Below are 57,891 nucleotides of genomic sequence, written 5' to 3'. Positions count from 1 at the left end.
TGAAACAGATATAATGTTGATGTATAGTTTTTATGTTTATTTGAACTGTTATATTCATAAATATCACAATATAATTAATACATTAACCAGTATGTATAGTGATTTTAATTTAAAAAAATAGTATACTAGTTATAATTTTTAAGGGAAAATTCGAAAAAACATGCCTGTGGTTTAATTTCAAGTATGTGTATTCTTTTTTGTGACAAATCAATGTATGTGTTTACATTTGTTTGCAAAAGACAGTATTTTACTTTAATGTTATAAACATTATAAATTTCTGCGGATGTAGTTTAATTTATTCGACGAGGTGCTTGTAGAATAAGAATATTTGATTAATAACGAAATATTGATTTTTACAAATGAATAAAAATATGTACATTGATCTATTATATGATTAAAAAATGCAAACTTAAAGTTGAAAAAATGTGAAACTGCAAGTATGATTTTTGAATTTTATTTTCAAAATACAACACAAGTGTCATGTCAGACAAGTGAAGCTGCATCAGTAGGATCTCATGCATTATATTGGAATACTATCCTTTGCTAACAGACATAAATAACTATACTAATTTGTCACAAAGTTTTTCATTTTATACAACATATTTTCAATTATATATTTTATTATATGAAAAATTTCAGTTTAAATTTACGAATTATAATATTTATAATTGAAGTAATAGCAACAGTAGTATAATGAGTGGGTAGATGATTAGTTATGATATTTTCTAATCAGAAATTTCCTTTGAAGTGAATATAGACTATTTCTTTAAAACATTAAACAATCAATTTATTCTTTTAGAATATAGAAAATTTTATTTAGAATATAATGAAAACTTGCAATTTTACGAGGATACAAATTAAAACATTTGAGCAAGACAAAATTATTTCACTTTACATAGTTAACATAAAATTCAAAGTATTTGCCCATGGATGGAGAATGTATGGTTTTTACATTTTTAAGTTAAATTATTGCATGTAATTTATATCCCTTTTTCTTTTTATGATGACTTGTATGTAGAAAATGAATGAAAGACTTAACTACAGACAAAAGAATGATTACCATCTTAATAGGAATTTAGACTTAACTACGGACAACTCTCATGCTGCATACTCTTAGGTTAATTTTGGGACCACTCTTCACTTGCACAAATACACACCCACTCCACTTGATTTTATTTTATTTTGTGGCACTCACTTGCACATATACTTCAGCACGCTCATATTAAGGAGTCAAGCTCATATTTGTGCAAAGTTGGTTTAGTGTCAATTTTGCCAAGTCGATTCTTCTTTTTTTCCAAATTTTTTATTTAAGTAATTAGAGAGAGGCTATGATCTTCAACACTCTCCCTCATCGACTATTCTCTTTATAACTTTCACAATTTAATTTTGTAATTCTACATCCGTCTTGATCATAATAAACTCTGCCTCCTGTCTTATGCATTGTTTTATTCCTCGTCAATTGCAGTATACCGTCATGCTTGTTTTTCCTTATGCTGCTCTAAAACTTATTTTTATATTCCTTGAAGATCTTTATAAATTCTTCTCCATCCAATACTAGGGCAGCGATTTGTGTTTCCTACTTGGCTCTTGCCCTTTTTTGCATTATTTTTTCTTCCTTTTCTTGATCTCGTATTTGTTGAATTATCATCTCTAATATATATATATTTTTAATCATTTGGAGACTATAAAAGCTCTTTTGTTATTTGGAACTTTCTCGCAGTTTTTCTATTTGCTCCTCTATACTTTGTATTGTATCTTACTTTCCTTTGCAATATGCTTCTTCAAGATATGCCACTACTCTTGAAACCTTCCTTTAGTATTGATTTCTTCTTTCAATAGAACTTCTTCGTATAAGCTTGATTCAGTCACGTGTCATTCTCCTTCACATGCACACTATTCTTCAAGATAATTTAATATAGCTGAGGATGCTAACATGTCCGATTTTGTTGGTGTTTTTATGTCTGTAGAAACACAAGAAACAAGAAATATGTGGAAATATATGATTCAAGAATTCGATACATTGTTGCAACAAATATAGAAATTGATATCATGTGTTTTTAAGAATTCATATTTATTGAACATGAGGCTAAGTTATTATACAGCTATTGGCTAACAACTTTGCAAGAGAATTTGCTACATAAAATTATAAAACATTTTCCAATAAAATAGCATAAAGAAAGGATCATATTGTAGCTGAAATAATATTTTCAAATCAGCAACATCTAGAGACATATCTCAACACATTCCTGGTTTCTATCCATTAAATTCAAAACCTTGTTAGCATTTATTGTTTCTTCAATGGCAGACGATGCTTGAATGTTAAAGCCCCATTCCTCTTTGTTTTGAAGTTGAGGACGTGTGGACACTGCCACATTTGCTTTGACTCTTTAAACTGTGCAGTCTCCAACATCTTGACCGCGTTTACCATAAATGAAATATTGGATATTCTTTCGATAATAAAACATATCCTCTAATTGATCTCGAGTATGGTGAGCTCTCCTTTGTTGCCAGCTCTTTCCTTATTGATATTTTTTCCATCCTTCATTCTTTGGTTCTGTCATAACATTACATTTCTTTTATTGAAGAGGGCTTTCTTCTCTTTCTTGTCTAAAGCTTCTTGATTAGCTAATACAATTTCTAACTCATTTAAAAGACAATCTTTTGGATCATCCATGAGTTGTTACGAGTGCATTAAACTCGCAATGTACTTTGTGAATTATGATCATTCTCATTCTTGTATATGTAATTTGATTCGAGGATCTAATTTTAAAATTTCTTGATATAAAGTTTTTAATTTTAGTAAAATATTCACTCACCTGTCATGTCACGATGTGACTTGTTCCTGAGTTGTTGTGGCTCAGCGTTATTTGTCCGAGCGAATAATCCAGCAAGCGTTCCATGCCTCTTTGGGTGTCTCCGCATATCTTATGCTCTGCAATAAATCATTCTCCAATGATACTGACAAAGCATACAATCTTTTATTGACAACGACCTTCCACTTATTAAGATCTCTTAAAAATCTTAACCAAGCATGTAGAATCACATACTCATAGTGCTATAATTATTACTATTAAGTTTTTCAAGGCTATTTACAGAACAAGATATTTGTCATAATAACTTAGTTATCCTATCTAATTAACCAAGTAAGCCTAGTCCCAGACTAACAAACTCAAGAATCCTAGATTGCACGCTAATGACGCCTTGATCTTTGATCACTTGCTCTTGAGGCACTTGATAATTCATCTTTGACTGCTATCTCTGATACTAATAAAAAATGAATAAAAGATTTAATTGCATACAAAAAGCTACTACTATATTAAATAAAATTTTAATATAAAATGTGTACTACAATACACTCACATATATTAATTTTGGGACCACTCTACACTTGCACACATACACAAACCCACTCCACTTGATGGCACTCCCTTGCACATATATTTTGGACACATTCTCGTAGCTCCTTTATATTTGTGCAAAGTTGGAATATTACCATTATTTAATAGTGATGTGCAAGTATATTAGGAGAGAGTGAAAACTCAACTTATTGAATTCTAAAGTAAATGAGAGGTAATTAAAGCTCATTAACAATGATATGAACTAATAAGAAATTGGTTTTTATTAGATTTGAGTCCGATTATTAAATTGACTATTTTTGCCACTCGGATGATTGATTCTTACCATTTACAAGTCTTTAATATTTTGGTGTCTTGATAATGTGAGATTCTCTAACGGTGTGATATCTTGACAATAGGGAATTCTTTAAGGCTATCCCCTAAGAGTAATTGGGATGGACATACAGTAAAATGATAATTTCTATCTGTCTAGTGGATATACCACAACTAATAGGAGAGTGATATCTATATATGAGAGTTTCATATTTTAGTATTGGATAATTGATACATACTCTATTTGAAACTAGTGAATATGTGTTAATTATTATAAATTTGGTGTATAGATGGAGACATACACTAAGTCTGGACAAGAATTTTTCTATAGTTAAACACTCTCCTTTCAAATGCACCAGACATATGAACTAGATCGCTGACCAAACATCTTGAAAAAATATTAGAAAAATTTATAATAGGTTGGAGGTGACCAAACAAATAGGTAGGATAAAATCATTAACTATAATATGAATTAAGAAGAAATTGGATTTTATTCAGCTGGAATTTAATCGTTATCAAAATAATTAGAATTAGCTATTTGGATGGTCGATTTTTACTATTTATAAGTCCTTTAATATCTGGGGTAATTACTATTTGCCCCTTACATTTTGCTATATTATACTAGTTATTCTTTAACATTTAAAAATTATATTTTTCATTCTTTTATTTTATAATTTTATACTAAAAGTCATTCCATAAGAATTTATGTTAAAATAATCGTTAGTTAAGTTTAGGTTTATACTATGCATCACTTAATTTTTGGTGTATATGTAAATGCCTTTATATTTTGTTTATTGCATTAAAATTCTCTGACATTTTGAAAGTCAAATTAAAGAAATAAATTAATAAAAATATAATTTGATTTTTAAACTTTGTATGAAAGTTAAAATTATAGTGTAACAAAATTAATAATAATAATAATATTTATTTTATTTTAATAATTTAAAATTAAATTATATAAATTTTCAATATCTTGCTAAATATAAATATCTTTAAAATGTTTAAGTTTTATTAGGATTAAATTATACTAAAAATTAAAGCAAGTAAGAGATTTAATGATTAAGTTGAATTTTTTGTCAATTTACTCTTTTAACTCTCTTGATTTAGAATGAAAGAGATAATAGTTAGTTCTATTAAAAGACAAAAAAATCTTATATAATAAATAAACTATAAAGGATAATTTGTGAGTAACACAAAAATAATAAGAAACAAATAGTATAAAACTAAATCTAGTTAATGATTGTCTGATAGAAGAATTTTTTATATAAAAGTATAAAATAGAAAAATAAAAAATATATAATTTATAAATGTTAAAAGGGTAATTAGTATAATATAGCAATTACCCTTAATATTTTAATATCTTGACAAATATGCCTAATAGCCTCGTCCAAGTTCATAAAAAATAAATTAATAAACAAAACATTTGAGTGTGGTCCTATGATTATCATATTGTGTCTGCGAGTTCTTTTACATTCATGGGATAACACAAACTTGTGCCATTAAAACATTGGCTTGCAATAATATTGTATGTTATCTCAGTGGGATGAACAGGATCAAAGAAGACGTGTGCTTTCCTATTTTCGCAAGCTTTCCAATCTTTGGAAACACATAATTCTGAATCAGCAATCCCTGTAACCAAGAAAATGCAAAACTTTCAAATGAATCTACAGATCAAATATATAGCAAAACTATAATAGAGTTGCCATTAAGTGCAGAGAAAATAGTTAAAAACAAATTATTGAATTTATCTTTTTTAGTTAAAAACTTAATAAACGGTAAACTACATAATTATTTTTTCGCTTTCAACAGTTGCCATAATATAAATTTTTATGATTTTATAAACGTGATATATATATATATATATATATATATATATATATATATATATATATATATATATATATATATATTTCAATTTGTATCAATTAGTCAATTTAATACTTTAACTTCCGATTTAACCTAGAAAACACCTAAATTCTTTTTATTATTTAAACACCTTAGTGTATTTCGTGTTTAATGAAAACACATATCAAAAAATATAAAAATATCATAAAAAATAAATTTATTTATCTATTAGATTATATCAGAAGTTAAGATATTAAACAGATCAAATAACCAACAACTTAGAGATATAAATATGCATTTGGTCTTCTATTAATGGCGGACAAAGAAACTCGAAGTCGATAATTTATTTTAACAAATGTAAATATTAATCAATTACTATATAACAATTTTCAAATACAAATTTTAATTGTTACGCATTTAAATATATACTATTTTATCGTGCATAAATGAATATGCCATTAAGTGCTAAACCATTTATTGAGATATATCAAATACTTAATTAGTTTTGCTAGATAGTTTCAACATTTAAATAAATTAGAAAAGAAAAGAAGGAAAAACTTACCGTAGTGGGTAGGGTTTTGTACAATGTCATAGGTAAGATTAAAAGTTTTTGCAAAAACGAAAGTTGAGCCTTGAAGTGACCTCAAATCGTCAACCACTTTGGCATATTTGGCATTGAAGATCTTCAAATAACTATTAAGCTTCTCGTCACATTCATTCCTTGCGCGTAGCTCTTTTGCAATACCCGGAAAACAACCTAAAGGAGGAAGCTCGAAGACCACAAATTTTCTAGCTCCCAATTGGTACAACTCCTACAAAACCCAGCCATCACTTTAATACTATACATAATAAAATCTTACTGCTACACATAACATATATATACTGAAGTATACATTTTTGTGTGCATCTATATATATATATATATATATATATATATATAACTAATTAATTAACTGATAGACTATAATTATATATATTTGGTCGAAATGGCCGAGTGAGATAGACTATTTACCTTTAAATAATCTCCGAGTTTCTTCACAAGTAAACTGGAGAATTCATCGGGATTAGTTGGCCGAATTGTAATATTAGGTTTTAGAAAATCCTCAAAGTTAAAAAGAAAATCATTGTTCCCGATATAAACAACAAAAATAGACTTTGACAAGTAATTTGCAAGCTCAGTCTCGCTCTTGTAGCGCAATGGTAAAAGGTTCTTGACCGTCTTATTGAATAGGCTGACTTGTTTTCCCATGCTTAAATTAATTCCGACCTATAGAGTAAAAAGTAAACAACATATTCAGAGTTAGAAATAAAAATTGTTAAAAAGGAACTTTTATGTGAGAGGCAAATTATTTTGTCAAGTCTTTCAATTTTATTTTATTGACTCTTTATATTATATATAAAAGATCAATAAATTAAATATATTCCATTAAACATGTATAAGAATCTTTGATTAAATTAAAAATAAAATAAAAGAATTAGTGAAATAAAATTAAAAATCTAAAAGCACAATAGAATAAAACTGAAATATTCAGAAACTTGAGTTTTGTCAATGGTCAAAGGCAGTAACACACGTGTTCACGAGCAGTTTCACAGAAAATTCCAGCCGAGCCAGATGCGTAGTTTAGACCATCGTAGATATCTTCAATATGAAGCGTTGCCACTTGCATGTATGGCCGTTGGAATTTCAATCCAAGCCATTCGGCTGCATTATAGAACAAAATCATTACTTTGATTTGGAAAAATGGAGGTTAATTTGCTTATTTGGCATTTATTATGAATGTCCGAGCAAAATAATATGTATAAAAATTAATGTACATAAGATTACAATGCTTTGAGTGATACTGTCACTTGGGAGAACTGGAGCGGTTTTCAATCTAAGTCTCCTAATACATTATCTATTAATATCGTCTCCCCTCTTATCTCATAGTGTAGTTCAGGATCTATTAAAATAATTAAATAGATTTAAACTGACAATATTTAAATAATTATGATTTCAGAAAAATACGTCAGTCAACCAAACTGAATCAAAATTAATAACTGAATTAAAGATTGATTTGATTGAAATTTTAGCTTTTATCCGGTTTTACCGATCCCGACTCAATAAACCTGAAACAACAATATATCTAATATTTAGAAGCGAACGTACCGAAAAAATCTGCAATAGTTCGGCCATTAGTAAATCTACCGGTGGCTCCAAGAGGATGATCTATGCCATAAGGAAAGTAGTTTGCTTTTGCCTTTGTCGAAAGCCAATTATTATTACCAGCATCAAGAAGTGAATCTCCAAATATAAACAATGCAGGCACATTGTTTGCTCGAGACCTAACCAGGAAGAAGCATAACAGGCAAAGAAACAACAGTGAACTGTAATTTCTTGTCATTCTGTATGTCTTTGAGAACATATATTATGCAATTGATGTCTTTGCATATGCAGTGTTCTCAAAGAAATACTGGAGACAAATATGAGGCGCAGATTATCAATTTGGTTCAACGTTTAAATAGCAATTAATTTAGTAATTCTTTGTGGAAAAGGGTGTGCAAAAAAATCTTATCTGTGCTGACAGCTAATTAGAAAATCTTAAAGATTGGTTTGTCTAATTTTCAGTTGAGTTGTTGTATACATATCGGAACTTCCTAATTATAGAAAGTGAATCTGAAAAATGAGGCCTCTAAATATAAAATTAACAACTCATTAACGTAGAGTAATATAAGATGTTAAGTATAAAATAGCAACTCAACGTAGAGAAAATATGGGGACATTTTGTGTTCTTATCTAATTTTAGGCATAACAGTTCGAAATGACAAATCCTAAACTAGAATCAGAACGACAAGTCAAATCTTAAAATCCAAGAATCATAGAAAAATCAGTTACAAACAATAAACTCATTACGTAAGCATTTCTTTTTCTGTTTGATGTACCATTTTACATCAGTTAAATACCAATGTTTAATTCAAAAATTGCGGGTCTGATCGCTTTGGTATGAGATGATCTATTCTGAATCAAAGTTCTAACAAAAATTTTACTATATATACAATCCGAAAAATATGTTATTTATGCATTTTAATTTCAATCGGTTAGTTTAATATTTTAATTTTTGATGTGCTTTAATAGACACTTGAATTTATATTTTATAATATTTAGGCGCCATTTATTTACGGAAAATATTTTTCTAAAAAATATTTTTCTTTATCTTTTAATGTTTGCGATATTAAGAAAAAATAATTCAAAGAAAAATAACTTACTAGTCAAAGAAAAATCATTTTGAAACACAAAAAATAACTTTCCATTTTCAGAACGAGAAGTTATTTTCTAACACTTAAAAACCCGTCTATTAGATTACCAATACTTATTAAATACAAAGACATATGAAAAAGAAAATTAACGTTAAAAATTCTTTTAAATACAATCTCCTCTCTTGCTTCTCCCTTCAGTACCATTTATAGGCTCAACAAAATAAGTTCAATACACACATGAGATGTGATAGTATATACTATTATTTTAGAAAAAATAAATCTAAATTCTAGTCAAATATTAAAAAATATTTTTCAAATGATTCTTAATATTGCAACCAAATGTTAGATACTTTATATTCTTTTGAAAAATATTTTTCAAAGAAAATGTTTTCCAAAGATAAAATTATTTTTTGCAAACAAAAGGGAGCATTACTATTTTAAAAAAATATTAAAGAAATAAAATACATGTTACTCTTTTGATACGAAAAATATTTCTGTCCTTGGAGTCATCAAACCACAAAGTTGTCTTTTTAAAATTTTATCCTTAAAAAAATAAGATTTTAATTGTCTAATAAATTAAGTGAAAAATTAAAATATTAGATAAACTAATCGATATAAATTTAAAGACAACAATATATCTTTAGCCATACAATAAATTGGAACCTTAAAACCAAAAAAGTTATTGTCTAAATCATAATTCATGATAGTACATCTCATATGAATCGTAAACCAATATTAAATTAAAACAATGAAAAATTTTCGCCAACCATGGTCTAAACAAAAATTCGTCATAAGCTTAAGTATATTAATAGTTGGGAGAAAAATACATGTCTTTTTATATCTTAATTATTAATTTAATTTTAAATTTTAAATTTTTTAATAATTTTATTTAATTATTTTAAAATAAATATTTATATTTTAAATTTATCTTCAAAAATACTTTTCAGCAATAATTTTTAAAATTTTATAATAAAAAATAAATAAATTAACAAAATATTTACTACATTTAGATGTAAAATGTACGAGAGGATGTATATATGTGAGACATTTAATGATTGTATTTTTAAGTTTAAGATAATTTTTTTACTAATTTATAATTATTATTATTTTAGTAACCACAGCTGATCTGCCGCGCTATTCTTTTTATCTTAAAATTTTGAAAATAGTCTTTGGACAATGTTTTTGAATATAAATAAAAAATATAAATATTTAATTTTAAAATTTTAAAATAATTATATAAATTTATTAAAAGTGTGAAGTTCAAAATTAATTAATAACTAGTTTTTTATCCACGCATTGCACAATCGTTATTATTATTTTGATTATAAAATTAAATTAATAGATAAAATTTAATAATTTTTTTAATATTTAGTACTAATTTATAATATTTTAAAAAATAATAGCAACCTAACTATTTTTAAATGTTCTTTTTAATATTTTAAAATTTTCTTAGTGCAATAATATAGAATTTATTTATTAATTAATTTTAATATTATATAAATTAATACTATTAATATAATTTATATTGCTATTTTTTAGAATTAAAAATTTATTATATAATCAAAAATCAATTTATTATTAAAAATAATATTAAAATATACTTAATATGCTATTTTTTAAGATTAGAGTTAGTGTCTAATTATAAATTTAATTTTAATTAATAAATTAATAAAAAATTTATAAAAGTATACATAAATTTTAATTTCATTGTTAAAATATATATATATATATCAAAATAAGAATTTTATATGTTAAAAATTGAACATAAGAAAGAATTTTAACATTTATATATATATATATACATATATATATATATATATATATATATATAAAATAGATTTTTCATTTAAAAAAGAATTACTAATTTAATAATATCGAAATGGCTAATTCAAAATAACTTTATTATCTGATATGACGTGAACATTAGAGAAGGTGGCGCCATGAACAGACGATGCGAGTGTGTCGCGATGAGTAGACCATGCGCAACTGTCTGTATTTTGTACCCATTATTAAGGTTGTTCGCTCTGATGAACTCGATGATTGTTTCTATCTGTTCCATCACATCAGTTGTAAAATTGCAATAGAAATGCATTAAGGTTAGGGTAATTGATACCTTAAAATGGGTATTAACTTATCACTGTATGCCCATGATCTTACAAGACAAACACTTAACTGAACTCCTCTTTGCAGTCCATCAACACGTAACTAGCAGCAGGAAAAATACAGCAAGAAATGGAATTGAAGCCACGACAAATCCACATGCAGAAAGAATCAAGAAAATTGACCAAACTGATTGCCACGTCGAAATTCTAGACCCGTGTGAAATTCCCAGTAGATAAAGTCCTTTCTATCATTTATAGACATCTTTAATAAAATTAGATTATTAATAACAAATAGAAATGTTAGTATTGGATTATTATATATATTTTATATAAATTTCAGAGTACTGTTATTATAGTCATTTTTTAATATTTTTACATATTTATTACAGTATTTTATAAAATTTGAATTAAATTTATATAAAATATTTTAATATGTAATTTTATATAAAATTATATATTAAAATATTTTTACACAAATTTTTATTATTTTTTATAATAAATTAATATAAAATTTTATAATGTTTATTAAACGAATAATGTAATTAGAATACTTATATTTTATTATTTAAAATTAATAATTATATATTTATTATCTATTAGTTTAATATATAATCGAAAACAATATATCAAGACGATTTCCATATTAATTAGTGATTTTATTTGGCCTTTAATTTAGACATTAAATAAAAAAAAAACTTCGAGATATCTTTTTATTAAGGAAAAAACGAAAAGGAAATCATCTTTCTTATTTTCAGAAAAAAAATACCATGGCTCTTCTTCTTCTTTGTGCCTCCCAATCTCTATCTCCTCTATTAGTCTTTTTACTGACTAATTACTTTCCTATAAATACTAACCGTTTCCCGTCTCCATTGCACCATCAAAGTAGCTTCTCTTCTCTTCTCTTAACAACATGGCTTACATTTCCTTGCTTTCTCTTAGTCTTGGCTTTCTTGTTCTCTTCCATGGTTGTATTGCTCAAATGGAGCAAGTAACTTCGCCGCCTAGCCAGCAAAAAAGGCAACTGCGGCAAGACCAATGTCAACTCAGACGTATAACTTCTGCCGAGCCCTCTCGTAGGTTCCAGTCAGAGGCAGGTGTCACAGAGATTTGGGATGAGAATGATGAACAGTTCCATTGCGTTGGTGTTGTAGCTATGCGCCATACAATTCAAGCAAGAGGCTTATTGTTGCCTCAATATGTCAATGGACCTAGGCTTATATACGTACTCCAAGGCATGGAGTCTTTGATCTTGTGTTTTATAAATGCATTTTTCCTCGTGGACGTTTAAATTACTGATCCTTTAACTTCATTTTTTCATTTTCTTCATATATTGTCAAAGCAGGTAATGGTGTTCAGGGATCTGTATTCCCAGGTTGTCCTGAGACATATCAGTCACCATCTCAATCACATTCAGCCCAAGGATCTAGCCAGAGAGACCAGCACCAAAAGGTTCGACAAATACATGAAGGTGATGTCATTGCTTTGCCTGCTGGAGTAGCTCAATGGGTTTACAACAATGGTCGATCTTCTCTTATTCTTCTACAAATCATTGACACTAGCAATCCTGCCAATCAGCTCGATCAGAATCACAGAGTAAGAAGAACATACTTAATAAACTTATCTTGCACAGTCATATTAATTAGTAATGACTCAGTATTTTCTTAATTTGATGTGTCATTTTCAGGATTTCTTCCTTGCTGGCAACCCGCAACAACAATTACAGAGTCAAAGAGGCCAGAGAAGGCAGAGCCGAGGGGGCCAAAGCACAAGGGGCCGAGAAGAAAGATCTGGCAATGTCTTTTCAGGCTTTGATGAGCGACTGATATCAGAAGCTTTCAACATCGATACCGAGCTTGCAAGGAAGATGAGGGGAAAAAGTGATAACAGAGGCATAATTGTGAGTGTTGAACAAGATCTTGAGATGCTAACCCCACAACGAAGCCAAGAAGAAGAACGATATCAACGAGAAGAAGCATCTGAGGAGAGAGGTGGAAGGACATACAATGGCTTGGAGGAAACTTTCTGCAACGCTAGACTCGAATACAATATCAACGATCCATCACAAGCTGACACTTACAACCCAAATGCTGGTCGTCTCACCACCATCAATAGCAACAGCCTTCCGATCCTCGCATATCTCCGGCTCAGTGTTCAAAAGGGCATCCTCTACAGTGTGAGAAAAAAAACATGAAATTCAAGCAAAATAATACCATATTACAATTTCTTTAGTTTTACAACATTTTTATGTTTTAACGATGTGTATTTCTGGATCAAATTCTGCAGAATGCCATGATGACACCACACTGGAACCTGAATGCCCACACCATATGTTACATTACTAGAGGAAGTGGTCGTGTCCAGATTATTAATGACCATGGAGAGACAATGTTAGATGGGCAAGTCAGGGAGGGTCAGATACTAACAATCCCACAAAACTTTGTGGCAATGTCTAAGGCAAGCAATGAAGGCCTCGAGTGGGTATCCTTCAAGACTAATGACAATCCAAAAATGAGCCAGATAGCAGGATCCGTCTCTGTAATCAAGTCCATGCCAGAAAAAGTGATAGCAAATGCATTTCAGGTTTCCAGGGAGGATGCTAGGAGGCTTAAGGAGAATAGACGGGAAATCATGATGTTAAGTCCCAGTTCTAGGTCCAGATACTGAAGGAGCTTGTAACATAACTAGCAAATCTTCAATGTTTTGTAATAATAAAATGCACTGTGCGCCTACCTAGAGCCTACATGTATTCAGAAATTAAGTCCTGTTGGCCATGAGGAGCTAGGGACTATTCTTAGTTCCAAGAATATGTGTATATTTCTTGCACAAGAAATGAAAGTCTAACTAGCATTGAGTGAAACAAATACGAGTGAATAATATCTATTAGCACTCTGAAGCTCTGCATTTTCATCAGAATCAGAAGATGACTATAACAGATTGCTAAATCCACCCCGTTCCATTGCCATTCCTTGTTGCATCATTAAGATAAACCATAACACATTACTGATCATTTCAATTAAATTGTTATGGTCGCTCCATTTGATATACTACTGATGTACTCTGTTTTACATGTATGGGGGACAGGGTTTAATGTGTATTATATAATATAAACACACTACTGACTGCGGACATTAACTTCCCTAGTTCGTAGTCCTTGATTTATAATTTATCTTGTATTGCTAGAAATTGTCATTAGATATGTTAGGGATTCAGGAATTCCCTCCTGCCTTATTTCCATTTGCAAAAGCTGATGTACCTGCTGATAGTTGATCATTTTTCCCCTCCTATTAATAATAAATTGAGCTGCACTGAACAAAACAAGAAAAGAACGAGATAATAAGTTAAACAACAGGTTTTCTCTCATGACCAACCTTTTTAAACAACAGGTTATACAAATCATTGTCGTTGAACGTTTTACAAATGATAAGTTTAATATTTAATCAGTATTAGAATCAACTTAACTAGATTTGGATTTGATCAAAAGTAGTACGGAAAGTTATAACTAGATGGTTAAGCCTGCCAGGAATTTTGCTTGGAATCTATTAGTCCTCAGGACATAAATGCCAAATCTAATTAACAAGTTTAACCGTCAAAAGCATATATGAAACACATCAAATTCGGGAACTTGATCTGCTATGACAAAGAAATTGAAAATAGAAGTTTCTTCATTATGACAAAGCCAGCAAAAACTATGAATTGTTTAAACTACGGCTGCTACTACTACTTCTACTGCTAAGAAAAATAATATTACCCTGCTAAGATAAATTTATTCCATGAATCTACTCCAGAATGGATGTTTCTTCCAGACTTCTTCAAACATGAGATCAACTGGAACATTCTTGGTCTCCGGCAACAATTTCCAAACAAACAGCCCCATGACAAGTATGCAGCCGGCAAAGAAGAAAAATATATAGGCCTGCATAGTACACATCATTGATAAGAAGGCCTGAGCAATAATGAAAGTGCAGAGCATGTTCGAGCTAACTGCAAATGCAAATCCATAAGTTCTTGTCTCTAGAGGGAATGTTTCACTTGGTATCAACCATCCGAGAGGACCCCATGACCATGCGAAAGACATAACGTACAAGCACACAAGCCCCACAACAATTCCAGCCAGTAATTTTGAAAGTGAGCCTGCTGCTGTCAGTTTTAGTAGCAAAATAAGCCCAATTGCCACCTGACTAATAAACATTTGCACGCATGCTTAAAGTAGCAATTTCCTCCTTCCAAACTTGTCCACAGCATAAATCGATACCAAAGTGCTTAGCACGTTCACAATTCCAGTGATCACAGAAGATAAAAGGGAGGCATCATCCTTGATCCAACAGTTTGGAATAAAACAGGGGCGTAGAACATTATAGCATTGATTCCTGTAAACTGCTGAAACACTTGCATCAAGATGCCTATAACTAGAGGTGGACGGCTAGGGCGTTTAAAGACGTTCCAGAATGGAGTCTTGACTTGTCGGGCTACCTCACAGGCAGATTGAATTTGTTTGAATTCAAAGTCAACATCACTGAGGTCTCTAATCTTCTCGAGAGCTTGATATCCTTCGTCTTCTTTTCCGCGCTCAATTAGGCTTGTTGGTGTGTCAGTTATGATTAAAGAGCCAAAAAAGAGGAACACGGCCGGCAAGCCTGCAAGCCCCAAGGAGACTCTATAACCATACGGATGCAACTTTGCAGTTCCATAGTTGACGAGATTTGCGAATAAAACTCCTACAGTAACCAAAAGCTGGAACAGAATGTTGACAGCCCCACGCTGGTGAACAGGTGCAATCTCTGATAAGAATAGAGGAACAGCCTCATTGCCAAATCCTACACCGATACCAAGGAGAATCCTGCCAATGATTAACATAGGGAGGTTCTGAGCACCAGAGCTTAGGCCAGCTCCCAATAGGAAAACCAGTGAAGCAGCAAGAATTGTACGCTTTGGACCAAACTTTTTGCATACAACCGATGCAGCAAAGCTGGAAAAGATAGCAGCTATATAAAGTGAAGATGTAAAAAGCTGAAGAAGCTGATCGTTGTATTTGCAATAATTGTCTTCCCTAGCATGAAGTTTTCTGTGATAAACAGATGGAAAGAATTGGATGAGAAAGTCATCCATGGCTGTCACTCCACCTGAAATCCCAATGTCGTAACCGAACATTAGCCCACCAAAGGCTGCAAAAATCCAACAGAAGAACACATAAACTTGTTTCTTCCATGGAAATCTCCTACCAGCACCACCACCTCTCTCTATATCTACTGCTGTCATCGTTGTTTTCTCTTCCATTCTTTATGTCAATAAGAATGCAAGAGTACGCAATTCGTGGTCTTGGCCTGGTTTTATATAGATTATGTATGTATTCACTTGTTCCTATTTGGATAAGGAGTTCCACTAATTTCGAGTAAGAATCAGTTTTTTCTTTCCTATTTGGAATTGGATTTGCATTAATAATCGAGTAAACATATTGACTTTCCATATTTGTTTCCTTATCCTAATATTAATCCTAATTTATCAGGATTCTGAGTGTTATGCTTCTTTTATTTTAAGTGAGCTATTATGCACTTCATTTTTTCCTTTCAAAAAAATTAATATTTTTTTATTTCAATATACATTCTTGATATACATTTTTGACACATGGACATTGCGATAATATGTAGATTTTATATTCTTGAATTATTATATTAACAATATTACAATTATACATTAACTAATATATAACTTTTCTACAATTAAGCAAGCTTAATTATTTCATTTCTAAAAAATAAACTATCAGTATTATATTAATTAATAAATTACCTTACAAAGTAAATAGTTATTCTCAATTCTGTAACATAGTACATTAATTATATTTTTAGTATTAGCTTATACAAATATAATTAAATATATTAATTAACAAATTGATAAAGTTTTCTTATATTATGCAACATATAATCAATTATACCTTTTATTAATTTTTTTTATATGTGTTTATTTTAGTGTTAGTCAGATAATGTCTTTTCACGCTTGGATGATATCAGAAGTTTTCGACTTGGACGCCGAGCTTGCGAGAAAGATGAGGGGCGAGGGTGATGACAGAGGCATAATTGTGAAATGTTGAGCAAGATCTTGAGATGCTAATCCCAGAAAGAAGACAAGAAGAAGAACCAAATCAAAGAGAAGAAGCATCTCAGAGGAAAGGTGGAAGCAGGTATAAATGGCTTGGAGGAAACTTTCTGCACTGCTAAACTCGAACACAATATCAACGACCCATCACAAGCTGACATTTATAACCCAATTGCCGGCTGTCTCACCACCATCAATAGCCACAACCTCCCCATCCTCGCCTACATCCGGTTCAGTGTTCAAAAGGGTGTCCTCTTCAGTGTACGAATAAGAACATGAAATATAAGCAAAATAATACCGCATTATAATCTCTTTAATCTTACAGCATATTTATGTTTTAACGATTCTGAATCAATATCTGCAGAATGCTACGATGACACCACTCTGGTACCTGAATGCCCACACCATAGGTTACGTGACTAGAGGAAGTGGCCATGTCCAGATTGTTAATGTCTAAATTCAGGAATTCCTTCCTGCCTTAGCTCCTTAGCTAAGAGCTGATATAAGAATCATCTTTTCCTGCCAATTTCAAATGCAAGCAGCAAACTGATGAGTAGGCACATAGGAAAGTTTCTTGTATAATTATTTATGTCGTATGAAGTTAGATTAATCTACATTCTACAAGACAAGATAGATATTAAGTACAGTATCTTAATATCTTAATAATGAATTATGTTTAGAATTATGAGGAGTTCCTGTTTTCCCTCTTGGAACAAAATCCTTATTGACATTCTCTTGGTGCAAAACCCACAAGCTTGAGACCAAAAACCAGAGAGACCAATTTTCTGCAAAAAAACAGCAGAGCAGCAGACGAACCCAAACTGCAGAGATATAACATAATTGCCATATCTAATTAACTAGTTTAACTTTCAGAAACAAAAATGAAACGCATCAAATCTAGAAACTTGATCTGTTGTGAAAAGGAAATAGAAAAAAAGTCTCTACATTATAATAAAGCAATCAGAAGTATCAGAGAACACGCTTTAAATTGTATAAACTACTGCTGTACTACAACTTCTATTTCTAATAAAAGAAAATACTGCAGCTAAGCTAACTTTAATCTATGAAAAAAATTGTCTAAAGAGAGTGTTAAAGAAAGAGGGTTACTAGCATTACTCGAAGAAGAAGGCTAACTGAATCGTAATATCATAAATTATACATAATTTGGCACTTAGGATTCTAAATAAATCGGGCTAAATGCAATAATAGAATGTTTGATATGTTGATTCATTGCCTTGGACAGTTTATTATTATTCAATGAAATTTTGTAGCTTTAGAGGATTGGCAAGCGTATGGCTTTTGGTACTTGTGGCTTTTAATAGTTTGCCAAGTTGAGTAGGCCAAGGAAGATATATACGTAAGATATCATACGTATTGAAACTTACTACTTAGTGTAGAAATCTTGAATTTTTTTGTTGTTCAGGCACAAAGAACTCTGAAAATGTATAAGGTAAAATCCTAATATATATTTCTCTTAAGTATGTCAAATATTTAGAAAGGATTTGTGATGGGCGTGGAGCTAGAAGTCCTCTTGATATAATTCTAACTATTCCTTTTAAGTATGTCAAGTTGCATAGGTCCTGTTGGCTGGACCTATTAAAATGAAGAATGGATCGACTAATATGCAAGTTGAGAGATTCTGCCAGAGTAGAACAATATCTTTGATGTGCAAACCCCAAAATGAAGTCAAGAAGAAGAAGAGTCTGAGAGGAGAAATGGAGGCAGATATAACATTTGTGAATCAATGTCTGCAGAATGCCCACAGCATATCTTACATCACTATAGTAAGTGGTCGTGCCCAGATTGTTGATGTTGACAATCCCACAAAACCTTTGGGCAATGTATAAAGCAAGCAACCAAGGCATAGAGTGGGTATCTTCAAGAAAAATGACAATGTAAAAATCGACCAACTAGCATGATGCAATCAAGTCCATGCCAAGAGGAAGTGACAGCAGATGCATTTCAGGTGGCTCAAGGAGAATACCGATGAATAATATCGATCAGCACTCTACAGCTCTGCATTTTTATCAGAATCAGAACATAAATCCACCCTATTCCACTGCCGTTCCTTGTTGCCTCGTTCAGATAAATTGTAAGATAGTATATGCTGCAACTAAAATGATGTAGTATTCTCTTTTATATGTGTATCTTGTTACATTAATGTCCCTAGTTCTTAGTTCAGCATATGAACGCCAAATCAAATTTACAAATTTAACTTTCAAAAGCATAATTAATCCGGGAACTTGATTTGTTATGAAAAAAGACAAAAAGAAGTTTCTAGAATTATGACAGAGCAATCAAAAATATCAAACAACACAAACTCGAATATGTCTAAACTACCACTACTGTTTCTTCTAATAAAAGATCAAATCGTACTGCTAAGCTAACTTTAATCCATGAATCTACTCCAGAATGGATGTTTCTTCCAGACTTCTTCCACCATGAGATCAATTGGAACATTCTTGGTCTCGGGCAACAATTTCCACACGAAGAGCCCCATGACAAGTATGCAGCCTGCGAAGAAGAAAAATATGTAGGCCTGCATACTACACATCATTGATAAGAAGGCCTGAGCAATAATGAAAGTGCAGAGCATGTTCGAGCTAACTGCAAATGCAAATCCATAAGTTCTGGTCTCTAGAGGGAATGTTTCACTTGGTATCAACCATCCGAGAGGACCCCATGACCATGCGAAAGACATAACGTACAAGCACACAAGCCCCACAACAATTCCTGCCAGTAATTTTGAAAGTGAGCCTGCTGCTGTCAGTTTTAGTAGCAAAATAAGCCCAATTGCCACCTGACTCATAAACATTTGCACGCATGCTTGAAGTAGCAATTTCCTCCTTCCAAACTTGTCCACAGCATAAATAGACACCAAAGTGCTTAGCACATTCACAATTCCAGTGATCACAGAAGACAAAAGGGAGGCATCGTCCTTGAATCCAACAGTTTGGAATAAAACAGGGGCGTAGAACATTATAGCATTGATTCCTGTAAACTGCTGAAACACTTGCATCAAGATGCCTATGACTAGAGGTGGACGGCTTGGGCGTTTGAAGACATTCCAGAATGGAGTCTTGACTTGTCGGGATACCTCACAGGCAGATTGAATTTGTTTGAATTCAATGTCAACATCACTGAGGTCTCTAATATTCTCGAGAGCTTGAATTCCTTCGTCTTCTTTTCCGCGCTCAATTAGGCTTGTTGGTGTGTCAGTTATGATTAAAGAGCCAAAAAAGAGGAACACGGCCGGCAAGCCTGCAAGCCCCAAGGAGACTCTATAACCATACGGATGCAACTTTGCAGTTCCATAGTTGACGAGATTTGCGAATAGAATTCCAACAGTAACCAAAAGCTGGAACAGAATGTTGACAGCCCCACGCTGGTGAACAGGTGCAATCTCTGATAAGAACAGAGGAACAGCCTCATTGCCAAATCCTACACCGACACCAAGGAGAATCCTGCCAATGATTAACATAGGGAGGTTCTGAGCACCAGAGCTTAGGCCAGCTCCCAATAGGAAAACCAGTGAAGCAGCAAGAATTGTACGCTTCCGACCAAACTTTTTGCAGACAACCGATGCAGCAAAGCTGGAAAAGATAGCAGCTATATAAAGTGAAGATGTAAAAAGCTGAAGAAGCTGATCGTTGTATTTGCAATAATTGTCTTCCCTGGCATGAAGTTTTCTGTGATAAACAGATGGAAAGAATTTGATGAGAAAGTCATCCATGGCTGTCACTCCACCTGAAATCCCAATGTCGTAACCGAACATTAGCCCACCAAAGGCTGCAAAAATCCAACAGAAGAACACATAAACTTGTTTCTTCCATGGAAATCTCCCACCAGCACCACCACCTCTCTCTATATCTACTGCTGTCATCGTTGTTTTCTCTTCCATTCTTTATGTCAATAAGAATGCAAGAGTACGCAATTCGTGGTCTTGGCCTGGCTTTATATAGATTATGTATGTATTCACTTGTTCCTATTTGGATAAGGAGTTCCACTTTCGACTAAGAATCAGTTTTTTCTTTCCTATTTGGAATTGGATTTGCATTAATAATCGAGTAAATATATTGACTTTCCATATTTGTTTCCTTATCCTAATATTAATCCTAATTTATCAGGATTCTGAGTGTTATGCTTCTTTTATTTTAAGTGAGCTATTATCCACTTTATTTTTTTTTTCCTTTCAAAAAAAAGTAATATTTTTTTTATTTCAATATAAATATATTAATCAGATATAAATTTTTTTGATATGTATTTTTGACATATGGACATATGTAGATTTTATATTCTTGAATTATTATATTAACAATATTACAATTATACATTGAATAATATTTAATTTTCTACAATTAAGCAAGCTTAATTATTTCATTCCTAAAGAATAGAATATCAATATTATATTAATGAATAAGTTACCTTACAAAATAAATAATTATTCTCAATTCTGTAACATAGTACATTAATTATATTTTTAGTATTAGCTTATGAAAATATAATTAAATATATTAATTAACAAATTAATAAAGTTTTCTTATATTATGCAACATATAATCAATTATGATTTTTATTAATTTTTTTATATGTGTCTATTTTAGTGTTAGTCAGATTTTGTAGATATAAATAATTTTTTAAAAATGAAACAATCCAGTTTAATAGTTATAAATAAAAACAATTATAATCAAAGAAAGCAACAACCATATATTTCGCAAGCATACAAATAGTATTTTTCTAATTTGAAATTATTAATTTCTGAATGTAAATTTTCTTTTTATAAAAAATCTTGTAAATAAATAAAATAAGATATTCTCAGTTGTAATTCTCATTATTGTCTAATATTATGTAAGAAAATGAATGGTAACTAATTATATAAATTTTTGACAAAATGCATTTTTAAACCTTTGAAGTTTTATTGCATAGCCTTTTAGTTTTTGTTTTGTCTCATTATTCTTATATTTTTATTGAGGACTAAATAGTTCTTAATCAAAATAAGAATAAAATTTCAAAGATTTACTAAAATGGACAAAAATCTCATAAAACATATATCAGAAATGTGAAAAAAATCAAAAATAAAAATATTCAGAAGCTTAATAATAAATCTTATCTAAATTCTTAAGAAAAATCAATGTTATTTTCAGCAAATATTTCTAGTATATTTACTAAAATTGATAAATTTGAAATAATAAAGTAAAATTATAGAAAAAGTTCAAACTTAATAATTAAATGGATAATTAAACTGTTTCTTTATTGATTTTATACATAAGCACCATTTTGTATACATAGCTAATACATATTCAATTTCTTGCTTGTAGAAAACAATTCCCCTTATTTTTGAATGACATTTAATTTGTGAATATAGAGAGATGGAAAGAGAACAAAACAAAGCACTTTTTGTAATACATCAACTTCATATCCACTAATCAGAGTACCAATAGAGGAAAGAAATAGAGGTATAGATTTGGTGAACCGCTGAAGCTTTAAATAAAGGAACGGTTAAAGCAAGAGAAGTTTTGGCTAAAAGAATGGATAGCAGAGTTGATGAGAAATTGCTAATATTGCTAGGAAATTTCAAAAGGTAGTTCTTAATAAAGGAGAAGGACAAATTAAAAGGAGGGTTTAAATAAGAAATTCTTAGGTAAATTTAACGCATATATAACTAAGATGTTGCTGGCAGCTGATAGATTTGCTGGCAACAGATAAAAATAAGGAAAAAGTATAAAATAATATCATGTGATTTGACATTTTTACTTAAGAGATTTCAGTTCACGATGATAGAGAAATTATCTTGTGATTTAATTTTTTTATATATTTATTGCCTTACAAACTAATAGCTTTAGATTTCTATAGTTTAATATTAGTATTATACTCATTTTCAATAACAGAATCACTTATTAAGTGATTTAGCATATAAAAGACTATATTGAATTCATATTAAATAAAATTAATATAATATATTTTAATTTTATTATCAATAAAATCAAATAATTTCAAAATCAAATTATAACATTTTTAGAAATATTATGATAGTTGATTTGAGGATAAATCACCTATAAAATAATTTATTATTAAAAATAAATATTATACTAATATTAAATTATAAAAATTTAAAAATATTAATTTGTAAGATAGTAAAAATGTTTAAAAAAAAACTAAATCATATTATACTTCTTTGTCATGAAAAAAACTACAGTCTTTTAAATGCAAAAGCGCATAACGACAAGGTATATTTACGTACTTTTCCCTGACAACTAATATAAAACATCAATTTAATTATTTTTTATTTTTCATTAAAGTGTCAACTTTATTATTTTCTAAAAGAGTTTTATTAAACCTTAAAAAAGTATTTTATTTCAATATTAAACTAGTACTTTTAAGAGATATAAAAAAACTTTAAATTGTTATTTATTTGTGTAAAAATTTAATAATTATAAATTAAAATTAAGAGAATAAAAAATAAGACTATATAAATAATACGAAGTTAATTTAGTCTGTTATTGGTGAAAGTTTAAAATTAGTAGTGACTAGGAGTTATTGGATGTCCTAACAGCTATAGCTGTTGTTCAAAAAAATTAATCAAACACTTTAACATTATTGATAAATGAAAAGCTATCCGCTCTTCAATAGCTATGTTAAATACCGTCTTAATTTGTCACATTATGACGTTATTTATTAAGTGTTAAATTTATATTTCTTGAATTTTATTATGAATGTGGTTAATAATAATAAATCCAATAACCAGTACAAATTCAACACCTAATAAATAATCAAACATATCAATTTGAAACTTATTTTATCTCTAAACAACTTGATAAACAAAATCTACATAATAATTTCTCAAAACACCCTGAATATATCAAGTACTTTTAAGGATGTTCAAATCATCAAAGAGAGGTACTTTAGGAGGCTTTTTCGTTGGCAGATTCTTTATTTGTCTAGTTATTCTTACAACCTTATGACTTGCTTACTATTTTCAAGAAAAACTACGAAATCATATATTAATATTAGCCAATATAGTAACTTACGTATGTGAAACTGATAATACATATATAATGCAACACTGAATATCTTAATATGCATAAGGCATTACATTTGCATATTGGTGTCGATTTATGGATGAGATGTTTGTTATACGCAGCAAACATAAATATTCCATTTCATTTAAGTGTTTTTTGTGATAATTTTCTAAGTAAAAGTAGGTGTAGCTGAAAATAATAACAAAAGAATGCAACTTCTTTTTTTCTTTTTTTTGCTTTACATTAAAATTGAACTGTTTTTGTTCAATATTATCTTAAAATCCTGTTTATTATCTTAAATGAGAAATATAACAAGAATTTTACTGTTATTTTCATGTCATGTCCAGTCCCGTTTTAAACCAACCAAAAAATATAAAATACTTCGCTTTAAGTTCATATATTTTAAAAATTGTATAAATTATTTTGACGATGATAAATACAAATTTTAGAATCGAATTTTAAAATTTAATTCGAGTAGTTTTAAAAGTGAATTAGAACTTAAAATGACCAAGATTAAGTAGTTAATCATATTTCAGAGCTTCAAAATTAGTACTAATCTAGAAAATTCAGAAAACTGCTTTCTGATTTTATATTTGGAGAACTTGTACACCCAAAATACCATAGATTTTTAGTTTCCTGGAGATACATTTCTGGAAAATGGGCATGGTTTTCCTGAACTAAATATGGCCCGAGAGTCCATACCTTGAAAAATGACGTTTGAGTTTACTTCGCCTCAGATCATAGATACAGACCACATAAGTCTAAATTTAGTATGAAATGAACTCTTTTATTATTATTTTCCAAGTACAAACAAAAGACAGTCTACCTGTTACAACTGTGACCTTGAAAATTTGTATGGTTAAGAAAAGTTTGTGACAAAAAAAAAGAACAGGTAACAAGTTATCTACAATCACCCAAGTAGAGATATTTTCAGACATATTGTTTCCATTACCATTGGATGTGTGGAATTGTCTAATGGGCCACCATGCTAGCAATTTGTGGACAGGCAATGAACTTCAGGGGGCTGATTTTTATTTAATTAATTAATTTTTTTGGTTGTATTTATTTAGGAACTGGTTTAGATTAAAGGGACACACATTGATGATCTTGGAAGATGTTTTATCCAGGAATATGTATTGCAATGGCCCCATCAGTCCAAGATTCAATTTGACAGGGGAAGATATATTATATATATATATATATATAATGTGTGAGAAGTAAATAAATAATTGCCAGGGCTTGCTAGCCCCTTCCACAAATTATGTGGAACTCATTATCCAAGATTTTGTTCTATTTTGAGATACAATGGCACAAGTACACCATGGACAATAGTTATTTTCTTTTTGATCCAATAGAGCCTATAAATTAAGAGGTACACAATAGAAGAATGATTTCTTATTATAATAATGTTATTTTCTTTTCAATATCAGTGAATGATAAATAAAAAAATTATGAATTCAAGATTTTTTTTAAGTAATAATATCAATTAGATTTTTCTATCATTAATATAAATAATAATTGTTTATTTAAATATATAAGTTTATCAAATATTAGTTTCAAAAATTGAGTATCAAACTCGAAACCTTCATCTTTTAAGTTAATAATTTATTTTTTATTTTATAAAAGAAATTATTTTCTCTAACTTAATCCATTAACATACTAATTATATTTATTAACACACTAACATATTAACTACATATCAATTTAGATTAAAGTCTTATATTCTCTTTCCTTTATTTGTAACTAAAAAAGAAAATACAGAATTCTTTTCCCTTATTTTCCTTTTATGAGATTAATTTTTAATTTTTCAAATAATTTGTTTATTTATGGTGGATGTGTAAATGAAATATATTGTGGTTATTTGGTGATTGATTAAGATTTTCTTTTCTTAAAATAAATCATAAAAAAGATTCTCAAGCGACCGCCATTTTTATGTGGACTGCATTCCTTATCTAGAAAGTTAAACTCAGAAGATACACTCTGCTGCATAACAGCTCATGATAATATTGTAAATCTAATTCTCACATGAAAGATCCATCATCCCATATTTCACCAAGCCTCAACACATAATCTAGAGTGTCCATCGGGAAAAGTTTACCATACTCACTACCGCACTGGATCATGAGCTACGTAATATAACGATACTCCGGTCGCATAAACTCAAAACTTGGAGAGAAAAATTGGTTGGATAACCCGGTCAAGTCGACTCAGTTCCTCCCAACCACAACTCAGTAGCCACAAGAATGGCTTCTCTTCACGCCATTTCACCTCATAGTCTCCTTCCTCTATCAAAATCCAAAAAACCCACATCAAAAATCCTGCCAAGTTCTCATTTTCTCGGCTCGAAATTCACTCAGAGTTTAATTTTCTCAAGAAACAAACAACAAAGAGGTGAAAGCAGCTGGCTTTTGAACTCTGTTGTTCAAGAAGAGCTTGATGTTATCCCAGTACAGAGTGAAGACAGTGTAGACCAGCAAGAAGGGATGGTTATGAGTCAAGTAGAGAGTGAAGGGAGTGATCAGTTGGCTACTCAGGTTAGTGGATTTGGATCAAGCGAAGGACAATTGTCTTTTGAAGGGTTCTCTTCTGCTTCTTCTAGTTCCGGTATTGGTGATGATGAAGAAAGAAGACAGAGAGAATTAGAAATGGATAGATTAGCTGATAGAACCCTAAATGCTATGATTGTTCTTGCTGCTGGTTCTTTTGCCATCACCAAGTTGCTTACGATTGATCAGGATTACTGGCATGTAAGCATACACTGATCTTGTTTTTTTATGTTGTAACCGACGGATTTGGTGTGTGAATTATTTATATTGTGGTGTTATTTGGCGGTTCTTTATTTTATATTTGCATAATTAGCTTCTTGATGTCTTAAGAAATAATTGTTGCTGCTGTGATGTTCTATGCAACTCCTTTTTGTTCGTTCTGGTTTCCAATAATGTAAAAGCTTCTCAATTTTATCACTCTTTCATCTAAAAGTTTTTCACCCTATACAACTGGTATTGAATCAATGAAATTCTGTTGCTTTATATATCAGTTCTAGTTTTTTGATATTTCTGCATACGGTTACTATGTGGTTTTATTAGCTGAACTTCCCTTTTTTTCTTCTCCCTTCTTGTTTTAGTAAATATTTCAGGACATATGAATGAGTAGTCGAGTTAGCTATTTGTTGTATTTTTCATTGGATGTCATGATTTTGAACTTGCAGCTAGTGAGAGTTAAGAAGATCTCTGTTTTGTAACAGGTGCTCTGAAATATTATTATCCAGTATAGCCATTTAGTTGATCAAGTAGTATATAAGAAGTAAAATCAAGGAAATCAGAAAATGCGCTTTGAAGAGTTCTGTGTACTTACTTAGTTTTTCAATGTTACAAGTTCCTCCAATCGATGCTTAAATTAGTACTTGCTTTATAAAGTGGCATGTTGAGATATGTTACTTTTAATTGAAAAAAAAGGTTCAACTGGAAGCAAGCTTGATAAAAAAGGATTAGTTACAATGTCTGTATTCTGATTTTGTGCACAAGAGGGGAAATGATTATATAGTTTTACTAGACGACAATAATTATCATACAGTTGAGAGCTGATTTGAGGGAAGTAGAAGGTTTTATTGGGAGAAAGAAGGTGCTAGGAACAATTTTTTGATGCAATAAAGAAAGATTAAAGACTTATTGCTTGATGGGTGCCACTTGGGTAGAGTGACTCTATTAATTCATAGTTGCTTGTTTAAAAGTATCTTTTATGTACTTGCAATTGATACTTTGAGAATTGAATCCATTCATTCAGGAGTATTGTTGTTTTATTAGCATTGCAAAATGAACATACTTGATTGTCTTTGATTTGCTGTTGGATTGCTGAATATCTGGATCTGTCAATGAATTTTCCAGCATTTGTCTAATTTCTTTTGCTTTTCTCTTAGGGATGGACCCTGTTTGAAATACTGAGATATGCACCTCAACATAACTGGAGTGCTTATGAGGAAGCTCTTAAGACAAACCCAGTTCTAGCAAAAATGATGATCAGTGGGGTGGTCTATTCTATAGGGGATTGGATTGCACAGGTTAGAAAATGTAGTGAGACAACTATGATTACATCTTTTTCCTGCTGTAAATTGTTCTATATATTGATTTATTTTGGATCATTGACAGTGCTATGAAGGTAAACCACTCTTTGAATTTGACCGAACACGAATGTTTAGATCAGGCCTCGTTGGCTTTATGTTACATGGCTCCCTTTCACATTATTATTACCAGTTGTGTGAGGTGATTATCAAAACTTTATTTCTTTTAATGTGCATTTAATCAGTTATAACAATAACAAATCTTGGAGTAGTTAAGTTACTTCTATGGTTTAAAAGAGCCATTTCCTCTGTTTTGTAGGAGCTTTTTCCATTTCAAGATTGGTGGGTAGTTCCTGTCAAAGTGGCCTTCGACCAAACTTTATGGGCAGCAGCTTGGAACAGCATTTATTTCACAGTACTGGGATTCCTGCGACTGGAATCCCCAGCTAGCATTTTTGGTGAATTGAGGGCTACATTCTGGCCAATGCTAACAGTAAGAGAAGCTTCTCCATAATTCTGCTTCTCTTCACCATGATTCTACAGCTAAACTGTGGAGTTAACTTTGATCATTATTTAGACTGCAACCTGCAAACACATCACTAGTTCTTAATTCTTCTGTTTCTGCATTTGTAGTAGTTGCTTGAAACCAAATTGTATCAACTTTATTATTCAAGTAAAAAAGTTGTATTTAGTTAGAACCTTTTCTTTGTGCACAGCAGTTTGTTTTGGTCCTGCTATGTTGTGTGTGCCATGCATCATTTACATGTCCAATGTCTGGTGGTTATAAATAGACTTCTTGGCTAGTGCAAGTATTTGTCCAGTTCAATGCTAATATGGTTTATATGAACGTCTCAAACTGCTTTTTGCAGTTCTAGAAAATTTCTAGTTTTACTGTAATGAGATAGTGGAGAACTGTTGTCAGTTTAGTTAATTGGTTTGTTCAAAATGGTCAAGTGTAGGAGATATGTTTATTCTGCATTTTTTTCTTGATCTTGAGGTTGTGATTTTCAATTGGATTATTTTGAATCTTGAAAAAACCGACAATTTTTAGTAGTCATTGATATTCAATTTTTCATGGCAACAACTTGGCTTAATTTTGTTTTCTTTGATGTGTGTTATGCAGGCAGGTTGGAAGCTTTGGCCATTTGCTCATCTTATTACATACGGCGTGGTACCAGTAGAACAAAGGCTTCTTTGGGTGGACTGTGTAGAACTGATTTGGGTGACGATACTCTCAACGTAAGTATTATTAATGGATTTTCTTTTCCTGAATTTTTATGTATTGAGTACTGAAAATAGAGTTTGCAATGCTCTTCTCCAATATTATTGCCTAAAAGTTGACTTGGTTTTTCTGAAATCATTCTCTTCCTTTCCACCATTATAATTTTATATTTGCTAATGAACAACTTAGGCATATTATTTTCCCAAAAAAAAAAGACAGGGTATACTGAAGTCTTCCTGCTAATGTTCAAATGTTCATGTGATCTTTAATTTTGTTAGTGACAAACCAGGGAAATCTGAAGATTTCTTTGGGCTGAGTTGGCTTTCATTTGTTGTTGTTGTTATCTAATAAATTCTGGTTTGGAAATATTAGAGCTGAATGGCTGCAATTTTTCTGGTGGTCCCAGCAATGACACTGCCAAAGAATTCATTAGAATCTTCATGTCAATACGTTATTTGTCGTGCATGTAATAATAATGTGTGGATATAATTCGGAGAAAACGGAGGTCTACATCCAGGAAAAAGACTAATCTTGTTTTTCCTTTAGTCATCTTGATGCTTCCACTTGATCTCAATTTTTTCCAGCTAGGTTCTAACATGGTAATCTTCTCCCTTTATCAGATACTCGAATGAGAAATCAGAAGCAAGAATAGCTGAGACACCAGCAGAAGCCACTTCCAGTTCTTTGTCGAAAAGTCCTGCTGAGGTACATAAAATAAACTTTTTTCTTTCTGCCATAATTATAGAAGCACAAATACCTGCACTTAACAAGTTCTGATATGCTTTGAGTTTCTCAATCTCTTATTTCTCTTTTCCTTAGCAGGAGTAGATTAAGTGCAATTAATCAGAATGAGAGATTACACCATCACAAGTCGCTGAAATTGAGTTCGAAGTTGTATAGCAAGGATGCGAAGATGCTTGGGGGAATCGATGTGGAACTGACAATGCAGAAATCTGGTACAGACCGGGTTATCGTATATACCACACACATCTTGCGTACTCTTTGTGTGCGTATGTATTTTGATTTCTATACTCAGTACAGTACCCGTCCCTTCAATAGTTTACTTAGTTCCTTGCCAAATTCCAATAGCACCACACCGTACTTCTTCATCACCCATTATATGACTTTGAGAAGCACCATCTGTAAATTTAACAACAATTGTCGACTCCTCAAATGCCATTATATACAATGTAAAATGTGCATGTTCTTTATCCAAACATTCCGGCAACATAATTTCATGAAATACTTCATCTTTCAAATCAAACGCCAGTACTAAAGTCCTTTGCTCATCCTGATTCTTCTGATCATAGGAATTGCAATGCACCATTCACAAAAGGTGGAACCTGACAATGGTTTAGCAAATGCTGGGGGTGCAATATCACTAATATTTTTCCAAGAATGTGCAGTAAGAGAATAGAGCTCAGCCATAACCTTAGGTTTTTGTTCAATATCAGAATTCCCATAGGGTATTGAACCAATATGTTCAAGATCTTGTAGTCATTGATTAAAGGATCAAAATCAGGGACTTCGATATAGAGAAAGTTTCCATTATATTCAGGACCTAATAGGATTACAAAGTTTCCATATGTACTCTCCATTTGCTACCTTTGCAAGAATCAATTACAGGCGGTCAAATGATCAATACAACTGCCAATTTCACAAATTCCTTCAAAGCTTATTAAGTTAATATACTTAAAATGGGGTATGAGGTCCTACAGCAAGCATGCAACAAGCAATGCCATCATGACATCTGAAAAGACACAGGATTAGGCTGCTGCAGGAACCTGCCATGTCTAAGGAACATAAATAAATATCTACCCTGGGTAGCACCTTCGCCATGGGAAGCTTTCGTCATATAATGTTTTCAGGAACTGGTGGTGATTTTCAGAGTTCAGAAACAGACAGATACTTCCAATGCATTTAGATTATAGACAAAAAAAAGAAAACCTTTAAAAATTCATACAATTAATTTAAAGCAAATATAAAAATCTTGAAACTGCATGCATGATTTCAGCATAATAACAAACAGGTCAACATTTTTCATAGCATCTATAATCCCTCTACTATTAATATAGTTATATTCAGTTGTAGCAAATGCAGACTTCGTTGTACCAAAACAAAATAAAGTACCAAGAAATGCTTTTGATCCTATGATCTGGTAGCGTAAATTCTTCATCCTCTGATGCTGCTTTCAAGATGCTTCAGGAACCTTATGATCCTGGAGAAACACATAATCTGTTTATTATGAGATATTTATTGATAGAGAGTTGACCATAAAATACAAACATTTCTAGCTTTCTAATTATCATATAACTATTGGCAAGCCCAGCAATACTAACACCTGCACCATTGCATTATGGGCAAAATTATCCAAGTTCCTGAACATGATAGCAGAGGTAGAGACAAGCTTCAACTAATAAATTCATTCTACCTGAACTGAAAAGTTGCATTATCTATCAATGCTCACTTAAACAATTTAACATAAATCCATTTGCAAGCGATAATATTTGTACATCATCTTGGTCATGTTTCAGCAAATCTTACAACAATTGGCATAAATCCAAATGAATTTTTCTTTCTACTTGTATTTCAGATATCAGCCCCTTCGTAAAGTCCTCACTCAGAGATGCTATCAGGGTTTTTTCCCCCTCGCTCTAACACGAGCAAGCATATACTAACTACATTTTTTTGACAGATTGAAAAAGAAGTTTACATCCAACGTTATAAATTGAAATCTTGTTTGGTCCATTCATAAGCATGGGTGCGAGGCCATAAGGAAATAATTGTCTTAGAAGTTTGAATCATGCCCGCATATGCAAGAACCCTCTACTCAAACTTCTATATTCGCAGCTTTTAGTTGAAAAAACAAAAACATGTGAATGGGCGTCTGTCAGACTTTCCAACAACCTTAAGGTATATCATGCATGTATATTATGCATGAGATCATCAATTGAATGTTTGAAAAGAGAAAAAAAAAAACATGTCTATAATTGTGTACAATCATTACAAAGGTTACTGTCGTCTGTCTTGTTATATGGATGGGACATTATTGCTCAAGAAATTTGTCTCACATTCCAAGCGTTTGAGAAAGCCAGATTTCCCCCAATAACCCCCACTCATCCTCCAACCCCAACCCATCCTCCCTCTTTAAATTGGAAGGTTCCTACTCAGGAAAATGGCTTACCCAAGAACGAATGGTTACAAGGGATCCAAATTTTTTTGTGCAAGCTAAACATAAGACACTGGCATTCCCACTCACACATCCAAACTAACCTAGTTCGAGGGTTAATTGCACTGCTGGTATCAAACTTTCGCACTTTTTTTCAAATAGTACCAAACCTTCAATTTGTTTCTTTTTGGCACCACTCCTATTATTTATGTATCTTCCGCCAGTACCAAAGAGGAATCCGACACTTATTTGCTGATGTGGCTGCCGGATTTTGAATTGATAACACACCTGTTGCTAACTCAATAACTTAATACTAGTCAGCAATTAACTAATTACCTTAAATTTGAGCTAAAAAATTGAGAGAAATTATAATGAAATTGATTTCTTCCTCTAAGCTAACTCAAAAGTAACCGTTGGTACCAAACCTCAAAAATCAACGCAAACCGCTCGACTTCCACCTCTATTGTCAACAATCTCTGAATCTCTCGTTTCTCGTCTCTGACCTTCTTCTTCGTACCTGGACATTGCGACATTGTAGAACAATCAATGACACTCGACTGGCGAGTAAGGGAGAAAGCCGAAGATCCACCACTATATCGTAAGTACAAGCGAACCGATAGTTATTCTGTGGTTACTGAAAGCTATTTTGCATCTTTCATTGAATAATGCATGGTGCATTTATTTGGAAGTTAACAATACAGGGGCTAGGGTTTTCCCTAATTCCTTTTTAAAAATGCAAAGAATGTTGATGATGTTTGTTTATAAACACTGCTTGTGTGTGGTTGTTTCACATTTGTTTAATTAATTTATTTTACAGTGGCTAATTCCGAATACTTCACTTTGTATTGGCATGATTATGGAGTTGATGTTAGAGGTGAACCTAAGCTATGAGATATAGGAGCTGTGGATTTTTGTAGTTTAGATAAGATATCCAGGATAAAAATTGATTCAATGGCTAGAGAGCTAGGACTGAATCCTGAAACAAAGCAGATTATGTGGAAGGATCCTACAAAGAGTATAAGTGATGGGTTGAGAAGCCTTGAAACTGATAAGGATGCTTTAGAAATGGCAATGGCTGTGGAGGGTTCTAAATTAATGCATATATTTAGTAGGAATAAGTAGGAAATAAAAGAAAAAGTCGGGAAGAAGTTTGGAGAAGAAGTCAAAGTGTCGGGGCGAGAGTGGCGGGAGGAGGCATGAAAATAAGGATGATGACAGCTGTAAGGATAGTGATGCAGATTCAGAGGACAATGAGTTTGTGGACTTTGATTATGACTTGAGGGATGAAGATGCTGATGATGATGCCATGTTTGATGAGTTTGTTGATAAGGAGCTTGAGAGGGACAAACCATCTGGTTCTAGAAGTGCTAGGCAACCTGCTGAGGAGTTTTCTGAAGAAATAGATGCAACAGTTTATGGTCCATTAGATGAGCCGGTGTCATGCTCCTCATCTGAACACAGCGATGCAGATTCAAGAAAGCAGAGATGGCCTGTGTTTAATGAGGAGACTGACATGGCAAATCCCTGGTTCAAGATTGGAATGCTCTTCAGTTCCTTCAAACAATTCAAGGATGTTGTGAAGAGCTCATCAATCAAAAGCAGAAACTAGGTTATATTTGGGTCAAATACAAGGCAGAAATGCAAGGCAAAATGTAAGAAAGGATGCTAGTTTTTCATTTGGGCCTACCTGCTGAACTCAGACAAACAAACAGTGCAGATAAAGTCAGCCAATTTCATCCACAACTGTTCAAGAGAGGCATAGAATAGGCATGTTAATGCCAATTGGATAGCTGAACAATATGTTGAAAAGTTCAGAGCTGATCCCAGTTGGGCAATTCAAGAGATCATACAAGTTGTAAAAGAAGATTGTGGTGTTGAAGTGTCCAGATTGAAAGCATGGAGAGCAAGAAATGCTGCTTTGACATTTATCAATAGTGATAAGACAAAACAACTTTCTAGCCTTTATGATTACAAGCTAAAACTCTTGAGAAGTAATCCAGGAAGCATAATAGTTTTTGGTTTGAATGAAGGTGTTTTTAACAGCATGTATGTGTGCTTTGCTGCATTGAGGGAAGGATTTAAGTTTTGTAGGCCTTTCATATCTTTGGATGGCTGTTGGCTGAAAGGAGTATTTGGAGGACAGCTTCTCACAGCTGTTGGTTTAGATGCAAATGACTGCATCTACCCAATTGCAATGACGTGTTGTGCAAAAAGAAAACAAGGAAAAACTGCCTGTAAGTATGCCATTCTTCTCATTTACTTATGCCTGTAAGTATACCCAATTGGTACCAAACTGTCTTCTTTTATATTCAATTGGTACCAAACATTGGTAACTTATATCCAATTGGTACCAAACATTGGTAACTTATATTTAATTGATACCAAACATTGGTTACTTATATCCAATTGGTATATAATACCCCTTCAATTTCTTTCTTTCTTATTATAGGTGAAAAGGAAGACAAATAAACAGCAAAAGGAAAAGGAATCAAATTCTGCAACTACTGCTGCACATAATGTAGATGACCAACCTGATAATGTAGCTCCTACAGACACAGCTCCTTTAGGGACAACTTCAACATTTGATAATTTGTCACTGCTAATACCATTGCCATAGGTAAGTAATATGTCACCTATAATATTTATTCATTAATGTCAACTGTTTACTAACTTGAGACTTTATTATATAGTTATTCAATGTAACACCATCAACAAAAGAATCAGAAAAACCTGCAGTTCACTCTACTACATCACCTTCAAAACCTACCAGCAAGAAGAGTAAAAGCATTAATGATTTGTTGAGCGAGCTGCCACCAGATCTGGCCATTGGAAGACTTTCAGAAACACAGAAAGGAGGAACTGAAGCTAAGGAAAAAAAGACTTTCAAACCTCGAGGGTTGTTGAGCAAAGATCTTGGGGCTGAAGGAGTTACCACAATAACAAAACAAGACAAAAGAAAACAGAAGATTGATGGAAGTGTTTCAACAAAGAAGAGAGCTTGGGTGCCTCCAGGAAATGCAAAGAACAAAGGAATTATAATTGGAAACCCTAAAAAATAATGTTTATTTTAGTTGTTGTGTTGTTAATATGTTAATATATGTGTGGACCTAACATGTGGTTCTTTGACAGAATTTCATTTTTTGTAATGGCTTTTGACAGCCTTGGGTGTAGGGTTCATGTGGACAGAATTTCCACATCCATTTACTTTTGTTTAAACATTTTATTATTTAAAGTAATCAACAGAGTACAATTATTTTCACTCAATTTGTCTGTTGTGAGGACTGCTCTATATAGGACATGTCTGTGCATATTTATCATAACAGTAACATTCAAATGAAGCAATATTAATTAACTACTGTAAAAACCAAATACTCATTTATCATTTCATTCATTCATCAGTAAATTACATAAGTAACAATAGTTGTAAATACTACTGTATCCAAAGTATATCTTTAAGTAAAGCTATATCTTAAAAATAACAATCCTAGCCACACCATAACAGCTAAGCTTAGACAGGTCCATTCTGCACTTCATGCTCCTTCTTTCTTCTTTCATTTTCTGTAGCTTTGAATTTAGCAAATTAATCCATTATTGTATTCATTCAGCAGCTCAGTTGTAAGGTTAGATTCACAACTGTCCACTTTTAAGTTAATAAAATGACAAATGAAGAATACGTACAAGAAGAAGGTTCTTCATTACAACTCAAAATATATCAATGTAAGCTAAGACAGTATCCTCAAAACTTACTATAACAGAGCATAACCAAACTTGCGCTCGGATTTCCTTTTTGTTCGAGAGATGAAGCTTCACTTTCAGTTGTTTATGGCAAAGCTTCACTTTCAGTTCGACAGACGAAGTCACCATGCACATATAAATCAGTGGCTCAACTCCAACACTAAACACACTGTAATCCAATACGACACGATAAAGAACAAGGAAGCTACAGAATCGATTATTACAGAAAGTAAATCGACCGATATAATAAAAACTAAGTTTCATAATTTGGAAATTTTCCTGATTTAGGGTTATTTATTTGGGGTTTAGGGTTATAAATTGGGAATAAAAACTAGATGTTTTTAATTGCTGAGTTGGATAACTATTTGTTGAGTCAGCAACAGATGTGGCAAGTGGTGTGTTATCAATTCAAAATCCGGCAACCACATCAGCAAATAAGTGCCAGATTTCTCTTTAGTACTAGCAGAAGATACAAAAATAATAGGAGTGGTACCAAAAAGAAATAAATTGAAGGTTTGGTACCATTTGAAAAAAAGTGCGAGGGTTTGTTACCAGCGGTGCATTTAACCCCTAGTTCGAAGAACGAACTTCCAGTTTATACTATTTTTTGCTAATGAAATCTACAAATGAAAGTAGCTCATAAATTTGGAAAAGAAGGTTAAATTTTGAGGCTCTCTAATTGTCACAAACACTTGCACCTGCTGTTGGGAAGTAAATGGTCCCAGTTAATCGCCATGCTTGCTGCGCACCATAAAAAGATATGTCCCTTCCTCATAAGAAAAAGTAAACGAAAGATACAATTTCTACACCCTAGAAAATAAAGAAAAAGAGCACAATCCATAAAATCTTTCCTTTTAACACCATGTCTTAAATTAGGCCACATGGTATAGATCAATTAGTGACCATAACCAATATTTCCAGTTAAAACAAAACCAGAGATTTCAACTGTATGTTTTTTTCTGACTCAATCGTTTGCGACCTTTCAATATATGTTTTACACTCACTATAATTTTGTTCATTTGCATCACTTGCAGAATACAATATCTATGCCTAACAACCCTGGTCTCTTTCTAGCAAATTCACAGTTTCTAAATTTTGAAAAGACATAAAGCAGACTGCTAGTAAAGTATCCATAGTGAAATACTAAATAGGCTACATTCATCAGCCATGAATCCCTGATCCTAATCTAGGGAAAGACAATTAGACTGCATTTAAAAGCTAATAACACCTGTTAAACTGAAACCAACTTTGACAATATATTGACATGATATGGAAGCATTAGTATTCAAGAAATCAATATCATCTTCAAATAAGAAATAAATAGTTATCTAAAGATCTACAGCAAAATAATAAACAGAACAGAGAAGGCACCTAACTCTTCTACTCCCTGTTGATTCTGCGTCGCTTTGGCTTCCCTGAGGGACGAGTCTCTACAGCATTTCCTTTATCAAATAATACAAGGCTCTCCACGTAGTTATCAACGAAAGCATGAGCACCTAAATGCTGAAGTGCAATATTCTGAATGCATTGATTTTCTTGATTAATTAAAGCTATTTGCCCACGAAAAAATTTCACCAACAGTTGCCCATTCTTCCTAAACCCCAGCACAGTCGACTTTCCTTTCCTTCGTTTGCCAACCTTTGCATACTCCACCCATGATTCTATCACACCATACTCTTTCATCACCCATATCTGAGAGTTATGAAATTCACGAGGCACACTGCTGAAAATAACTGCAATTGAAGAGTCCCCAAACCTCTTAACATCAACTTCAGTTTCAATAGCGTTTACCAAACTTTCTGGCAATATAATTTCACGAAACACCTCATCTTTAACATCAAATACCAGAATCAAACTCCTAACTCCAACACCCTCCATCCGATAACTCATAATCCAATGGAATGCATTGTTCACATAAACTGGAACAACTCCGTCCTTCATCCTATATGTGATGGGTGCAAGATCAGTGATTATCTTCCAAGAATTTGCGGCCAGTGAGTAAAAGTTCAGCCTTACTCTGAAATTCTAGTCTGTCGCCAGAGACAAACTGAAGCTGCATTATCCTGAACAGCTTGTAGTCATTGGTGCAAGAATCGAAGCTGAAACCGAGCATATCACTGCAGTAGCCATGGAAGGGTGTCGAGGTGAAATTAGGTTGGGGACCTGTAAAGGATTTTCCAAGAGAGGGATTCCAGAGAACGATATTATATCCATACTTGTCATGTAAAACATGTCTATCGTACAATCATACCAGGCCATTACAAGAACCCACTACGCGAAGATACCTGTCTTGGGATGTGAAGGGGAAATGCAGTGGCACATGTTAAAGCTTGTCTTCGAAAATTTTCTGAAATTTAGCTATAATCTAGAAAACATGAAAAAACTGTTTTTTATTTTTATTTAAAAAAAATAGTACAAGTAAATACAAAAATTTATTTTATATTTTTATTTGAAAAATTGTCTAAAAAGCCAACATAATTTTCTATAAATAAAAACATCCTAAAAGTATCAGAGGTTAATGAATGACAAAATTAGGGGTCGATTCTATCCATATAGAGTGTATATATATGAAACCTATATTTAACATTGTTCTTTTTATGCCATATATGACATATATTATATGATTTCTAAATTAATTTTTTTAATTCTTATAAAACTAATATATTTTATTAATATTTTTACTATTTTAAATAGTATTATATTATTATTTTCAATATCTTAATTATGATATTTAATTATTTCATATTCATGTACCTTTTTAAATTTTATATAACCTTCATTTTAAATAATTTTTTTAAATATTGTATACGACATGTAACATCTTAATTATCATATAGTCCTTTTTCTTTAAATTATTCTTTATAATTTTAATTTTTAATTAGATTTCTTTAAATCTTTTCTATTTTCTAATTATCATATATATACTTATTTGCACCTTATATTATTCTTTTCATTCTATTTTACTTATATTCAATCAGAATTACTTTGATATAAATTAGTTTCAAGTAAAAGACTCAATTAATGAAATCCTAAAATCTTGTATTATAATTTTTTAAATATTTTTAATTTTTAATTTAATCTAAAAGGCATTTAAAATTTATTTTCTAATAGTATTTAAATACTTACGGTAAATAAATGATGGAATTGTTGATTAAAAAAAAAGAATATTATAAAAAGATAAATTACAACTATTTATTAAATTATATTAAAAATTAAAGTATTAAAATAATTAAATGGCCAAAATATAAGTAGTGAAATATGCATTTGGCCAAATAAATTAGATTGCTTTGTTTTAATAACAAATAACCATAGAAAACTCCCACCAACCGACGTTAATTGTCAAAAATTTATGAATTTTGTATTTATTATCAAATCTAAGACGTAATTTTTAAATTTTTAATTTCAACATCATATTTTAATATTAATATTAATTTTAATATTTAATAAAACTATCTGTCAAATCTATTAACTTGACGTGAATTCTGACAACAACAAAAAAAGAACCAAGTGAACATTAGAGTTGTTGATTTGTTCAATTACTAAAATATTAAAATTTATTTTATTTATTTTATTTGCTTAAATGATAATATTTTAATAATGAGAGTTTTGACTTAATTTCTCTTTTTTTATTGTTGTTGCCGAAATTCACGACACGTTAATAAATTTTATTAATAATTTCATGAGAGATTAAAATTAAAATCAATAATAAAGTTTGATACTAAAATTTAAAAACTTAAATAATACATACTAAATTTAATAATAAGTGAGCCAGTATAAAAAGTGGGATTTTAGAGAGAAGTCTTCTTTCTGTTTTCTTTCTCAACTAACCTTTGACAAATGTACAAGTGGTATCGTTTGATCATTATTTATGAGAGTTGATTTGCCTGATACTTTCTTGGAAAGTGATGCGAGAGTTGCTTTTCTTTTCTTTTATTTCTCTTCTTTTCTCTTATCCCTTCTGTTCATATCATTTGGAGGACTTCGTCTTGGAGGCCGGGGTAATGTTAGTTATATTTCTCAGCTAGAAAATTTTGGCTTCTTGCTCTTCTTATTTGTTCCTTTTGACTTATTTCAGATCATGTGGTTTTCATGCATATTTGTTTGAGATTTTCATCATGAAAAGGGCATGGGATGCGATCTTTTCAGGTTAGAAAATTTTGGCTTCTTGCTCTTCTTATTTGTTCCTTTTGACTTATTTCAGATCATGTGGTTTTCATGCATATTTGTTTGAGATTTTCATCATGAAAAGGGCATGGGATGCGATCTTTTCAGGTTAGTGTCTCGGTAAATTTCGTTTTGCTTACAGGTTTTTGGAGTTCCACCATGAAAAGAAAATACATGTTCACATTCATTGCGATCCTTAATTGTTAAAATTATTTGTTTTAAGGGTTGAAACCACTTGGCAAGCTGTTAATATTTTCCTAAGCTCTTAATATTTTCAAGCTGTAACAATATACATTGAAAAATTAATGGAGGGCCAAAAGCAACTGCTGCTGAATAGTTCGGACTTCAGTTTCTGACAAACTTTGAAAAACTATGAATTTCCAATTGCAAAATAATGAATTCCAGACATGCAAATTAGTTGGACAACACAGAGAATGTAACGTCGTGCTATTTTTGTTTTAGGCATGGGAACGGTGGCAAAGGGGCTAGAGATAGGAGGAAAAGCTGAAGCATTAATGGATAACGTTGTGAGCGAGGACGATATGCAAACTCTCAGACGTAAGTTGCAACAATTGGAAAGCATTAAAGCTGATAAAGTGGAAGAATTACAAACAGCAGTGTTGCAGACTGCCAAGAAACCGATGAATGAACTTCAAATTTGGTCGAGGAATATATCAATGGCGAAAGTTAAAGTTCAGAACATGGAACAAGAAGTGAAACAAGGTGGGTTGAGTGGCAAACTATTAGGAAAGCGTGTAAAGAAAATGATGGAAGAAATGAAAGAGCTAATTGATCAGAATGCTAGATTTCAAGGACGTCTTGTAAGTGATGCAGGTGATAATAGTAGAGTTGCATTGTTGGCCCCAAAATTAGTTTGCCAAGCATTTGAAATAAACAAGGAGAAGATATGGCAGTATTTAGAGGAGGGTGAGGGCTTTTGCATTGGTATTTGGGGGATGGGAGGAGTGGGAAAAACCACGCTTTTGACATATATCTACAATGAGCTCCTCCGAAAACAGAAGAATGTTTATTGGATCACTGTATCACAAGACTTCAGTGTAAGGAAATTGCAGAATCATATTGCCAAAGCTATTGATCGTGATATTTCCATAGAAGATGACGAGAAGAAAAGGGCTGCGTTGCTCTGGAATGCACTGAGTAATAAACAAAAATTTGTTCTCATTCTAGATGATTTGTGGGAAAATTTTTCTCTAGAGAATGTGGGTATACCTATCTCCAAAGAAAACGGATGCAAGTTGATCTTTACAAGTCGTTCATTAGAAGTTTGTAACAAGATGGATTGCCGGAGGAAGATCAAAGTGGAGCCTCTTTCTGAAGAAGAAGCTTGGAATTTGTTCCAAGAGAAACTTGGTGAAAAAATCCTCGATGATGGTAGCGAGATCGCAAAATCTATTGCAAAGAGATGTGCTGGTTTACCTCTTGGAATTATAACTATGGCTAGCAGCATGAAGGGAGTGGATGATTTAAGTGAATGGAGGAACACATTGAGGATTTTGGAAGATTCAAAAGTTGGAGAAGGTGATAACGAATTCGAGGTATTCCGAATACTGAAATTTAGCTACGATCGCTTAGGAAATTCAGCATTGCAAAAGTGCTACTTATATTGTGCATTATATCCCGAAGATCGTAAGATTAGAAGAGTGGAGCTGATAGACTATTTGATTGCTGAGGGAGTAATAGAAGAGAAAAGCAGACAAGCAGAATTTGACAAGGGACATACCATGCTCAATAAACTTGAAAAGGTTTGCTTGTTGGAACCTGTTTGTGACAATCAAAACTACAGATGTGTGAAGATGCATGACTTGATTAGGCATATGGCCATTCAATTAATGAAAGCAGACATAGTGGTTTGTGCAAAGTCAAGAGCACTAGATTGCAAAAGTTGGACAGCTGAACTTGTAAGAATTTCATCAATGTATAGTGGCATAAAAGAAATTCCTTCTAACCATTCACCACCATGTCCTAAAGTTTCTGTCCTATTGTTGCCCGGCAGTTATTTGCGATGGATTCCAGATCCTTTCTTTGAGCAATTGCATGGGCTCAAGATTCTTGATCTTTCAAATTCAGTATTTATTGAAGAATTGCCTACTTCGGTTTCTAACCTATGCAATCTTAGTACATTATTACTCAAACGTTGCTATGGGCTAAGGCGTGTGCCATCATTAGCAAAGCTCAAATCACTGAAAAAGTTGGATCTCAATTTTAGTGGAGTTGAAGAAGTGCCTCAAGACATGGAATTCCTCTCCAATCTTAAGCACCTAGGTCTTTTTGGAACGTTCATAAAGGAGTTCCCACCTGGCATATTACCGAAGCTTTCTCGTCTGCAAGTCCTCCTACTTGACCCAAGATTACCGGTTAAAGGAGTGGAAGTGGCATCCTTGAGAAATTTGGAAACTTTGTGCTGCTGTTTATGTGATTTTAACGAGTTCAACACATATTTCCAATCTTCAAAAGAGCGTCCTGGGCTAGCATTAAGAGACAAAGGCTTTTGGATTCATCAGCTGAAGGATTATTTTGTTTGGGTAGGAAAGGAATCTAATGACCTTCCAAAAATGAAAGACAAGATTTTTAATTTTGAGGAAGAACTAGAGTTTGTGCTTGGTAAGAGAGCAGTTTTGGGTAATTATAGTGTCATGAGAGGAGAAGGTTCTCCAAAGGAGTTCAAAATGATTGAAATTCAATCTTACCACACAGGATGGCTGTGCTTGGAAAATGAATCTCCATGGAAGAAGTTGGAGATTTTGAATTGTGTTGGAATTGAATCCTTGTTTCCATTGTGCTCCTCTTCTGTACTTCAAACCCTTGAAAAGATACAAATCAGGCATTCGATGAACTTACATGTACTCTTTAATATAGCTCCACCAGCTGCAACAGTACGTAATGGTACCTTTTCCCTTCTTAAAACATTTGAGATTTATGGTTGCCCAAGCATGAAGAAGCTGTTCCCTCATGGCTTGATGGCAAACCTTAAAAACCTGTCACAAATTTATGTTAGGTATTGTGAGAATATGGAGGAACTGATAGCAATAGAAGAAGAACAAGAAAGCCATCAGAGCAATGCCAGTAATTCATACACAATCCCAGAATTACGTTCTTTCAAGTTGGAACAATTACCAGAGCTGAAGAGCATTTGTAGCAGACAAATGATTTGCAATCATCTCCAATATCTTTGGATAATAAATTGTCCAAAGCTAAAACGAATACCAATATCTCTTGTCCTGCTGGAGAATCATCAAATAGCTCCTCTCCCTTCTCTTCAAGAAATCATAGTAAGCCCCCCAGAATGGTGGGAGATGGCCGAGGTGGATCATCCTAACGCTAAGAATATCCTCTCACCCCTCGTCTTATTCTAGCAGCAAGCCTTCATCATTAAATCTTCAGCTTTTCTTTTTTTTGTCATTTAACACAAACCATCTTAATATTTCTTATTTTTCTTCACTTTGCAAGACCGACATTAAAAGCATACAGAGCGTTGTCGTAAATGATTAGGTTATTAATGAATGCATTAGGAAATGCATACAGAAACCATCTTGGGCGAACTAGTAAATGCAGTAGGCAGGGCCACATCAACCTTACGAGAAATATTTTACCTGTAATTCTGCAATTCTCCTTGCTTGCTTATCACCTGTATTTTCTAATATTATATTTTTTTGGGGTAAAATTTTTAAAGTAGTATTTTGTGACCCATTAAAAATCTACATGATACGCTCTAAATACATTTACATTAAAAAATTTATATACTTCTTCAAATGCTTGTTCTGTAATGACAGATTGCCCACTACTTGAGTTATATTTGAGCTAGAGCTATTAAAGTAAATTAACGAGTAGAGTGCGAGTAATAACACTTAATGTGATAAACTTATGACTGTAATTAGTTTTAAAAATATTATCATATCCTTTAAAATTCAACGAATTTATATGATTGCTCTACAAAAAATTGAGTCTAATTAAGCTTATTCAAGCAATATAAATCTGTGCTATCAAAAATATTTTACTGAATTCGAGGCTTAATTGTTGAGAAAAATAAGTCGAGAAACATTTGATATATATATATATATGTAATTGTGTTTGTATCTTTTTAACAAAAATAACTAACTAAAATAATATCTCTTATACTGTTATTTATTGTTTTTCTTCAGCCTATTTATTTTTATAAAAAATTCAATCATATTTTTTGAAACAAAAAAATACAATTAAAAAATCAAATTGCCTCTATTTCAATGCATCATTCAACACTTCTTTTTTACCCGTAGAAAACAACACATATGGGTCTCTATTATTTTCTCATTCTAGAAAGTTCCTTCCTTTTGCAATTATTAGTACCCTCTCGTTAGGGTTTCAGTGGGGCAGCTTCTCATGGCGTTACCCATAGATATTTTGCTTTCTATGTGTTTGTTTTGTATATTTTGGTTGTGATTTTAATTTTATCATAATGGCAGTCTTTATTTCTAGTTCTTGTGTTGTCTATGGTAAACTGGTTCTTTATTTTATGGCTACATCCAGTTGGCCTCAGCCTGGTACGGCTTCATCCAAAACCTTCAAGAGCAGTTGTCCTATGAAATTCTTTTACTCAACGGTAACTATGGATTAAAGAAAGACTGCTGGTGGAATGATCGAAATCAAAGATCGTTGAAGTCGCTGTCAGTTTTGACTAGAGTTACACCACCTATGAAGGGAGGCTCTTATATTACTATCATAAAAATATGTACCAGCGAAAGCAAGCTTTTCTGTTCCTCTCATCCCCTGTAGTTGATGAAGAGTTTTCCAGTAGTTAGGTGGTGTTGGCTAACAAATCCCCGGGGTAGAGTGTTCTCTTTTGGCCTAAGCCCCTGATTCGAGCAGCATTGCCTCTTTGAGCACGAGCGTTAGGTTCCTGCATATCGAACAAGATATCTCAGAGGCATTTTCATTATTTTTCATGTCCTATACACCTGTGGGCTATGTTTTATCTGGGCTTTATGCCTAGTTATTTGGTTGTTACATATGAATTTCTAAACCCTTTTAAAGTGCAGTATTTCTCAGCTTTAGCCCTTTATTGTATGCAGTTACTTTATATCACTCATACTTTGTTAGGCTGTTGGCCCTTTTCAATGTTAGCTTATTTTCTTTCGCCAAAAGAAAAAAAGAAATAATAATAAAATATCTACTAAAAATAACGTAATCAACATTAAAAATTACAATAAGAAATATAAGACTAAAAATAAAAAGGACTTTTACACATGCAGGAAAGCGGCCGCAACAATTTTTTTACTATTTCTTTTTCCAAAAACAATTTATACATATACTTAGAACTGTAATATGGCATCATTTGATATTTAATTGATATTTTTTTAGTATATTTTTATTATCGTGATTTTTTTAGTTTTATTTTAATTATATTTTTATATATTATAAATTTTATTTTATATATTTTTAGTATATTATGGTATTTTTTTGAAACACACATCTTCATCTTCATGTCATTAAAACACACTATTTGCTATAAAAATATAACATATGAAATAAAAACGATAAATCTACCTTATTTGGTTGATTTTACAGTAATATAAGTTAAAATAATATCCTTTAAGTATCTTTTAGATATAATTTTAATATCTTTTTTCAGATGAAATTCTAAAAAGAAAATTTTATAATAATACAAATTAAAATAATAAACTTTGGTATCTTTTAAGTATATTTTAGTATATTGTTTCTGACAAAATTTTCAAAAAATATAAAAATATAAAAAAATTAAATTTATAATGATACAAATGAAAAATAATATTCTTTTAATATCTTTTAAGTATATTCTTTTGAATGAAACTCTAAAAGAAGATTTATAATAATTGTGGGCGGCGGTTTCGGACGCGTACCAAAGTGTCTTTAGCGACTACGATATTGTAAGATTTTTAACCTAATCGGGAACACGCTAACTAGTCACTGAGAATAGCGCGAAGATTGGAGTCGCCACCGGAGTAATCACTGGGACACTTTTATTATGAGTGGCGTTTCTTAGATTCCATAAGGAAGCTTACGCCACAGAGTCTAGAGATAGATCTAAAAGCTAACTTCCTTATTTGTGTATATTAGTCTTTAATTTTATTGTTTAACAAATTATTCTCTATAAATGCAAGCAATTTATACAAAGACATACCAAATAACACACATAATATACCTAAGTCTAGCTCATTTTTATCAAGCTTAGCCTGTATTGGAATAGTTAGTCTAATTTACTAGTCAATTATGCATGTAGCCCACCCAGTCTAGCTCAATTATATGTTATGCTTTTGATTTTCAGCTTTTAGACCTAATTAATATACTACTTATTATGAGAAGACTCATTCATTCCGAACCTAATTCTAATTAAGCCCAAGCCCTAACTAAGCATGCCAAAAGCCCGCTGAGTCTACTTAGATTTTAGGGTTTTAGACCTAGTTAATGTTGATTAATCTATTAGACTACAATATTCATGTTGGATCTTTCTAAGTCTGTGTGGCCCATTTTAATTAATCAATCATATAATACATATTTAATTAATCATACAGTAAGCAATAACAAACAAAATAAAGGCAGAAATTAAAACATAATTATTACAGCTCGGCCTACAACTATGATTGCTAAAAAGAAAAAAACCTAAAAACTATACAAAAGCCGAAATACATCAAACATCGTCCAAAAAAATAGAGGCTGGGCTTTAACAACCAATAGCTCTACACTGAGCCGATCGGCTCTAAGGTTCCAAGTTGGTTTTCATCGATTTGTTAGTACATTTTAGTATCCATAGAGCCGAATTTTACATGCACAGATAATAAGATTAATTAGAATATGAAACAAAATGAAATAAAAAAATTAAAATAAAAACAATAGAAGTTCAATTGAACGATTAAAACCCTAAAACTAATAAAAATCCTAAAAATTAAAAGTGCAGTAAACTAACAAATGGCAGATCAATCATGCATTCATATTAAACATATTTAATCACCTAATCATAATAGAAAAGGATCTAAATATTAATCCAATGACGTGTTTCTAATTAGATCTAAAACCCTAATTGGCAAAATATCAAATTTTAAAATCCTAGAGTTCTTATTATCATATTCAAAATTCAATAATCATATAAATTTTTAAAAATCCTAATCTAATCATATTGATCATAAATCACAATCCTAATCATGTTTCTAAAAATAAATAACAAAAAAAAATACAAAAAGGAACGAAGGGATCGATTTTATGATGATTGTGAATGCATGATTAAAGGAGCTCTCAAGTTGTCACCATAGTTGGTAGATCTGTGAGTCTCAGGTGATAAAGATGCAATTGAGTCAAAGACCGAATAGGAATCTAATGCTGGATTTTATGTAGAGGAATCTTCAGTCGATTTAGAAAACATGTTTTCAAAAGCGGGCTCTTTCTTTAGTGGCTTGTTTCTAAAAACTGATCTTTCTTAGTGGTTTGAGTCTTTTGTTGTCAAACAAGAACGACAGTCCTTTTCTTTCTTTTTTCTCTAGATTTTCTCTCTGTGTTTTCTTTCTCAATGTTATTTAAGTATCAATATCTCCTACTGCTAAGTTTCAGCTCTGGATTGTTCTTTCTAAATCCTAATCACCTCTTTCTATTTATAGAGGTAGGGTTTTAAGGGAAACACTAAGAGAGGCAATAGATTTTAGGATTATATCGATAAATATCCAATTTTATTTTTAAAATTTAAATAATTATTGATAAAAATAATGATTATTGTTAAGAAAACTTTCTAGAATATGTATTTGGATGTAAAATCGTCGCAAAAAAAAACGATATCGAATAGAGTTTATTGGCTCTATGTAGAGAAAGTTTTAAATTTTACAATTAGGTCCATGAACTTATGAAAACTACTTTGTTTTGACCTTGAAGCTTTATTTTTCTTGACAATTGTCCAAATTGATTTTAAAAAGGTAATTTCAGCTGGATAAACCTCGACCCTAGCTTCGGATTCGCATGTCCTTTACCTCCTAAGACCCGAGAAGGCAGTAACTTTCATCATATAGGGTTTTCTATTTTTTTTTCTCGATATCTAGATTCGAAAAAGAGGTGGTGACAATAATACGAGTTAAAATAAATCAACTTTAGATATCTTTTGGAAATACTTTTAATATCATTTTTTGATAAAATTCTGAAAAAATAAAAATAAAAATAAAATAAAATCTGACTTCATAATAATACAAATTACAAATATATCATTTCGGAATCTTTTAAGTATACTCTTAATATTTTTTTGACAAAATAATAAAAAATACTGTATAAATAAAAAAACCTTAAAAAAAATTAAAATTTTTTTCGAAAAGACAATGCCCTATCAAATTTCTTCAAAAGAAAAGTATATCAAAAGGGTAATATTAATGAATAATTACAGTTTTAGTATCTGAACTTGTTAAGAAATAACAATCTAGTGGTTGGATTTTTAAAACTAACAATTGAGTGTAGTGATAGGTCATAAATAGTTATATTTATTGTGTTTAATTCCCTTGCGATTTGATTGAATAATGTACTTAATTATGGAAATTCTGTTTATTCTGACTTAGGTGATGAAATATCAAGGATGGAGCAAAATCCAGCCTGAAGACATGTTTTAAGTCATCATTTGTCAAAAACCAAGTCTTTTGAAGGAGGTGCAGAAATCTGCACAGACGATCACTCTCGACAAGGCGTGACCACGCCTTATGAGCTCCGAGAAATGCATGCGGAAGACTCATCGGCAAGGCGTGACCACGCCTTCGCGTCCAATGAAATGCTAAAAGATATGAAAGAGAGCTTCGAAATTTTCAGAGATTAATTTGTGGTGGACCTATCCTTAGTTAATTTCCTTTATTTTTGGAAATGTTAGATTAATAGAACTTTCTTCCATGTATTTAGGGTTTTAATTTATTTAGATCACTCTTAATCTTATCCTTCCTTATAGGGATAAGATTAAATAGGAAGCATATTTCTTTTTTATAAGGATTCTACTATTAGGGTTTAGAGTTTTACTTCCTATATAAGGACGGCTGGAAGTACCTTTAGAAATTCATATTCTTATTCTTCTTCTACTCGCTACAATTCTTGTGAATTCTTACTCCACCATGAGTGGCTAAGTTTTTAGTTTCTAATTCAAGAGTGAATAAATTTCAATTGTGATTTTGTGAGACTTTGTGCTTAACAGAATTCTTCTTTAATTCAAGTATTCTTTATTTCTTGTTCTTATTATTTATGAATTATTGATATTGATTGAACTGACGACTCAACTTTGATATTGAGTTTGTGATCCGTAATTGTCATGAACAATTCACAAGTAGCAAGGAGCTGGCTCATGTGTGTGTGTGATTACGGCTTATTCAAATTACATAGCTTGCATGATAGGCTCTAGGGAAATAAAGGAATAAGGTTATTTCAATTGTAGTTATCTCAATTAAATTAATGTTGGTTTAGTCATTCTCATTATTCTTAATGCTATCATTAAGTTGATATGGAACGCTATCGTGCCCAGTTGACTAATGATAAGTCTTGATTTGGAAGTTGGGTTTGAGTCAATTGTATTAGGAGAATTACACTTATTGCGCCTTTTTCGAATAAGTAGACTAAGTACTTGAATAGAAAAATTGATATTTTAGCCTATGATCATGATTACAATTGGATAGAATTAGCACCCTTGAATTGGAAATTTGTTAAGATTGATTTTTATTTACTTTAATATTCAACCTTCATTATTTTCTACTTATTTATAATTTTGATTCAAACATTCAAACCCCCCCCCCCCCCCCCCCCTTTATTTTACTTTGAGAAGCTATCCACATTGGTTCTCTTGGGATTCGACCTGGTTTCACTATTTCTACAAGTTAGTTTAGAAAAATCAGTAATTTATTTTGAAGGGCTTCGACAACCCGTTCAAATTTGGCGCCGTTGCCGGGGAGCCTATTTTAGTTTCTCATTGTTTAAATTTTTTGTTTATGACTCGTTCTTCTCAAGATATTGATTTGCAGTTTAATCCTGAAATTAAGAAGACAGTGCGTCGATTAAGAAAGGAGACTAAGCAAAGAAAAAGTTGTCTCATAGAAGAGTTGGAGATAGATTTGGCTATTGGTGACACGTCTATCTTTCAAGAAGTTACAGAAAACATGGCGAACAGAACTCTCAAAGAGCTAACTGCACCGGATTTAAATCAACAACCTTTATGCATTACATTTCCTAATATTGCAGTTGATTTTGAATTAAAATCTGGTTTAATTCACTTACTCCTTTCTTTACGTGGATATGCAGGTGAAGATCCTCATAAACACTTGAAAGAATTCTATATTGTATACTCCGGAATGAAACCACATGGTGTGACCGAAGAGCAAATAAATCTTAGAGCTTTTCCCTTTTCTTTGAAGGATAAAGCAAAGGATTGGCTCTATTATCTACCTTCCGGTTCAATAACAATATGGAACGAGATGAAAAGATTATTCTTAGATAAGTTTTTCCCTGCAACAAGAGCTGCCAGCATCAGAAAAGAAATTTGTGGCATAACATAGTTCACTGGAGAAACGTTGTATGAGTATTGGGAAAGGTTCAAGCAACTGTGTGCTAAATGCCCACATCATCAAATCTCTCCGCAACTCCTAATCCAATATTTCTATGAAGGATTATTGCCAAAGGATAAGAGCATGATTAATGCAGCAAGTGGTGGAGCTTTGGTAGATAAGACGCCTGAAGAAGCCAAGCAATTAATTTCAAACATGGCCGAAAATTCTCAGCAATTTGGTACAAGGGATGATGGAGCTACAAGGTGAGTTAATGAGGTAAGCACTAAAAGTCTTGAAAATCAAATTTCTGATTTAACTGCTTTGGTTCGTCAAATGGCTGTAAGGCAATTACAAATGGCAAAAGTCTGTAGAATATGTTCGTTGCAAGGACATCCCACCGATATATGTCCAACATTGCAACAAGACTCCATGCAAGAAGCTAATGCTCTAGTCGGATTTACTGGTCAATCTCAAAGGAAGTATGACCCCTTTTCTAATCATTACAATCTTGGATGGAGAGATCACCCGAATTTGAGCTATGGGAACCAAGGAGGACAACAAAAGTATCCTTTCCAGAATTTCAATAGACAACCTCAAGCTTCAAATTCAGGTATGTCTTTGGAAGATATTGTTCAAAATCTTGCTAACAATGCTCTTCAATTTCAACAGGAAACAAGGTCAAGCATTCAGAGTTTAGGCAATTAAATTACTCAAATGGCTATGTCGGTTAGTAAATTGGAGGCTCAAAATTCTAGAAAACTACCTTCACAACCAGAGATAAATTCAAAGGAGAATGTTAGTGCAATTTTTCTTAGAAGTGGAAAGGAGATTCCTTCAGGGTCGATTCCACTTAAGAAAAGTGAACCGAGCAAGGAAAAGGAAGAAGAAGAAGCTTCCTCTAAAGCATCACGTGGGGTAAAATTCGATCCTCCTCTATCTCTTTCATCTCACACTCCATTACCTCCTTTTTCTAGCAGATTAGCTAAGCCAAAATAAGATGAGCAAGAAAAGGAGATCCTGGATACATTTAGGAAGGTGGAGATAAAAATTCCATTATTGGATGCTATCAAGCAAATTTCTAAATATGCAAAGTTCTTGAAGGAATTATGCACAAACAAAAGAAGGATGAAGGAAAAGGAGAAAGTGGTGGTAAGTAAGAATGTGTCGGCCATCTTGCAAAAGAATATGCCCGAAAATACAAGGATCCAGGTATATTTTCATTACCTTGTGTTATTGGTAATACGAGAATTGAGCATGCCATGTTAGATTTAGGAGCTTCCATTAATGTCATGCCATTTTCTATCTATCAAGAATTGAAACTAAATAACTTGCAAAAGACTGGTGTAATGATTCAATTAGCTGATCATTCTTATGTTCATCCCCTTGGAGTTGTTGAAGATGTTTTAGTGCATGTTAATAAGCTAATATTTCCTGTCGACTTTTACATTTTGGAAATGGATGGTAATTCCTCATTAAAATCAGCTTCGATTTTATTAGGACGACCATTCATGAAAACTGCTAAGACAAAGATTAATGTAGATGAGGGTACTCTCTCCGTAGAGTTTGATGGAGAGATTATTAAATTTAATATTTTTGATGCAATGAAATATCCTAATAATTTACATTATCTTTGCTATATTGATGTAATTAATCCAATTGTGTAGGAAGTATTTACAAAAGAAAATGTTAGTGATGAGCAAGAATTAGATGCATAATCTAATTTAGAAGTGGAAATTAGAAGCTTGGATTCGGATAAAATTTTTAAACTGAATGGTCATAGATTGAAGATCTTCCATGAGGGTGAAATTGCTTTATGTCTCATTAGTTTTCCTTCGGATCACCCCACTTATTTTGATGACTCAAATATTTTATTATTCCGTCGAGCATAACGACGTTAAACAATTGCACTATTGGGAGGCAACCCAAATACTTGCTTTATTTTTATTTTTTTATTTTTATTATTTTTTTATTTCACTTAGTTTATTTTGTTTTTAGTTTTTAGTTTTTAATTTTTTTTATAAAAAAAAGAAAAAGAAAATTCAATTTTCTTTTTTTTTCTGGCAGGAGACTAATTTCTATAAGGCGTGACCACGCCTTGTTTCAAGCTGTCTTCTGTTTCGTTTTGAAAAACTGCACCTCAAAATTATAGAAGCTCGCTTCTTACAAGGCATGACCACGCCTTGTTTCAAGCTGTCTTCTGTTTCGTTTTGAAAAACTGCACCTCAAAATTACAGAAGCTCGCTTCTTACAAGGCGTGACCACGCCTTGTTTCAAGTTGTCTTCTGTTTTGTTTTGAAAAACTACACCTCAAAATTACAGAAGCTCGCTTCTTATAAGGCATGACCACGCCTTACTTTAAACTACTCTTTTATTATTATTATTATTATTATTATTATTTTGTTTATTTTCTTTTTTTGTTGTTCTTTTTGTTTTTTTATTATTTTTTATTATTTTTATTTAATTTATTTAATTTTTTATTTAATTTAATTTTAAATTTATTATTATTATTATTATTATTATTTATTTTTGTGCTTAAAAAAAAGAGAGAGAAAAGAAAAGAGAACGTTTTATTTTGCCATAGCCACCAACGTTTTATTTTCTTTTGCAGCAGCCATCACCAAAACTTTCTATCTTCACTGGGCGGTTCTACCTCCTTGCCCACCATCACCACTCACTATTCAGTCCGAGTTGCTCGCAAATCAGGGGAATTTCTTTTTTTTTTTTATTTCTTTTGTGAGCCATTTTCTTTTTGATACATTGAGGACAATGTATAGTTTAGGTGTGGGGGAGGAATATGATAATTACATGATTTCCTTTTCTTTTTGAAAATATTTTTTTTATGCTTATAATTAGTTATGCTTTAATTCATATGTGCTAATTCTTCTTTTGCAACCTTGAATTTTGTTTTGATAACCTAGAATACCATGTAAGTTAGATATACATTTTTGGTTTGAGTTTTAATGCATGAAAGAGATAAGCATGATTATTATTTCTTTAAAATTATCTGATTGTATCTCATTAGTTTATTGATTGAAAAATGCACAAGACTTGATACAAATTTGAACATTCAAGTGAGCTCTTGAGCCAAAGAGCAATTCATTATATTTTGCTCTAATTTTTTTGTTGAGTGTTATCAAACTTAGTATGATTATTCTAGAACTTGCTTGTAAATGCATGTTGAGACCACATCTTTGGATTGATGCTTTAATATGATAAGGGCAATTATGATTAACCTATTCTTTGACTCTTAAAAAACCTACCTTGTTGATTTTCCTTTTAGTTAGCCACTTTGAGCCTATTTTCCATTTTCTTTTTAACACATGTTGTTTAACCCAAGACCTTTCGTTTGCTACCTCTATTTTTCTACCCTTATCAAGATAAGAAGGGAAGTGTTGCATGGTATAAATGAAACAAAAAAAGAAGAGAAAAAAAAAAGAAACAGAGAAAAAAAAAGAAAAGGAAGAAAAAGAGGAAAAGAAAGTTGATATCTATTCCTTTCATGAAGAGGATAATTGAAGAAGTATTCATCAAATATACTGAATTAAATTGTTACTCCTCACAAGTTCTCATATAAAATGTGGGAATAAATATCAACTTTCGAAATTTTTTGTAGTAAGTTTCATGGACGTGGCATAAGTTATCATGCAAGAATCTAATCTTTTTGTCTTGATTATAAAACATTTCAGCTATTCCTTTATCACACCCTTTCCTAAGCCCCATTACAACCCTTGTAAAGTCCTTTTGATTTTTGCATCTAATTCATGTATAGTGGTGGAGACTTGATTCATTAGCAAGCTTATGGTAATAACATGCTATGTTTTGATTTCGAGAGTAAATGCACCCTAAACGCTTTAAGAGTATTGAGTGAAACCATGTAAGGGTGTTAAGTCTCGTTGCTTTGATTTTGATGAATTATTGAGATACCTGTTCTTTTTACAAAATTTATCCTATGAGTGTTAATCTCTTGATTGTCATTATTATTCAGCTCATTAATGTATGTTTAATTTATTTGGTATTTGAGGAGATTAAAAGAGATGAAAGGAAGGTTAAAAGGAGAATTGGTATGTTGAATTGAGATATGCTTGAGGACAAATATAAATTAGGTGTGAGAGAATTTGATAGGTCATAAATAGTTATATTTATTGTGTTTAATTCCCTTGCGATTTGATTGAATAATGTACTTAATTATGGAAATTCTGTTTATTCTGACTTAGGTGATGAAATATCAAGGATGGAGCAAAATCCAGCCTGAAGACATGTTTTAAGTCATCATTTGTCAAAAACCAAGTCTTTTGAAGGAGGTGCAGAAATCTGCACAGACGATCACTCTCGACAAGGCGTGACCACGCCTTACAGCCCATGAGCTCCGCAGAAATCTGTGCAGAAGACTACTGTCAACAAGGCGTGACCACGCCTTGCGTCCCATGAGCTGCTAAAAGATATGAAAGAGAGCTTCGAAATTTTCAGAGATTAATTTGTGGTGGACCTATCCTTAGTTAATTTCCTTTATTTTTGGAAATGTTAGATTAATAGAACTTTCTTCCATGTATTTAGGGTTTTAATTTATTTAGATCACTTTTAATCTTATCCTTCCTTATAGGGATAAGATTAAATAGGATGCATATTTCTTTTTTATAAGGATTCTACTATTAGGGTTTAGAGTTTTACTTCCTATATAAGGACGGCTGGAAGTACATTTAGAAATTCATATTCTTATTATTCTTCTACTCTCTACAGTTCTTGTGAATTCTTACTCCACCATGAGTGGCTAAGTTTTTAGTTTCTAATTCAAGAGTGAATAAATTCTAATTGTGATTTTGTGAGGCTTTATGCTTAACAGAATTCTTCTTTAATTCAAGTATTCTTTATTTCTTGTTCTTATTATTTATGAATTATTGATATTGATTGAACTGACGACTCAACTTTGATATTGATTTTTCTATTGCTAAACTTTGAGTTTATGATCGGTAATTGTCATGAACGATTGACACAAGTAGCAAGGAGCTGGCTCATGTGTGTGTGATTACGGCTTATTCGAATTACATAGCTTGCATGATAGGTTCTAGGGAAATAAAAGAACAAGGTTATTTCAATTGCAGTTATCTCAATTAAATTAATGTTGGTTTAGTCATTCTCATTATTCTTAATGCTATCATTAAGTTGATATGGAACGCTATCGTACCTAGTTGACTAATGATAAGTCTTGATTTGGATGTTGGGTTTGAGTCAATTGCATTAAGAGAATTACACTTATTACGGCTTTTTCGAATAAGTAGAATAAGTACTTGAATAGAAGAATTGATATTTTAGCATATAATCATGATTACAATTGGATAGAATTAGCACTCTTGAATTGGAAATTTGTTAAGATTGATTTTTATTTACTTTAATATTCAGCCTTCATTATTTTCTGCTTATTTATAATTTTGATTCAAAAATTCAAAAACCCCCCTTTTATTTTACTTTGAGAAGCTATCCACATTGGTTCCCTTGGGATTCGACTTAGTTTCACTATTTCTACAAGTTAGTTTAGGAAAATCAGTAATTTATTTTGAAGGGCTTCGACAACCCGTTCATGTAGCAACCTGTAAAAAAATAAGAAGTGGTATTTTTAGCAGGTGATTTTCAAGTTTTTTTTTTTAATTTTACAGATATAAAAGAGAGAGCAAAAATTGTTGAATACATCAAAAAATAAAATGGATTCATTAGTGAGATAGCCTTAGGGTAACTTAAATTTATCTTATATAACTCTCTTTTTCTAACTTCTATGAGTCCTCAATTTAGTAGTTTTAATTCTTAATCTCCAATTCATAAATTCTAATATTTATTACGCTATAAAACTCTAATAACTTGATAAAAATACGTGTATATAATAGGCAAGTTTATCATTTTATTATTCTTACAACACAATTTACCATATATCTCTTATTTTTCATCTAAAAAAAATCTACATTGGTATTTATAATGTATTATCTACTAAAAATACTATTTTATTATTTTTTTTATAGATTGCCATATTTAATTGTTAGTTTTAAAAGTTCAAACCACTCGATTGTCATTTTTTGACAAATTTAGACACCAAAAGTAAAATTATCTTTAATATTAAAGAAATTTCTGACGAAACAAGTCACCATCACTTAGAAACATCAAATTACCCCAAGGAAAAAATAAAGAGAAAATTTCACTAAATATGGTAATTTTTTAAAAAAAGTTTCATTTTTTACTGTAGCTTTTTCTTTCCTTTTTACTCTTGGATCGGTCTTGAAGGTATTTGAGCATTAGACCAGCTAGATGTAGGCAAAGAAGAAGTTCTAAGCTGAACCGGTTTGCCAACTAGTTCTAAGGCTGGGATTGAACCAGTGCCGGTTGAGCCTTAAAGAAAGAACTCAAGCTTTTGTTGTTGACTGGCTCCACAATTGATTCTTGTCGACACACTGAACCGGCGCTAGTTGGGAGATGGTATTGGGTACTGTTGCTAACCGGTTCCTCGATCGATTCATCACTTTAAGTGTCCCAGGACCGGTTGAGGACGAGACAAATGTTTAAAGTGGGTTTTTACACACGTGTTTGACCATTTTAAGTGGAGTTAAAAGGAGTTTTAGGTCTAATTCGACCTAGGTACTATATGTACTTAGTTTTTGTCCTAGTTTAAAGGAGATATTCAGTTTTAGAGAGAGAAATATTCTTTTTAAAAGATATTTGATATTTGGCTACACAATTGAAGAGAGCTTTCCAAATTTCAGAAATCAAAATAGTATTTAAATTAACTCTTATTTAGAAAATATTTTCTTTAGTTATTGTTTGTGTATATCGTTATTTATTTTTGGGTAACTAGATTCTCATTCTAGAGAAAATGATGTAATTTTTAATTTGATTATGGATTCAATATAGAGTTCTTTTGCTCTTGATTATTCTTCTTATAGTTAATGTGAATGTTGTGATTGTCCACCATAATATTTTTATCTTAGAATCTATATGATAAACTAAAAGGAGAAATTTAAATCTAAATCTAGAAGAATAGGCATAATAATTTAGGTAGAAGAATATATCTATTTATTATGTGTAATACCTG

At 31.7% G+C, this 57,891-nt stretch overlaps 6 protein-coding genes and 2 pseudogenes across 8 annotated transcripts; 4 read left to right on the top strand and 4 right to left on the bottom strand.

Annotated features, from left to right (window-relative positions):
• Window positions 1-5,075: 5,075 nt before the first annotated feature.
• LOC8271138 (GDSL esterase/lipase 7) lies at window positions 5,076-7,985 on the bottom strand. The gene is made up of 5 exons (XM_015725994.2): window positions 7,660-7,985; window positions 7,085-7,215; window positions 6,526-6,780; window positions 6,076-6,325; window positions 5,076-5,297 (listed from the first exon to the last, which is right to left on the bottom strand). Exons 1-5 carry the CDS (start codon window positions 7,913-7,915, stop codon window positions 5,113-5,115), a joined length of 1,077 nt encoding a protein of 358 aa, XP_015581480.2. The 5' UTR covers window positions 7,916-7,985; the 3' UTR covers window positions 5,076-5,112.
• Window positions 7,986-11,712: 3,727 nt separating this feature from the next.
• LOC8271137 (legumin B) lies at window positions 11,713-13,710 on the top strand. Its single transcript, XM_002530139.3, has 4 exons — window positions 11,713-12,081; window positions 12,192-12,442; window positions 12,534-13,022; window positions 13,133-13,710. Exons 1-4 carry the CDS (start codon window positions 11,760-11,762, stop codon window positions 13,511-13,513), a joined length of 1,443 nt encoding a protein of 480 aa, XP_002530185.2. The 5' UTR covers window positions 11,713-11,759; the 3' UTR covers window positions 13,514-13,710.
• An 851-nt stretch (window positions 13,711-14,561) lies between these two features.
• On the bottom strand, window positions 14,562-16,105 carry LOC8271136 (annotated as a pseudogene).
• Window positions 16,106-16,140: 35 nt separating this feature from the next.
• Window positions 16,141-17,396, top strand: LOC125371201 (annotated as a pseudogene).
• A 1,871-nt stretch (window positions 17,397-19,267) lies between these two features.
• LOC8271133 (sugar transport protein 8) lies at window positions 19,268-20,969 on the bottom strand. The gene has a single exon (XM_002530136.4). The coding sequence runs from the start codon at window positions 20,838-20,840 to the stop codon at window positions 19,329-19,331; it is 1,512 nt and encodes a 503-aa protein (XP_002530182.3). The 5' UTR covers window positions 20,841-20,969; the 3' UTR covers window positions 19,268-19,328.
• A 5,125-nt stretch (window positions 20,970-26,094) lies between these two features.
• On the top strand, window positions 26,095-30,454 carry LOC8271132. Of its 2 annotated transcripts, none has more exons than XM_048379300.1 (7): window positions 26,095-26,705; window positions 27,875-28,015; window positions 28,104-28,217; window positions 28,335-28,508; window positions 29,139-29,254; window positions 29,858-29,942; window positions 30,057-30,454. In XM_048379300.1, exons 1-7 carry the CDS (start codon window positions 26,202-26,204, stop codon window positions 30,063-30,065), a joined length of 1,143 nt encoding a protein of 380 aa, XP_048235257.1. In that variant the 5' UTR covers window positions 26,095-26,201; the 3' UTR covers window positions 30,066-30,454. The 2 variants fall into 2 exon arrangements, with proteins under 2 accessions (XP_048235257.1, XP_048235258.1); XM_048379301.1 differs by having other exon boundaries at window positions 26,096-26,705; window positions 30,060-30,454.
• Window positions 30,455-37,521: 7,067 nt separating this feature from the next.
• Window positions 37,522-38,332, bottom strand: LOC8271131. The gene has a single exon (XM_025159298.2). The coding sequence runs from the start codon at window positions 38,080-38,082 to the stop codon at window positions 37,522-37,524; it is 561 nt and encodes a 186-aa protein (XP_025015066.2). The 5' UTR covers window positions 38,083-38,332.
• Window positions 38,333-40,048: 1,716 nt separating this feature from the next.
• On the top strand, window positions 40,049-43,881 carry LOC8271134 (probable disease resistance protein At4g27220). 2 transcript variants are annotated; one of them, XM_048379068.1, is made up of 3 exons: window positions 40,049-40,139; window positions 40,217-40,287; window positions 40,768-43,881. In XM_048379068.1, the coding sequence occupies exons 2-3, from the start codon at window positions 40,257-40,259 to the stop codon at window positions 43,677-43,679; spliced, it is 2,943 nt and encodes a 980-aa protein (XP_048235025.1). In that variant the 5' UTR covers window positions 40,049-40,139; window positions 40,217-40,256; the 3' UTR covers window positions 43,680-43,881. The 2 variants fall into 2 exon arrangements, with proteins under 2 accessions (XP_048235025.1, XP_002530179.2); XM_002530133.4 differs by lacking the exons at window positions 40,049-40,139; window positions 40,217-40,287 and adding an exon at window positions 40,297-40,413.
• The last annotated feature ends 14,010 nt before the right edge of the window (window positions 43,882-57,891 follow it).

Source organism: Ricinus communis, chromosome 9, assembly GCF_019578655.1.
Source record: "Ricinus communis isolate WT05 ecotype wild-type chromosome 9, ASM1957865v1, whole genome shotgun sequence".
NCBI lineage: Eukaryota > Viridiplantae > Streptophyta > Magnoliopsida > Malpighiales > Euphorbiaceae > Ricinus > Ricinus communis.
This window is presented reverse-complemented; position numbering and strand designations above follow the sequence as displayed.

Excerpts from the sequence above, each read along its gene's own strand:
- LOC8271138 (XM_015725994.2), bottom strand. The coding sequence starts at position 7,915 with ATGTTCTCAAAGACATACAGAATGACAAGAAATTACAGTTCACTGTTG. Across the intron at positions 7,216-7,659 it reads AACTATTGCAGATTTTTTCG|CCGAATGGCTTGGATTGAAA; the intron begins GTACGTTCGCTT and ends TCTATAATGCAG. Across the intron at positions 6,781-7,084 it reads GTGAAACTGCTCGTGAACAC|GTCGGAATTAATTTAAGCAT; the intron begins GTGTGTTACTGC and ends TTTACTCTATAG.
- LOC8271131 (XM_025159298.2), bottom strand. The coding sequence starts at position 38,082 with ATGAAGGACGGAGTTGTTCCAGTTTATGTGAACAATGCATTCCATTGG.
- LOC8271134 (XM_048379068.1), top strand. The coding sequence starts at position 40,257 with ATGAAAAGGGCATGGGATGCGATCTTTTCAG. Across the intron at positions 40,288-40,767 it reads ATGGGATGCGATCTTTTCAG|GCATGGGAACGGTGGCAAAG; the intron begins GTTAGAAAATTT and ends TTTTTGTTTTAG.
- LOC8271132 (XM_048379300.1), top strand. The coding sequence starts at position 26,202 with ATGGCTTCTCTTCACGCCATTTCACCTCATAGTCTCCTTCCTCTATCA. Across the intron at positions 26,706-27,874 it reads TTGATCAGGATTACTGGCAT|GGATGGACCCTGTTTGAAAT; the intron begins GTAAGCATACAC and ends CTTTTCTCTTAG. Across the intron at positions 28,509-29,138 it reads CATTCTGGCCAATGCTAACA|GCAGGTTGGAAGCTTTGGCC; the intron begins GTAAGAGAAGCT and ends TGTGTTATGCAG.
- LOC8271137 (XM_002530139.3), top strand. The coding sequence starts at position 11,760 with ATGGCTTACATTTCCTTGCTTTCTCTTAGTCTTGGCTTTCTTGTTCTC. Across the intron at positions 12,082-12,191 it reads GCTTATATACGTACTCCAAG|GTAATGGTGTTCAGGGATCT; the intron begins GCATGGAGTCTT and ends TTGTCAAAGCAG. Across the intron at positions 12,443-12,533 it reads AGCTCGATCAGAATCACAGA|GATTTCTTCCTTGCTGGCAA; the intron begins GTAAGAAGAACA and ends TGTCATTTTCAG.
- LOC8271133 (XM_002530136.4), bottom strand. The coding sequence starts at position 20,840 with ATGGAAGAGAAAACAACGATGACAGCAGTAGATATAGAGAGAGGTGGT.